The 70971-nt window shown below is 40.9% G+C and overlaps 5 protein-coding genes across 10 annotated transcripts in view; 1 reads left to right on the top strand and 4 right to left on the bottom strand.

Annotated features, from left to right (window-relative positions):
* Positions 1–3850, bottom strand: part of LOC110943701 (beta-glucuronosyltransferase GlcAT14A-like) — a 4153-nt gene extending 303 nt beyond the window's left edge. Inside the window, exons 1-2 of the mRNA XM_022185436.1 lie at positions 3780–3850; positions 1269–1642 (exon numbers count right to left, since the gene is read on the bottom strand). Of these exons, the coding sequence (XP_022041128.1) occupies positions 1269–1642; positions 3780–3850 (445 nt within the window). The remainder of the gene's footprint in view (positions 1–1268; positions 1643–3779) is intronic.
* A 19625-nt stretch (positions 3851–23475) lies between these two features.
* Positions 23476–26141, bottom strand: LOC110943702 (probable aldo-keto reductase 5). Its single transcript, XM_022185437.1, has 4 exons — positions 25635–26141; positions 24508–24680; positions 24327–24429; positions 23476–24226 (listed from the first exon to the last, which is right to left on the bottom strand). The coding sequence occupies exons 1-4, from the start codon at positions 26139–26141 to the stop codon at positions 23894–23896; spliced, it is 1116 nt and encodes a 371-aa protein (XP_022041129.1). The 3' UTR covers positions 23476–23893.
* Positions 26142–26896: 755 nt separating this feature from the next.
* Positions 26897–34837, bottom strand: LOC110941451. 3 transcript variants are annotated; one of them, XR_002594093.2, is made up of 4 exons: positions 34800–34837; positions 34216–34283; positions 27602–27669; positions 26897–26998 (listed from the first exon to the last, which is right to left on the bottom strand). XR_002594093.2 is itself a non-coding variant. In XM_035990759.1 (3 exons), exons 1-2 carry the CDS (start codon positions 32499–32501, stop codon positions 27605–27607), a joined length of 672 nt encoding a protein of 223 aa, XP_035846652.1. In that variant the 5' UTR covers positions 32502–32513; the 3' UTR covers positions 26897–26998; positions 27602–27604. The 3 variants fall into 3 exon arrangements, 1 of the variants encoding a protein (XP_035846652.1); XR_004894535.1 differs by lacking the exons at positions 34216–34283; positions 34800–34837 and adding an exon at positions 28186–28223; XM_035990759.1 differs by lacking the exons at positions 34216–34283; positions 34800–34837 and adding an exon at positions 31895–32513.
* Positions 34838–37362: 2525 nt separating this feature from the next.
* On the top strand, positions 37363–39846 carry LOC110939232 (B3 domain-containing protein REM9). Of its 2 annotated transcripts, none has more exons than XM_022180983.2 (4): positions 37363–37524; positions 38113–38195; positions 38791–39195; positions 39327–39846. In XM_022180983.2, the coding sequence occupies exons 2-4, from the start codon at positions 38145–38147 to the stop codon at positions 39723–39725; spliced, it is 855 nt and encodes a 284-aa protein (XP_022036675.1). In that variant the 5' UTR covers positions 37363–37524; positions 38113–38144; the 3' UTR covers positions 39726–39846. The 2 variants fall into 2 exon arrangements, with proteins under 2 accessions (XP_022036675.1, XP_035846651.1); XM_035990758.1 differs by having other exon boundaries at positions 38103–38195.
* A 590-nt stretch (positions 39847–40436) lies between these two features.
* LOC110941452 (inositol-pentakisphosphate 2-kinase) lies at positions 40437–47094 on the bottom strand. Of its 3 annotated transcripts, none has more exons than XM_022183089.2 (11): positions 46800–47094; positions 44753–44956; positions 44447–44594; positions 44308–44348; positions 43182–43292; positions 42510–43109; positions 41812–41986; positions 41563–41664; positions 41358–41485; positions 40860–41224; positions 40437–40664 (listed from the first exon to the last, which is right to left on the bottom strand). In XM_022183089.2, the coding sequence occupies exons 1-8, from the start codon at positions 46902–46904 to the stop codon at positions 41651–41653; spliced, it is 1398 nt and encodes a 465-aa protein (XP_022038781.1). In that variant the 5' UTR covers positions 46905–47094; the 3' UTR covers positions 40437–40664; positions 40860–41224; positions 41358–41485; positions 41563–41650. The 3 variants fall into 3 exon arrangements, with proteins under 3 accessions (XP_022038781.1, XP_022038780.1, XP_022038779.1); XM_022183088.2 differs by having other exon boundaries at positions 40437–41224; positions 46800–46908; positions 46979–47075; XM_022183087.2 differs by having other exon boundaries at positions 40437–41224.
* Positions 47095–70971: the final 23877 nt, after the last annotated feature.

Genomic DNA, 70971 nt, shown 5'->3' with positions numbered 1-70971 from the left:
CGACATGGGATGCTATTGTTTTAACAGCGGCTAGCCCTGAACAAGCAGCGCTTTATCACTGGCAATTCAAACGAGCTGTACTGATGGGTCGGATCTCTGATTCTACTGTTACGCTTGTTGTACCCGACCCGGATGGCCCCCAGATCGGTTCTGGTGCAGCCATTCTCAATGCCATTCTCGCTCTAGCCAATTATTATAACAAGTCTCGGGTAGTTTAGGTTTTATTTTAGCTTGTTTAAGGTAATTTTAGTTACAGAATGTAGTAGATCTGTTGTGGTTAATGTGTGGATTATGAATTATGATGATTGATGATCATATGTTGTATGTAATTTGCAGTTTTATTGATTCATGTTTAAGTGATGAATTATTAAGTGTTACATAGTTTTGGTTACTGTTAGTTTTGTGTATGTTGTGAACATTATAGTTTTGTTACGTATCGTGTTTGAAACGGTTAGTTTCGTTAGATCTTACCGCTGATGAGATGTGTTTTGATTTCATATACGCATTTGTAACTCTGTGTTCATGCTGCGTGCACGAAATGATACAGATGTAGTTGAAGTTGTTTGCTCAGTAACCGTTTTGTTCATGGTGGTGGTGGTTGAAGGTGGAGATGGTGGTTGTGGTGGTGGTGGTGGTGGAGGAGTGGGGAAGATGAAGTGGGTAGGGTGGGTGGTGGGTCCCACATAAGTTGTAAAATACTAATTATATTTCTTTTAATTTTTTAGTTATTAATTTGACAGTAAGGGTATTTTTGTCATTTCACACGCATCTAACACCAAAAACTAACCCCCATCCACGCCAGGGACTATCCGAGAACAAAATTCAAAAACTTGGGGACTATAGGTGTAATTTTAGAAAGTTAGGGACTAAAGGTGAAAAATGGGTAAACCCACAGGGACTATTCGAGCATTTTTCTCTTTTTTTAAAGAAAAAATCCATATTATTAAATTGAGTAAAGCACAGTTTCAGTACCTAGGGTTTACACTTAATCGCAGGTTCAACCCTCATTTAAAAAAATCAACAGTCTAGCCCCTGTGGTTGTCAATTTGATGCAATCAAGCCCCTGGTGCAAGTTGACGTTACTTGGAAGTTTGCATTTATGTTAAATGACATTTATGCCCCATAGGGACTGAAAGTGCAACTCGAAAAACGGGGGTCTTCTTTTATAAACCTTGTAAGCAACTGAGAAGATCCGCAATCAAGTTCAAGAAATCGATTAAAATCAACACAAAATCACCAAACCAATGAACCAAGATTGAAGAACTAACCATCCTGAGTCACGAGAAGGTAATCCGAGGCACTGAGGTTTATAAACCAATCCCAATCCTTAAACTTTCTAATAAGAATGGCACAAGCATGAAGAGTGTTAGACACCATCGTTGGTCCTCTATATGTAACCATGTTAGCTTTTGTGATCACATAAACATTCCCAACTGTAGAAAAAACCAGATCATTTTCAACCCGTGAAGCAAGCTCCGTTCTCTCCTCGAGTGGCGATTCAAGATCAAGATGAAGAACATAGTAGTTCCATGGATGATATAATGCTCTCACTGTGCTCCATAACTTGTTTAAATCCCCTTTCGACCCAGAAACCAGATAAGCGAAACGAGAAACAGTAGTAGAAGATCCGGTTTTATTCGTTCTAATTCGAAATGAATTGAGATCAAATTGACAACCACAGGAACTGGACTGTTAAAATTTTCAAATGAGGGTTGAACCTGCGATTGGGTGTAAACCACAGGGACTTTACTATATTAAATTATTATGAATTCAAATTGTTATTTTTAATTATTATAAATTTCAAGTCCTTATTATTATTTTTTTAACGGCAAATTTCTTTTAATTCCTATTGTCAGTGGACCTGAACCCAAGATCTTCCTCTCACAAACCTAAGTGTCTAAAGGTTTTGTCTTTGTTAATGGACCACCACCGCACTTGTTCAAATTCTTACTTTTACTGATTAACAAAAGATCCAAGTCTATTCTAGATATCAGGGCCGTCTCCGAAAATCCCAAAGAATTTTAAGGCTTGGGATGAGTAAAAAAGTAAGCCTCAAATATATGAACTCGGTAAGTCATGTATGTCCTCTGCTTGAGACTTTTTTTTAACTCTTCTATTGTTTTCCTATTTTTACGTTTTCGACTACCGAATACGTATTTGGTAGGCATAATATGTAAGGGTGAGCAAGTTTAGGTCTGGACCGAAAATAACCGAGAACCGAACAGAAAATATACCCAAACCGACCCGAACCCAAGTACCTAGGTATTTAGATCGGTTCCAATTTTTCATATAAAATAAGGTCGGGTCGGGTCGGTTCTCAGTTCTTTTCATGGTGAAACCCGACTTGGACCTATAAACCGGAACCGGCCCTATATTTAGGGTAGTGAATCGGTTCTGTATTTTATGTTTGATCGGTTCTCGGTTCGGGTCAGGTAATAGTCGGGTCAGGTAATAATCATTTAACAAAATGCCAAATACTTTTTTTTAATGTTAGATTGATTCAAAATTTATTACAGATACCTAAAAGTCGAGTGTCACCTTGACTACTTTGAAGTTTGACCTTCAAGTTCAAAAATCAGTATAACAAAATTCATCATTAAAACTAAAACATTTTGTTTTTAAAATTGGTTGTTCTAGGCTTTATCTAAAAAAACTTATAAATGTAAAATATAAAAAAAAAAATTAATGGCCATATAACAATTTTAACGTCTTTTATGACCCCACCCAAAACGGCCCGTTGCGATAGATGCGCCCTTTGCAAGCTTCTTCGCGGCTTAAGATTTCTTCCCCACCGCCAGTTTCTTCTCCTCTGGATTTTGGGCAGTCTCTCACCTAGCCCATGCCTAGGGCGAGCTCTTATTGATATAACCTTTTAAATTATAATTTAAATCTACTTATTTGATTTAATAGAACACATTTAACGAGATCTGTTTTTATCAATATCAATGTATAACAACCAACAATTTTAACGTCTTTTACGACCACCAATTCAGCCTTAACCACCTTCCACACCTTAGCCGCCGCAACCACCTCCTTCCATCTCTGTGATCAACACGCTACATATTTGAAAACAACAACAAACTGTTACGAACCTAATCGTTAACCAATTGATGCAAGAAAAAAAGGTAGAAGCTTGAGAGAATTGATAGACTTTTGGAAGAGATTCAATTTATCATTTTTCATTCATAATAAGAAATAGACATACATAGACTATTTAAATAGAAATCACAATGTGAAGAGGTATGGTCCCAATTCCCTGCCTACATGGCAGGGACCACACCACTTTTATGCACACAAGGCATCCACGTCAACGAAACACTCCAGAAGCTTCTAGAAACTTCTGGATGATTCACAGTTGGCACCAAAGATGCTCTATCCGACATAAAGGACAACACGTGTCACCACTAGCAGAATGCCACATAGGCATGCGACAATTCAGGGAGCAGCACTGACAGTACCGGTACGAGGTATCCAGCGCAGGCGAATGCAAGAACGCCACGTGTACCACTACACCTGCCATGACAGAGCAGACCAAGAGGATATTCCCCTTGGTCGGACAGCTGGCACACGCTCACAGCTGGCACAGCTGCTCCTTCCTTCTTCACCCTCCGGCTATAAATAGGACCCTTCATCATTCAGGTTCAGGATCTTTACTCTCCTTACTCACTCTATACACACACTGTTTATTTCCTCTCAGAACAGTACTTATTCTCACGCCGGAGCCTGGTTAAAAGGGAAAATCCCCTTTCCCCTCTCTTAACGAGACTAACGGTGTTTACTGTTTTGCAGATTTCAAGCCATCAATATGAGTAGAAGAAGAGGTTGAACCCACTGGACGAAACAACCCCATTGATTATCCTTGTGATAATCACTGTTTCAACATTGGCGCCATCCGCTTTTTTGCAAAACCACTCTCACCTCTTTTCTTTCCTAAAAAACACTCGTAAAAATGGCAGACCAAAATCACTCACACCCAGTCGACGGAGAAGTTTCTTCCTTTGAACTCGTTTCGGACACGGCACACGTCCAAAGGGGTCAAAGGAACGAGACCATCCAAGAGGGTCAGCTGAACAACGAGTTTCCATCCATCTTTGGAAGTGCATCCAGGGCTGTTAGCCAAACCACAACTGGACCCACTTTCCAAACACCAGCAAGAATCATCACTCAAACCACAAACGGAGCTGCTCTCCAATCTCCAACGGGGATATTACACCAAACACCTCCGCCGATGCAGACTCTAAGCCATGGAGCAGGCCCTTCTGCTCCATCGGAACAAGCACAACTCAACTACTCTGCACTTTTAGGGCTACCCGAGGGAAAAACTCTGGCTTCCTGGTATGCCGAACAAATGGCGTCCATAAACCTCGTTTATACGCAGCTCAGCGTACAACAAGCCTTGCTCCAAGCACAGGCTAACCAATCAGCATTCGTAACTCCAGAACCAAGGTCTCTGAGTACACACACGGCTCAGCAGACAAACGCGTGGAACTTACGTCCAGAAAGAGGACCAGTGCAAAATGTAAGAAGACCTAGCATACACGACACGCGCGATACTTATGCTGAGACAGAGAGCAACTTCGTTCAAAACTCCAATCTACAACGAAGGCCGATCCAAACCCGTTTGGGCGCGCGCAACATGAATACAGAATGGGAAGAGGAGGAAGACGACCCAACTTACAAGGAGGAATGCACAGTGTTTAGCAGACTTCCTCCGGAGCACGAAGCATACAAACCAACCAAGCGCGCAGGGTATAACCCCAAAGCAGAGCATGATTACACCTTGAGCTATCGTCCTGAGGACATGGCTGAAAATTCAAAATTAATTCGAGAAATCGCGTGCGCGGCCATTGACAAAACGAAATTACCACACAACGTGGGTAAATACAACGGGTTGACGGACCCAGACGATCACCTCCAGGTGTTTAAAGGTGCAGGAGCAACAGGCGGATGGAACTTACCAACATGGTGCCACCTGTTTGCTCAGACATTCGTCGGCGCGGCGCGCATTTGGTTTGACAACTTACCGGCTGGCAAAATCAAATCATGGGTCGATTTCCGAGAGAAGTTCCTAGCACACTTCTCTCAGCAGCGAAGACAAGCCAGAGATCCGGGTGATTGTTTGAACATATGGAGAAAAGACTATGAAAGCGTAGAAGATTTCATTACAAGGTACAACAAAGAATGTTTAGAGATCGGAGACATACCAGAAAAGATGTTGCGCGCGCACCTCATGCGAGCGGTCAAGTGCGACGATCTGGTTAAAAGAATCAAAGGGCGAGATGGAGGACCCAAAGACTGGGAAACCTTCATCGAAGCAGCCAAGACTATCGCGCAGACAGACAGGCAACTGACCGGTGACGATCACCGTCAGCGCGCGCACAACCATAACGATCGAAACAACAGAAGGGGCAGAAATCAACCCTGGAAGGCTTCTGGGCACAGAGAAAGAAGCCCCCCACGGGACGATGCACGCCACACGATCAACCAGATAGCCCATCGAAAGGAAGTGAAGCGCGAAAATAGAGAAAAGCAGTGGACTCCACTGACCAAAACACCTTCTGAAGTCTTGGCCACAGAGAACCATCAGTTCAAACCACCCTTGCAAATGCGCAACAAGAGAGGCCAAGACCCAAATCTCTTCTGTGAATTCCACAAAGATACGGGCCACTTAACCGACGACTGTTTCAGTCTAAAGCAAGAAATCGAGAGAGCCCTGCGAGATGGGAAGCTCACTCATCTGGTCAAAGGCGGAAAGCGCGACTACCGCCAAATACAAAGAAGAGACGAGGGACCAGATAACAAAAAGCTCAGAAAGCTAGAAACCCACATGGTACAAGGAGGTCCACGAAGACCAAGGAAAAACTACAACAAGCGCACGCAAGACGATTCATGGCGCGAAAGGCAAGTTATTTTTCCAGTTGTTAGAGGGGGTCCAAGAGAAAAGCGACCAATAATCATTCCGGGTGTGGTTGGCCACTACCAGACAGATTACATCTTCATTGATCCCGGGAGCACCGCGGATATTATATATAAACAGTGCTTCAGTCAATTTGATCAAGAGGACAAGGCGCGCCTAGAGCCAGTCGACTATCCACTAACTGGTTTCTGCAACGAGGCCGTCTTTCCCCTGGGACAAATATCATTTCCGGTGTTGCTTTCAGACGGGATAAATTCAAGAACTGAAGAAGTCACATTCATGGTATTGCCGGCACACTCCAGACATGACATCCTCCTGGGAAGAGAATCCCAAGGAGATTTCAGTATGATCTGCTCTGCACCACATTCCGCTGTCGGATTCCCCACCGAAACAGGCATTGCGCTGATATATGCCAGTAAGGAAGTTTTAGCAACAGACGAAATCAGACCAGCCAAAGCAAGTAAGCCAGCACCGCGCATAGAGGCAGAAAAATGGGTATTAAACAGCGCATACCTAGAACAAACGGTCACTCTGGGGCCCGCCATGTCCGACCTGACGCGCGCGGCGCTCAAGAAATTACTGCATGAAAACATGGACGTGTTCGCCTGGACACCGGCTGATATGGTGGGTGTTCCACGGCATATAGCAGAACACCGTCTAAACGTCTCCGAAGATGCAAAACCAGTGGTACATGCCAAACGACACCTTGGCGACATCAAACACGATGCCATGAAAGAACAAGTGTTGGAATTGCTAAACGCAGGGATCATCAGGGAAGTCCGATACTAAACATGGGTAGCAAGCCCAGTAATGGTAAAGAAACCGAATGGTAGTTGGAGAATGTGTGTTGACTACAAGGATCTGAACAAAGCATGTCCCCGTGACTGCTACGCTTTACCAGACATAGACGAGAAAATAGATTCTTTGGCAACATTTCGGTGGAAATGTTTTCTGGATTGCTACAAAGGGTACCACCAGGTCCAGATGGCTGTTCAAGACGAAGATAAAACCGCATTCCGCACACCAACGGGGCTGTATTGTTACACCAAGATGCCGTTCGGCTTAAAGAATGCGGGTGCAACATACCAAAGGTTGATGAACGAAACATTTAGTGACGCCATTGGTAAGTACATAGAAGTGTACATGGATGATCTGGTAATCATGAGCAAGGAAGAGAGCGCGATGCTGGCAAATATCCAAAAGACCTTCAACACGCTGCGCAGCGTAAGTATCAAACTAAACCCAGCAAAGTGCTCATTCGGAATGGAAGAAGGGAAGTTCTTGGGCTTTATAGTCACAAAAGACGGCTTCAAGGTAAATCCAGAGAAGGTCCAAGCCATAGAAAGAATGCCTTCACCGTCAAACATCAAAGACATGCAGAAGCTAGCAGGACGATTAGCAGCACTCAATCGTTTTCTAGCTAACCATGCTGCAAAATCCTTCCCATTCATCAAGACCTTGCGCAACTGCATGAAGAAAAGCCAGTTCCAATGGACTCCGGAAGCAGAAAGCGCATTCCGCGAGATGAAAGACTGTCTCATCAAGCTACCAACTTTAACCGCACCAAACAAAGGAGAGCCTTTGGTACTTTACCTCTCAGCTTCCGGTAGGGCAGTCGGGGCCGTACTGCTCGTTGATCGTCAAGGTGTCCAAACGCCTGTATATTACGTGTCTCGAACCTTGACCGACCCTGAAACCAGATACGCAATCATGGAGAAGCTTGTCCTTGCACTGATCCACGCGTCAAGAAGGCTGCGCAGATATTTCGCTAATCACGTCATCCACGTGCTAACAAACTACAATATCGGAAATATCCTAGCAAGGCCAGAAATATCGGGAAGGTTGGCCAAATGGGCAATAGAGCTAGGGGGACACAATGTGGATTTCAGACCACGTCCATCGATCAAGGGCCAAGTCTTGGCAGATTTTATGACAGAAGTCCCAGACGACAAAGACAGAGAATGTAAGGCGATGGAGAAAGCTGAGAAAAAACAAACAGAAGAGCCATGGCTACTGTACACAGATGGTGCATCTAACGAAGATGGGGCAGGCGCAGGGCTAAGGCTAGTAAGCCCTGACAAACACGAGTTCACATACGCCATACGCCTAAACTTCAAGAGCACAAACAATGAAGCGGAGTACGAAGCCTTTCTGGCCGGCTTGCGTTTGGCAATCAAAATGGGGGTCCGACACATCGAAGCACATGTGGACTCCATGTTAGTAGCAGGCCAAATCAACGGCCAGTATGAAGCCAAGGGCGATATAATGGCACTCTATCTCAACCAAGCGAAGACGTTGCTATAAACTTTCTATTCCTACAAGGTGCATCACATAAACCGCAGCGAAAACAAGCCGGCAGATGCTTTAAGCAAGCTTGCGTCGACAAGTTTCCAGCACCTAGCAAAGGATGTGCGCATAGAAGTTTTGAGCAACCCATCTGTTCCACTCAGAGAAGTCAGCGTCATCCAAACAGGAACCACGTCCTGGATGACACCCATAATCATGTACTTACAGTCCGGGATAATTCCAGAGAACAAAGCTGAGGCGCGAAAGATCCAATACAAATCAGAACATTATCAGATGGTAGACGGGATACTGTATCGGAAGTCATATCTCGGCCCGCTGCTAAGATGTGTTGACGCCGACGACGCGAATTATCTGATCCGAGAAGTACATCAAGGAATTTGTGGTATCCATGCCGGGCCGCGAATGGTAGTGGCAAAAGTAATGAATGCCGGATACTACTGGCCCGGGATGCATCTTGATGCCGTGAAAGAATTGAGAAAATGCAGTGGCTGCCAGAGGCACGCGCCAAAGACCATGCGCCCCAAGAACGAACTGGTGCCAGTAACGACCGCATGGCCTTTTCAACAATGGGGCATAGACATGGTAGGCCCTTTCCCAGAGGCTCCAGGAGCAGTCAAGTTTATAATAGTCGCGGTTGATTACTTCACCAAGTGGGTAGAAGCAAAGGCCCTCGCATCAACCACATCGGCAGTCGTTAAACGATTCATATGGGAGCAAATCATATGCCGGTTCGGCTTACCCCTCAGAATCATCACCGACAACGGAACAAACTTTGCAGCAGATGATCTCGAACGATGGTTCAAAGAACTGAACATCGAACATACCTTCTCTTCGGTTGCCCACCCGCAAGGGAACGGTTAAGTCGAAGCAGTCAACAAGAGCATCGTCGATGGCATAAAGGCAAGGCTCGGTGAAAAACGACGAGGTTGGGTCGATGAACTACCCAGCATACTATGGGCCCACAGAACAATGCCAAAAACAAGCAACGGTGAAACACCCTTCAGCTTGGTCTATGGGTCCGAAGCTGTGATCCCAGCAGAAATCGGGCTACCCTCTCCGAGAATGCTCTCCATGAACCTAATCAACAACGAAGAAGAAAGGAGAATCGACCTGGATCTCCTAGAAGAACGGAGGGAGATGGCAGCAATCAACGAAGCCAAGTACAAGTCAAAGCTGGAAAAATATTACAACTCCAGAGTCCGAATCTGCACCTTCAATCCGGGAGATTATGTCCTAAGAGACAACGAAGCGTCCAACGCAGAAAAACCCGGAAAACTGGCTCCCAAATGGGAAGGCCCATACATAGTCGATGCAGTACTCGGCAAAGGAGCCTACAAACTACGCACCATCAACGACAAAGAGGTTCCACGAACCTGGAATGCCCAACAACTCCGAAAGTGCTACATGTAACACAACCATGTAATCGTAAAGGGCGTACAGCCAACACATTTACTCTAATACAAGAAGTGTTTGGCTACTTTTATTTCATGCAAATTTCTTGTCACAACTGCATTTATTACTTTGGGCGTACACGAAAACATCAATGGCTCGACCATAGGAAACGTTGTAGACCTCCAAGGCTCGTCACAACCAAGTGAACAGCCGGGTCAGAAACACAACCAAAGCCTACAAAATGCCAAAACATAACTTCGTGCCCACATAAACACGAAAATATCGATAGCAAGGTAACTAAACATTGTAATGCTCCCAAGGCTGATTACAGCTGAGCTCACACAATAACCTGCAACTCGAACACTTCGTATGTCACATACAAGCGCGCATACTTAAACGACAGAATAAAAACGTTGTAGTAACACAACATCACCTGTCAGCGCCATCATTCATTCGTGACACCTGATCAAAGTAATTAAACATGCACATATTATGACGATAACAAAATTCGCATAACCATAGAAAAAAGCGACAAAATATTCACACGAATCCCAGGCACATACGCCCACAGGTAAACAAAATTTAAATTGTTTTAAACAACCGACATTACAGGCCCATTCGCGGCCATACACGGCGCACAGGCCGGAGTCCACCTTTCAAGTCTGGCTGGGGCCAGCACCCCCGGCCGCGTCACTATCCTCTCCTAACGCTTTCTTCAACAACGCTACCCCATCCACTTTACGAGCCAACTTCTCAGCAGCCCGAATAACAGCAAACTCAAGCGTGGCAAATTCTCCCCGTTTGGCAGTAAAAGCACCTTCACAATCTTCTTTGTACAGCTCAAAATGATAATCCTTCTCTTTGTTTATGACCGCTGCTTTACCTTCAGCATAACCAAACTTTCGGCCACTATTGTAAGCTGCTGATGTGCGTGAAGTGTGTTATATTTTTAGATATATATTTAAGCCCTTTTTACACTTTTAGCCAAGTTTTAAATTTATAAAACACGATATTTACTAACACTAAACACACATATGGGCAAGTGCACCCATCGTGGACGTAGTATAGTGTTGGTAAGATACCGAGGTCGTCCAAGGACACAAGAGCTTTTAATACCGGTTTATCCTCAACGTCTAATCAAATCAAAAAGTTAGAAAAATGTTTTAAACTAAGAAAAATAAAAACTAACTAAATGCTGAAAAAGAAAATAAAATAAAAACAGATAGACAAGATGAATCACTTGGATCCGACACGTGTATTAGTATAACCTTTGATTATTTTCGCACTTTTGCACTTATTTAAGAGATTATCTTAGTTATTGTAGTAGGCCCCTTTTTCGAAGGTGACGTTACCCTCAACCCAGTAGTTTGAGTCAGCAAGGATACAATCCTAAAGGGTCGGATTATTGAAAGATCATGAATTAAGTTATTAATGCAAATTATGGTAGGCCCCGTTTTCGGCGGTGACGTTACCCTCGGCTAAGTAGTCTGAGTCAGCAGGGATACAGTCCTAAATAGCCGGGTTATAGTATTAATAGTAGTTAGCTTATGAGGGGGTCAAAGAGTTTGGATCCCCGCCATCCAATACCTATGGGCATTGAAGGAGATCCTACTAAATTTGACCCAGGTCCCAAGCAGGACCTCTAAACGCTGAACAAGGGCAAGACCTTTACCAAACCGTTCCCTTAACCCCCGACCAGGTAGCCAACATACCTCCATATAGACCGTGGAGATATGAATGGTGAAAATCTTTTATTTTATATAGACAGTAAAATAATGCCAAGACACCACGGACAAACGATAAGGAAAGATCACCTTCAACATAAGTAACTAGTTATTAAAGTCATTAATACAAAACCAAATAAAAAGTGCAAAAGATTAAAAATAAAAAGTATTATACTAAACACTTGTCTTCACCAAGTGATGTAAGAGACTTAGGCAAACATGGCCTTGATTGTCAAGAACTCTTACGATCAATCTTGGATCCCGAGACGACTCACACACTCTATGATGGACAATGGATGATGGTGGTGGATGATGGTGTTATGGTGGTGGTGGGTGGTGGATGAAGTGTGAGAGAGGTGGTGTGCCAAGGGATGAGAGAGAATGAAGCCAAGCTCCTCTATTTATAGGCTGAACAGAACGCTGGACACGGCCCCGTGTTCGCTGAACACGGCCCCGTGCCCGTCTGACATTCTCTCTCTTCATTAATTGTAATTGCGAATTACAATTAATGCGCCTGCTGTACTTTCAACACGCCCCCGTGTCCGCTGGGCACGGCCCCGTGGTGAGCAATGGAAGCTTCTACTGGTTTGTCTTTTCTGCTGCTTCCTGGGCACGCCCCCGTGTTCACTGGACACGGGGCGTGTTCAGACTTCTGTTCTCTTCTCTTTGTCTTGGGAGGTGCCGTTGAGGGTCCGGGCAGTTTACTTTTGTTCCTTTTCTTGTATTTATGGTAGAATTAGTGGTCTTTTTGCTTCTTTTGTGATTTTGAGCTCATTTCATCCTGAAAATACAAAAGGAAGACAAAAACACTCTTTTTCCAACATTAGTACTTAAAAAGGGTTAGTTTTATGCCTTAAATGATGTGTTTTATATGTTGCATTTTACACACATCAAATACCCCCACACTTGAACTTTTGCTTGTCCTCAAGCAAAACTCTTTTAATGTGGCTTACACTCCCAAATGGAATAGGTAGAAGAGAGGTTTTTTTTTAACTTGTCCTAGAGTGTCGGGAATCCAAGGTTTGTATAGGTTCTATTTTTACCTTATTTACAATCTTATTCGTCATGGTTTATTTTGAACTTTTCATAAGATAAACTACTTATTTGGGCATAGCATGCCTTATTAAAATCCCATTTATATACAAGTTCACATACCTCACGGGAGATCACTCAATCACTCGGCCGAGGGTGTATATTTAAGTGAATCGCTCGAGAGCGGCACGGATTTACATTTTCTATATGCTTGCCAAGCGATCAATCCTCCTCCTTTTTAACTTTTTACCTTTGTAAATATCAAGAGGTCTTTTGGGGTGAAGGCTTGGGTTTAAAGGTGGGTGGTTGGTTAGTGGTTAGTAAAAGGGCGAAAATCGTAACAAATGTCGGTTTTCGTGAAATACCTTTTTTTTTTTTTTTTTTTTATTGGTGACATTTATTTTTGAAGTATTTCTCCAAACAAGCTTTTTGTAGCTTATGTTTGTTTTTGACTTCATATATATATATATATATATATATTTTTTTTTTGTCACGTAAAGGTATGTTTATGAAAAACCGAGTTTGTTACTAAAATAAAGGTGAAAAAATGAAAAAGGTTTTTGGTGGGTAGAAAATTGTTTTGGGGGTAATGAAATGAAAGGTTTAGGCTCAAAGGGGTTTTCTAGGGGGGTTTTGGGTAGGTAAAAAAAATTAAAAATAATGGTTTTGAAAGAAAAATAGTTAGTCCTAATGCCTCCATCATTTACTTACTTGGGTTTAAGTTGGTAAGGACCGGGAATGTATCGTCGTGGCAAGTTCTAGATTTGTAAAGACCGAGCGGCTATTCACACAAGAAACGAAAAATGAGCATTTAATCTAAATATGTGTATTTTTATGCTCAATAAAGGCTCAAAACTCACTTTTTGTGGGAATGGGTTTTTAATGTGACCAAGCATATATAATCGAATTTTAGCTAGACTTGTTATACCGTTTCATAATTTTCTTATGTTAGTTCTTTTTATCACGACGCTATCGGTTGTAAGTTTGTAAAAATATAACCTTTTTATAACTTGTTATTCCCAACTTAAACTAAGACAAGTAAATAAAATAAAAAATTGAAAAAGTTTTTGAAAAAAATTTGGGGTGTTTAGCGGTTCCAATAGAGTTTTGTGTAAGGCTTGTTTTAGGATTTTGCAAAATTCCAAGGTTTTAGCATCCCCCCCACACTTAAATTACACATTGTCCTCAATGTGTCCAAAAATAGAGTTTTTGGTTGATTAGAATATGTAAAAGTGTGTTTAAAAAACAAAGATTTGTGTTACTGGCGCTCTGGACACGGCCCCGTGTTGACCGGGCACGGCCCCGTGGTCAAGTGCCAGTAACAAAAATTATAGAAATGAAACAGAAGCCTGGACACGGGGGCGTGTTCGCTGAACACGGCCCGTGTCCAGTTACCTGAACTGGGTGATTTCCTGCAGGGGGCTCAGCACGGGGCCGTGTTGGTTGGGCACGGCCCGTGTGGAGCCTTCTGTTTTGGAGATTTTTGTCGGTTTGTTCTGTTCTTCTGCATGGTTCCATTTTTTTCTCGTTCCCTTTTTCATCCATTACCACCATGAGTCCATAAATCATAAAAACCATCATAACATTGCTAATAGAGAGATAATACATAAAGATAAAAGTTACATAGATAGTAAGCTTATGGAGTTCTAGCCCTATGTTTTATTTTAATTTTAGCAAAATTTCCAAGAATCTACTGATCCTGGTTAGACAAGGCTTTGTAGAGCTCCATCTTTCGGATGCGTTTCTCCTCATATGTCGGCAAGCCACTCCTCTACCTCCCTTGGAAGGAGGAAGGAAGGCTCGTTCGCATTTGTTTGAGGAGTTTCAACTTCCGCCGGGACCTCTTGTGGGATTTCCATAGGAGGTTCCGCGGGGATGTCTCCCCACCCGGTAGGGTTGTTAATACCGAGTGCTAAGTTCCAGTCTTGTTGTGGAAGGACTGGTTCCATAGGAGGTGCCACCAAAATGTTTAACCTTTGGTGCAAAAGGTTAATCTCTTGGAAGCTGCTTTCCAATCCCATTGTAAGATCGTTGATACGGTCAATGAGGACCTCCTCTACGGACGTCATTTCGTCGAGAGCCTCTCTTAGTGCTATCACGTAGTGCACAAGTGTGGCTTCAACGGAGGGTCTCCTTCCCCTTCGGCTGTTTGAGGAATGCACGGATGATGTTTCGCTGTTTTCACTCGCCATTCTACGAAAAATAAACCAAAAATAGTTTATAAGACGAAACAGTTTCTGGACACGGCCCCGTGCTCACTGAGCACGGCCCCGTGTTCATCTTTCTGCAGAATTTTGGAGCAAGGAACCTTGGGTTTTCGAGTTATTTTCTGAGTTTGTGCAAGCTTTTTGACAGTAAATAACTCTAAACAATGTTACATAACATGTTTTCACCAAGATTCCATGATCAAAACTCCTTGTTTCCTACCATAAAGATTGAAAATTCAAACTTTTCATGGTGGCTTTTGAAGAAAGATGAAGAAGAAGGAAATGTCTAGAAGAGGAAAGGACAAGATGAGTTGTTGGAAACTTCTTTTAGACTTACCTAGGATTGTTTGAGAGAAGATTCCTTCAAATCTCTGTCCCCAAGTTGGTCCAAATGTGCAGGATTTTTGGCTGCATTTATAGAAAATGACAGCCTGCTGGACACGGCCCCGTGTCCGCTGGACACGGCCCCGTGTGCAGAGAAAATTCTGACACAGTTTGTCCGTATTCTGACGTCATGATCAGAAGGGAGTCTTTTGATGGACACGGGGGCGTGTTGGCCGAGCACGGCCCCGTGTCGGAAAGCTGATTTATGAAGTTTTGTCTTTATTAAGGAGCTAATTCTTATCGGGTGGCTCCTGACTTGTTGGAACAACCCCATAGTGCCTAAGATACCTTAATTGTCCTATACTAAGGCGAGAACGCAAGAGGTTGTCGGTGAGGGTAATTCCTATTTTCATTCTAGGTGGACAAGTCCAACCCTTTCCCGGGCTCTCGTTAAAGAAGGTGTATGCCGAATCGCTCAGGTCTATGTATGCACCGAACGAGGTCGATGGGGAGTCCTTCACGGCACAATCGGCACAGGGACGACTATCGTCCACGTCTTGTCTAGGAAGAAAGGTATTTTCGGGAGCAACGAGGTTGTCAGAATGCGGTTCCAACATTTCCTCATGGTCATCGTCTTGGGATGGATCTAAGAAATCCTTCCTAAGTTCTTTTGACCAATTTAGAAGTAGTTCTTCTAGTTGAAATAACTCGTCAAGGAGCATATCTCCTAGAATATCCGGTTGGGCGCATTCGAGGGAGAAATAGTGTTTATTTTTACTTTCGCCCCTCTTAAGGCTACAAGGAATTGGTGGGTCTATATAGTGTGGCCTATAAGTGAGGAAGAAACATTTTAATTCCTCGTGTTCGCCTCCACATATTTGACACCACAAACCATAAGAGTGCCGAAAGTAAAAAGAATCACTATTACTCATGTTTGTATCAGAAGTTACCAACCGCCGGGATCAAACGGTTCTGTTTTCAGCAACTGAATCTTGGGCACGGGGGCGTGTTGAGTGGACACGGCCCCGTGTTCAGCCTACTGTCTGATATAAAACAGGATTGCCAGTTCCAATGATTGGGCACGGGGGCGTGTTCAGCGGGCACGGCCCCGTGCTGAGCTCTGCAGAAGCTGAAAAATCTAAAAAAAATCCTAAAAAATTAAAGAAAAATAAAAAGATGATTAGGCCGTTGATTCCTAACTTTCTTAAAATCCTTGTGTCCCCGGCAGCGGCGCCAAAAACTTGATGTGCGTGAAGTGTGTTATATTTTTAGATATATATTTAAGCCCTTTTTACACTTTTAGCCAAGTTTTAAATTTATAAAACACGATATTTACTAACACTAAACACACATATGGGCAAGTGCACCCATCGTGGACGTAGTATAGTGTTGGTAAGATACCGAGGTCGTCCAAGGACACAAGAGCTTTTAATACCGGTTTATCCTCAACGTCTAATCAAATCAAAAAGTTAGAAAAATGTTTTAAACTAAGAAAAATAAAAACTAACTAAATGCTGAAAAAGAAAATAAAATAAAAACAGATAGACAAGATGAATCACTTGGATCCGACACGTGTATTAGTATAACCTTTGATTATTTTCGCACTTTTGCACTTCTTTAAGAGATTATCTTAGTTATTGTAGTAGGCCCCTTTTTCGAAGGTGACGTTACCCTCAACCCAGTAGTTTGAGTCAGCAAGGATACAATCCTAAAGGGTCGGATTATTGAAAGATAATGAATTAAGTTATTAATGCAAATTATGGTAGGCCCCGTTTTCGGCGGTGACGTTACCCTCGGCTAAGTAGTCTGAGTCAGCAGGGATACAGTCCTAAATAGCCGGGTTATAGTATTAATAGTAGTTAGCTTATGAGGGGGTCAAAGAGTTTGGATCCCCGCCATCCAATACCTATGGGCATTGAAGGAGATCCTACTAAATTTGACCCAGGTCCCAAGCAGGACCTCTAAACGCTGAACAAGGGCAAGACCTTTACCAAACCGTTCCCTTAACCCCCGACCAGGTAGCCAACATACCTCCATATAGACCGTGGAGATATGAATGGTGAAAATCTTTTATTTTATATAGACAGTAAAATAATGCCAAGACACCACGGACAAACGATAAGGAAAGATCACCTTCAACATAAGTAACTAGTTATTAAAGTCATTAATACAAAACCAAATAAAAAGTGCAAAAGATTAAAAATAAAAAGTATTATACTAAACACTTGTCTTCACCAAGTGATGTAAGAGACTTAGGCAAACATGGCCTTGATTGTCAAGAACTCTTACGATCAATCTTGGATCCCGAGACGACTCACACACTCTATGATGGACAATGGATGATGGTGGTGGATGATGGTGTTATGGTGGTGGTGGGTGGTGGATGAAGTGTGAGAGAGGTGGTGTGCCAAGGGATGAGAGAGAATGAAGCCAAGCTCCTCTATTTATAGGCTGAACAGAACGCTGGACACGGCCCCGTGTTCGCTGAACACGGCCCCGTGCCCGTCTGACATTCTCTCTCTTCATTAATTGTAATTGCGAATTACAATTAATGCGCCTGCTGTACTTTCAACACGCCCCCGTGTCCGCTGGGCACGGCCCCGTGGTGAGCAATGGAAGCTTCTACTGGTTTGTCTTTTCTGCTGCTTCCTGGGCACGCCCCCGTGTTCACTGGACACGGGGCGTGTTCAGACTTCTGTTCTCTTCTCTTTGTCTTGGGAGGTGCCGTTGAGGGTCCGGGCAGTTTACTTTTGTTCCTTTTCTTGTATTTATGGTAGAATTAGTGGTCTTTTTGCTTCTTTTGTGATTTTGAGCTCATTTCATCCTGAAAATACAAAAGGAAGACAAAAACACTCTTTTTCCAACATTAGTACTTAAAAAGGGTTAGTTTTATGCCTTAAATGATGTGTTTTATATGTTGCATTTTACACACATCAGCTGCCCTACCCAACTCAAACATATAAGTGGCAAGCTCAGGAGAATGCAGGATGCGATCAGCCAGCTGCACAAAAAGGAAGCTCGAATATGATGAGTAGAGGAAATAAAAATAAAAAGGCAAAAGCAAAAAGAAAAGAGAAAATAAGGCAGACAAAGAACATTACCAAAGGCACACCACGTGAAAGCAACCACCTGCTGTCAGCTGAGGCCTCCTCAGCAAGAAGCTCGGAAACTTGGCATTCAGCCGTCTTCTCAACAAGCAAGCCCTGAGCAGTCTCACACTCAGTAGCTTTCTCCTGAGCAAGAAGCTCCAGCTTGTCAATCCGAGCAACATACTCCTTCTCCTTTTTCTCAGCAGCAACACGCGCCTACTGCGCCTCTTCAGCAAGGGCCGTCTTCTCACCAGATAACCGCACGATGGCATCACGCTGCGATTGCATCTCCAAATTCGTACGCGCACACGCAGACTCCCAATCTTTCTGTTTTTGCTCATTTAACTGTTTCTGCTCTTCAAGCTTCCGCTCGGCTTCAGCAACCCTCCACTGCAAACCCTTCTTCTCAGCATTAAACTTTTCCCTCTCTTCAGCAAACGACTTCTTCGCCTCCTCAAACGCAAGAGTCTCCTCTCCCATCGACCGCCACTCGCGAAGAATTTCTTGCGAGGTGGCAAAGAAATGAACCCCAGCACTAACATGATCGTCCATAAGGGCAAAGCGGTTACGATTCTTCTGAAACATCCTCTCAGCAGGCGGAAGAGACAATGAGAAAAACTCATGACAATTCTTAACATCATCCATCCGGGAGCCCTGAGTAAGGCTCCAACGGGGGGCGTGGGGCAAATCGTTGCAGGCTGGGTTACCCCAGGAATCATCAGGATTACGCTCAAAGTGCGGACTCCGGACAACGCCGGAAGTAGCTCCACCCCCACCAGGAGGACGTTTAGTGTAGATGGTTTGTTGTGGGGTGGTCTCACTAGACTCCATCTGCACTTCAACACCCTTTCCCCTGTCACCTCCACCATCACCTCCGCCATCACCTCCAGCAGCATCACCTGCTTCAAACATACCTTCGGCAAAACCTTCACCACCTTCCACGTTCACCTCAACACCACCACGAGGAGGAGTCAAACCAACTGTCCTCGACGGAGGAGAAGTAGGTGGAGTAATCTGAGAAATATCTACCGCCCGACGTTTCTTACCAATCTTGACTGCTATCATAAAACATGAATCAAGAACAACTCCGAGAAAACAACAAAAAAAAAAAAACCCCAAGAAGGAAAAACACTACAATGCACAACTAGAAGCTACTTACCAGTTGGAGGAGCAGAGGCAGCAAATATCTCCTCCAAAAGGTTCCCATGACCCCCACTAAACACGCCCAAATCAATCTCAGACTCCGAGGGCGCTGGGGGGGCCTCCTTTTGAGCTTCGCCTTCTTGGCAGCAAAAACAGCAGCAGCCTGCTCATCAAGTCGACGTTTGTGATCATCGAGAGCTTTTTTCTTCATGTGCTCAGATAAGGTAGCACTGTCATCAGGATCCGACTGTTGACTCTTTTCACCAACCCCTAAGCCAGATAACGTATCAGAAACTACCACATAACCTAGACAAGGATGAGTAGAGGGTCGCTTACGAGAAGAACCAGCACCTTTACCCTCAGGCTTCTTCTCTCTCCTCCCAGACCTATCAGTTCTCGCCTTTTTCCTCGACTCCAACTGAGCAGAAGGATCAACCGGCACCTCTACATCATCGTCGTCACCAACAACCTCGTGCACAGGTTCAACAACATCACCCTGCGCGGTACCTGCACGCGCGCAACGAGAGGTTAGACCTTCAAAGTTTTGACCAGAACTTTCACTTGAAAGAACAATGACTTCTTCGCGACCCGCAACGAGAGGGTCATTCAAAACATCTTCACCTAGAACTTCGGCGACATATCTATTCAAGCTCTCATCTGACGGATGCAAAAAACGACCCCGGATCTGGTCTAACCACGTCGGGTTCCCATCCGCTTGGATAGCCTCAACCATGGTACCAGCTGTCTTCGGATCCAAGACGTTCAGCAAGCTGTAACCAACTGCAACGGAGCAACAAGATGAGGGAACACATCAAAATATACTAAACCTAAAGGAAAATAAATCAAAAATAAACTCAAGGAAGAAACATACATTTACCCTGATGGCTGTACACAGGTTGACCCAGTGGATGTTTGGGCACCCACAACAAACTCATCCCGGCCCCAACTAAAGCCATCTCATCCAGCTGAGAAATGGCAGTCGCCTTAGAAGTTATCCTTTTATACCAGTCCTGAGCAGCATAGTCTTGCATATAATCCACCTTCGGAATCCCTTGACTCACATGTCTGTACGGCATCTCTAGGGGAATCACACCACGGCGGATGTAAAAGAACTTCTGTTTCCAGTCATGAAGGCTCTTTAACGGCACAGAGCACACCGGAGCAACACCCGTTCTCGCTTGAAAAGAATAAAAACCACTGGTGTATGTAACGCTGTAAAAAACGTTGAACATTTCGAAAGTAGGCTCAAGACGATAAGCCCTACAAACATACTCAAAATGGGTAATGCGTGGAAGCCCAATCGCATTCATCTGGGAAATATGAAGCCCATAACCCCTTAACACAGCAGCAGTAAACTTCGTTATCGGTAACCGGAAACTACCCTCCCGGAAAAACGCTGCATATAAGGTGATATAGCCTGGAGGAGCATCCAAAGCAGTAGATCCGGGAGGAGGGTACTGAGCCCCCCACTCAGGACGGAAGTTCATCCCCCTCACCAGGTTCTGAAACTCATCCTCTTTCCAGTTAATAACAGCCTGATCCGGACCAGGAGGGGCTTTACCTCTGTGTTTTCTCTTCTTCTGGGAAGGATTCCTCTCAGACATAGTGAGTACAAAGAAGTAAGAAAACCTAAACTCAAGAAAATATAGAGAAACGGCGAACAAGGGGAGAAGATAGAAAGAAAATCACACTTGAGATTTGAAAATGTAAAGGAGAAAGGGTAACCGCCTCTTATTTATACCCATCGCATTTAATGCGATGGGTAGTGGAACGACAGGGCACAGAAAAAGCACCCAATAGATGACTGCCACGTCCGAAGAGAGAGAAGACGTCGTCTCTTTTTTCGGGAAGCATGGGCGACAAGATCGGCTGACGTGACAGAAAGTCACTGCAAAAGCAACTGTTCACCTCCGATAAGACAGGGATGTCAGATGGTCACACCAAACACTTCCCCATAACCACCAAACTTCCACCAGAAGGAAACTTCAAAGGCCAAAACCCATGCGCCATGCGTCCATTTGGCTCACTTTTTTCAAAGGGCCAAAACCCATGCGCCATGCGTCCATTTGGCTCACTTTTTTCCAAGGGCCAAAACCCATGCGCCATGCGTCCATTTGGCTCATTTTTTTCAAAGGGCCAAAACCCATGCGCCATGCGTCCATTTGGCTCACTTTTTTCAAAGGGCCAAAACCCATGCGTCATGCATCCATTTCGCTCATTTTTTTCAAAGGGCCAAAACCCATGCGCGATGCGTCCATTTGGCTCACTTCTTTCAAAAAAGACAACATCTACACGCAACGCGCCCATTTTGGTTCATTTTACATGTACCAAACTCTACGCGATGCACAGAACCCACAACTCTCATAAGTCCAGAATCCCTCCTAGACGATCAACTCAACTAGAAGGCACACTGGACTGGGGGGACTTGAAGAGGTATGGTCCCAATTCCCTGCCTACATGGCAGGGACCACACCACTTTTATGCACACAAGGCATCCACGTCAACGAAACACTCCAGAAGCTTCTAGAAACTTCTGGATGATTCACAGTTGGCACCAAAGATGCTCTATCCGACATAAAGGACAACACGTGTCACCACTAGCAGAATGCCACATTGGCCTGCGACAATTCAGGGAGCAGCACTGACAGTACCGGTACGAGGTATCCAGCGCAGGCGAATGCAAGAACGCCACGTGTACCACTACACCTGCCATGACAGAGCAGACCAAGAGGATATTCCCCTTGGTCGGACAGCTGGCACACGCTCACAGCTGGCACAGCTGCTCCTTCCTTCTTCACCCTCCGGCTATAAATAGGACCCTTCATCATTCAGGTTCAGGATCTTTACTCTCCTTACTCACTCTATACACACACTGTTTATTTCCTCTCAGAACAGTACTTATTCTCACGCCGGAGCCTGGTTAAGAGGGAAAATCCCCTTTCCCCCCTCTTAACGAGACTAACGGTGTTTACTGTTTTGCAGATTTCGAGCCATCAATACGAGTAGAAGAAGAGGTTGAACCCACTGGACGAAACAACCCCATTGATTATCCTTGTGATAATCACTGTTTCAACACAATGTTAATCATCTAACCCACTACTCAAACTGATAACCTACTACTCAACTAATAACTAAATATGGAGATAAAAAAGGAATCATGCAAATTTGTGGAAAAAAGAAAGTGGCACGTAACATTCCCTCCTACTCAAAATAATCCTTGTCCACAAGGATGAAGTCGGATCATTAGCGATGCACCACAGTGGCCACCATTCGGTTCTCCCTGCGGCATTCAGAGCATTTTTATTGAAAGGCCACGGTGGACGCTACTCACGTTGTTTAGTTAATCCCGCTCTAGTGGCAATTGGTTCCAACTCTAAAGTGAAGTATCCCAAATTTACAAAACAGAATTTGACCTTGTCAATGCAAGCAAAAGTGGGGAATCTGTTGTGCATGTAATTGACTTGAGAAACAGTGAAAGGAGGGGATTTTTTGAAGGAAGCCAAACATGAAGTTTTTTCCAAATTGGAAGCAATATATTTTGACCCAAGATACTTGATACATTCTGTCGATTTGACCAAAGAAGCAAGCAATTGTGGTGTGGAAATTGTTTGATTTTTTTGAACCTCTGTGTTGCCGGAGTCGGCGGAGACAACAACAGAGTACGAATGTGAAACATTGGATGATAGCCGACAAAGCATGGGGTTTGTTTTCGGAACCGAAGGAGGCGGAGATAGTTTTGGTGTCGGTGTCGATGGGGCGGGTTTTGGTGGTGTGGCGGTAGAAGTGGGTGGTACGGGTGGTGCGGTGGCGGAAACAGGTGGTGGAAGTGTAGGAGATTGAGCTTCCCACGTGGTACGGAACGATCGGAACTCGTTGAAGACGGTTTTCAATTGAGACTCGAGCTTCGTAAGGGATTCATTCATCCATTGATAGAACTCGGCTTCGGATAAAGTGTGAGCAACCATGGTCCGGGGGGATCACGACAGCTCTGATACCAATTGGTACGAACCTAATCGTTAACCAATTGATCCAAGAAAAAAGGTAGAAGCTTGAGAGAATTGATAGACTTTTGGAAGAGATTCAATTTATCATTTTTCATTCATAATAAGAAATAGACATACATAGACTATTTAAATAGAAATCACAATGTTAATCATCTAACCCACTACTCAAACTGATAACCCACTACTCAACTAATAACTAAATATGGAGATAAAAAAGGAATCATGCAAATTTGTGGAAAAAAGAAAGTGGCACGTAACACAAACATGCCGATTTGTCTAGAAACAGGCATTTAAATCATTTTTAGTAAACAAATACATACACTAGCCGTTGAACTATTTATCGTTTATAAAGTTTAATCATGAAAATATTGTGCACCATATTAAATGACTTGCATGATTTTTGTCGGTCGTCACATTAAACATTTCTTTGTCAGTCAAACACATCATAGGAACGTTTGAGTATGGTCCCCTATGACCCATGTGACCATTCTCACTCTATCATATGGCTCCATTACCAACATGGTCTGCTGATAACTAATAAAAAGATAACTAGCCTACTGAAATTATAACCAAGAACACCAGGAATTCAACAATCTTTAAGAACACCTCCAAACCAAGGGTACAGTTATTAAAGCATCATTTAGCTGACATGGCAAATATCTGACAACTTGACAGCTTCCTAGTTAGCAACGTTAACTCCGGTACTGTTACTTGTGGGGTGGGCACGAAGAACAGTATACGGTGCTACAACACGTTAATCACGTTTCCAAGATGACAACGGAGGAGTCTCCGAATTTATCCATGTCATTTGCATGTATGCATGCCTTTCCCCCTTCACTACATCACTTGAAGCAAAAGATTCAAGTTCCACAATTTCCTCTCGGGTTAGCTTAATAGACAAAGCTCCAACGTTTTGGTTAAAGTTTTCTAGTTTTGTGGTCCCTGGTATTGGAACCACATCGGTTCCTTGATGGTGCACCCATGCTAGGGCTAGTTGAGCCGCACTGCACCCTTTCCTTGTAGCCATCTCACTCACTCGCTCGAACACAATCTTATTGTGGTCCACATTCTGAAACCTTGGCATGAGCTGCAATAAGTTTCGGTTAAACTTAAGTTCCATTAAGCATGATCCAAGATTAAATAACAAATTTTTCTTCTTTTAAATAAGATCATAGAAACAATCATACCTTCCTCATGTCGCCCTCTATTAAGCTTTCCACCAAATTAGGACCCGAGGCCAAGAACCCTCTGCCAATCGGACTGTAAGGAACAATCCTGATGCCAAGTTCTCTGCAAAACAGACGACAACAAACACAAAAGTAAACGAGTCTGGTTGATGTTAACATCAAGAATTGAAGACCTACCTACCTGCAAGTAGGAACAATTTCATCCTCCAAATCTCTTGACCATAAAGACCACTCATTCTGTACTGCTGTTACTGGATGAACAGCATGAGCCCTTCTGATCGTAGAGGCAGATGCTTCTGATAATCCTACATACTTCACTTTCCCTTCTTCAACCAGTTTCTTCAGTTCTCCCATCTTTTGATTACAGATGATCACATATACAAGATTTAAATTGCAAAAAGAACAACAAAACTAACAAACTAAAATAAATGGTTTTGATGTTTCTGCAGTAGGCCGTCGATTTTACCTGTACCCGATTAACCCGATCCAAACAGACTCATTAAACCAATTGTTCTGGGGTCGGGTCTTGGTTAGACCTTTAAACATTAGAAAGACCCAAACTACCCTAAATGTTTAACCCGAGACCCAAACAATCTTTTTCGGGCCACAAGTATAACATGTAGGGCTGTAATCGAACTGAACGAATACGAACAAGGCTATGTTCGTGTTCGTTCGTTAAGGGAAACTAACATGTTCGCGAACTGTTCACGAGCGCATAGCGAACATAAGATTATGTTCGTGTAAGTTCGTTAAGGAATTTCAGTTGTTTAAGGAAATTCAGTTGTTTGTGAACAGTTTGTGAACACTAGTCTTGAACACAAACGAACGCAGAACGCAGATGAATAAAAACAAACGTAAATGAACATTTAACTTGAAAATAAAAAATAAAAACATTGTTAACCTTAAATATTGGACATAAGTAGATAAATACAACCATGAACTCCAAAAAATGTTTTGAATGTCCAAATTTTAGCTAACTTAGAAAAAAATAGGGTTTCAAGTTTTTCATTATGTTTAGATAAAAAAATTATTATTTATTAGTTTTTAGTATAATCAAACCAACATAAACGAACGAATATGAGCGAATGTAACCGAACACGAATGCAGTCGAACGAACGAGACCTTTGTTCGTGTTCGTTTGCTAAGCTAATTGAACGAACATAAACGAACTTCCCACCGGTTTACAACCGTAACACCGTTCGCTGAACGTTCGGTTCGTTGAATAACCCGACCCCACAGACCCAATAAACCGCAGAACCCGAACTCGATTGTAATACTGACCAGTCATCGGATATAATAGAGACTGACCGTGACTTCAATCGGGACTCGAATATCAATCCGATGAGCATAGTAAAGATCGATACAATCAATGTCAAGTCTCTTCAAGCTAGCTTCACAACATGACCGGACATACGCCGGATCACCACAAACATCCGGCTTACCATCGATCCATCGTACTCCAAATTTGGTAGCAATTTGGACTTTCTCTCTCAATCCATTTTCTTTCAACGCCTTGCCGACGAGAATTTCGTTGGTGTGAGGGCCGTAGATGTCGGAGGTGTCAAGGAACGTGACACCGGAGTCAACGGCGTGGTGAATGAGTTTGATCATATCGGGTTCGGGTTTGGGGAGTCCGTAGCTTCCGGACATACCAAAACAACCGAGTCCCTGTGCTGAAACAAGTAAGCCTTGTGAACCTAATTTCACCTTTGGCACCATTGTTGATGTTACTATCTGAATTTTGGGGTTCGATTGTTGATCCGACTGTATGCGAGAGAAAATGGACCTTGGCTGTCCGGCAAATGCACTCAACATAAACTACAAATCCGAATCACGATATTACTAATTATTCTTTTAACCCCACCATAACTCCATTAGACCGTGGGGCTTGAAACTAATGCCCCCTTTAGGCATGAATGAATTGATATGTGATATATGAGACATTTGCTTGAAGTTAAAAAGGGGTGTAATGGTATAATGTCTCATAATGCCTAATAATAATTACTCAAATATTATCATAAAAAAAATAAAACAAATAATATTAGTTGGAAGGTTCTTATTGGTCAAACACAAATAGAGGAGGTGTGTTAAAAAACGCCAAATGGAAAAAAATGCCCCATGCTGGCCGTTTTATGGCATTATTGGGCAAAAACACGCCTAAAACTCTTACCACTACGGTTGGTCTTATTAAAAATTTTTAGCCAGAGGCTACACCAAATGTACATCAAAATCACGCTAAACCTATTCGGTGTGATGATGCATGGAAAAGGGCATGAAGGCATGTGACTACTACGTCAACAGTGGACCGTTTTAAAAAAAATTGGGGAGTGACTTGAAAGCACGCATTTAAAAAAACTAACCAATAAAAAATTAAACCAAACTCTATAACCAACCACCAATATCCACGTCACCAACCATCACTGTTACACCCTTATATTTATTCTAGAATTTAATAACTATTTTATATCAAAAGCCGATAGAAGTTACATAAGTTTCAAAACTTTTACTAGTTAGCCTACTAAAAGCAAAAGTAGAACGTAATATTGTTGTTTAAGACTTTGATTACAACAAAAGAAACACTGTTTAACAAGTTCAACATAGCGGAAGCTTCGAAGTGGAGTGTTCGGTTCATTCATCTTGTCGCTTGATCGCCATCCTTGACTTCTAATTACCTAAGAAGCGACAATTAGATCGTTAGCTCTTGATGTTTAAGAATGATAAGGTTTAAAGACTTAACTCCCCATTAAAAAAAAAATAAGAATATAAAAGTGTTCCAGGCTCCACCGTAATTTACGGTACCACCGTAAATTACGGTGAGTGCTGAAAATTCCTGGTTGCACCGTAACACAGGAGAAAACCACCGTAAATCAAAACCCTCTACCGTAAATTACGGTGACACCGTAATTTACGGTAGCACCTGGGAATTCATGCTTTTGTTTGGTTTGAGCATTTCAACCAAATTCCAACTTCCGGGTTTCAACATCCTGCGTTATCAAAGTAGTAAAAGTCTAATATTTCTAGTACATCATACTATAGCCACTACATACATCAATTTATCATATTCGGAATATGGATCATGTTTGCTTGATTGTTTGACCCGTTTGGCTTGCCTACGGAATTTCCTTCCTTCATGGCAACTACCAACGAGCTAAATTCGTCATTCATACTAGTATTCAAATACGACAACGCCTTCGCTCCAATCCAATTTAACTAGAAACTTGATAAACAACTACAACGATCTAAATTTACATAATGTAACGAGACATGTTACATACCTTTCAAAGCGAGCCCTTCAAACGAGCGTCCACACCGGTTTGTCCACTAGATGCCCCGGCTTCTTTTCCTAAAGAGTTCAAGCACTTTATGTTTAGAACTCCATGTTTTACTCACATAACGCACGTTCGTGATACTTCGTATTTATGCGTTTAACTTTACAATTCAGTTTTCTTTTAAAACCTTCTTTGAGGCATTTCAACGAACATTATGGAGGCAGAATTTCTATTTCATTTGTTTTCATGTTTATAAGTTGCTAACTAGCCAACTTAACTTCAATTAAGCTATCACATGTCATGTAAACATCACCTCTTTCCTGGAACTATCTTCTAAGGTCAATTTTACTAGATTAACCTCTAAGAACCCTAGAATTCATCATCACCTTGTAAAACCCACAACCCACCTTCAAGGTGTTCATGGAGTTTTCTGAATTTAGTCATGATTTCACATGTAATTGGTTGAATTTAACTTCTAAACACCAAATTGATTCTAAATTAACCAAATAACACTCATGCAACAACAATTTTCCAGATTTCATAACATCATGAGAAATTCAAGCAAGAAATTAACACAAGTTTTTACATACCTTAGAATCCTTTCGTGATGAGGATCACTAATCTATGTTTAGATTTCGTTTTAGAACAGATTTGGGCTTTCAATTTGAGGTTTTTGAGAGTTTAGGGTTTTGGAATGGGGTGTCGCCCCCTTCTTCTGTTCTGATCGACCAACACTCCAAAATTTGGAGTGTTTGGTTACTAATGGTGATTTAATTTTTGTTTTGACAATTCCAGCCCCTCAACTTTGTTCCACACTTTATTTAATAGGTTTTAACCTTTATGAGTTATTTCTAGTCTATCAACTAACTAGGTTAAAGGTTCCTAGTTAGTAAATTCCCGTTTATTAATAATTTATAACTTTAACATAAAGTTTTATATTTTCGGGGTGTTACAAGTCCACCCCCCTTAAAAAGGGTTTCGTCCCCGAAACCGAATTACATACCAAATAATGTAGGGTGGAGTCGCCGCATTTCTTCCTCGGACTCCCATGTAGTGTCTGACCCTTTTCTGTGCTCCCATTTGACTTTGACTTGACTTAATATCTTGTTCCTCAAACTTTTCTCCTTACGATCTAAAATCGCAATTGGTTTTACTGCATAGTTGAGGCTGTTATCCACCTCGATGTCATCGTAGTGGACATGAGCAGTTTCGTCGGCCAAACATTTTCGAAGATGTGATACGTGGAATGTGCTATGAATTCCACTCAACTCTTCAGGTAATTCAAGTCGATAAGCCACTTTACCGACCCGTTCAGTGATTCTAAATGGCCCAATAAATCTCGGGCTTAACTTCCCCCTTTTCTGAATCTAATGATACCCTTCCATGGGGAAACCTTTAACATGACCATATCACCAACCTGAAACTCAATTGGCCTTTTTCTTTTATCTGCGTATGTCTTTTGCCGGTCTTGAGCCGCTTTCAAGTGTGCCCGAACTATATCAATTTTCGCGTTTGTAGCTCGGATTATATCGGTTGGCGCTAGCCCCCGCGGACCCACTTCTCCCCAACATACCGGAGTCCGACACTTTCTGCCATATAATAGCTCATACGGGGCCATTTTAATGCTCGCGTGATAGCTATTGTTATATGCGAATTCGACCAAGGGTAAATGGACATCCCAACTACCCCCAAAGTCAATAATGCAAGCCCGCAGCATATCACCCAATGTTTGTATTGTCCTTTCGCTCTGCCCATCCGTTTGTGGATGGTAAGCAGTGCTAAGAAACAATTTAGTCCCCATCTGTTCTTGGAATTCACGCCAGAATTTCGAAGTAAATCGAGTATCTCTGTCTGACACAATGGATATCGGTACCCCATGCCTTGCTATGATTTCATTGGTGTAAACCTCGGACATTTTCTCAGACGTATAAGTCTCGCGAATCGGAATAAAGTGAGCACTCTTAGTTAACCTATCCACGACTACCCAAATAGCATCAAAGCCACGACTTGTTTTGGGTAGTTTGGTCAATAGGTCCATCGTAATTTGCTCCAATTTCCAAACCGGGATTTCTAACGGTTGAAGTTTACCATATGGTTTTTGGTGTTCAGCCTTGACTTGTAGGCACGTCAAACATTTCTCCACGTACTTCACCGTGTCCCGCTTCATTCCGGGCCACCAATAGTTTTGCTTCAAGTCATGATACATCTTGGTCGCTCCCGGGTGAATGGAATAACGGGATTTATGAGCTTCATCGAGTAGAAGCTTTTTAACCCCACATGTGTTAGGGACCCAGATTCTATTAAAGCGAGTCTTCAGGCCGTGACTGCCCACCTCTAGGTCCTTAACTTGGCCGATAATTCTTTCCTTTTTCCAGTTTTCTGCCTTTACAGCTTCATCTTGTGCTTCTCGAATTTGTTCAAGCAAGCTTGAAGTCACAACCAGTTGCATTGATCGTACCCGTATTGGGGTATAATCCGATTTGCGGCTCAGCGCATCGGCCACTACATTAGCCTTTCCCGGGTGATAACGTATTTCACAATCATAATCCTTCACCGTTTCTAGCCACCGCCTTTGTCGCATATTTAACTCCTTCTGATCGAAGAAGTATTTCAAACTCTTGTGGTCGGTGAATATGGTGCACTTTACTTCGTACAAATAGTGCCTCCATATTTTTAATGCGAATACTACCGTCGCCAACTCGAGATCGTGCGTAGGATATTTCTGTTCGTGTATCTTTAATTGCCTCGAGGCATAGGCTATGACCTTGCCTCGTTGCATCAATACACATCCGAGTCCCGATAGTGAAGCATCCGAATAAACCTCCATGTCATCAACTCCGTCCGGTAGTGTTAGTACCGGAGCTTGAGTTAATTTTTCTTTTAGCGTTTGAAACGCTTTCTCTTGTTCAACACCCCAGATGAATCTTTCTGTCTTTCGGGTCAGCTTGGTTAGTGGCGACGCGATCTTGGAGAAATCCTGAATAAATCTCCTATAGTATCCCGCAAGTCCCAAAAAGCTTCTAATTTCTGAAGGGTTCTTTGGGGAATTCCATTTTGACACCGCCTCAACCTTTGACGGATCCACCAGTACTCCGTCAGCACTTATAATGTGGCCAAGAAATTGTACCTCTCGTAACCAAAAGGCACATTTAGAGAATTTTGCGTATAGCTTCTCTCGTCTAAGGGCTTCTAACACTTCTTGTAGGTGATGTGCGTGTTCAGCTTCACTTTTCGAATATACCAATATGTCATCGATAAACACGATGACCGACTTATCCAGCATTGGTTTGCAAACCCGGTTCATGAGGTCCATGAAAGCCGCGGGTGCGTTTGTTAGCCCGAATGACATCACAAGGAACTCGTAATGTCCGTATCTCGTGCGGAAAGCCGTCTTCGGCACATCTTCTTCTTTGACCCTTAATTGGTGATACCCCGATCTAAGGTCAATTTTGGAAAACCAGTTCGCGCCTTGTAACTGGTCGAATAAGTCGTCTATCCTCGGGAGCGGGTATCGATTCTTTACCGTGAGTTTGTTTAACTCCCGGTAATCGATACACATGCGCATACTCCCGTCTTTCTTCCTCACGAACAATACCGGTGCGCCCCAAGGAGACACACTCGGCCTTATGAATCCTTTGTCAAGCAGGTCTTGGATTTGGGACATCAATTCTTGCAATTCTGACGGCGCAAGTCGATACGGGGCCTTTGCTACGGGTTTCGCGCCCGGAATCAATTCGATCCCGAACTCTACTTCCCGTTCTGGCGGTATCCCCGGCAAATCTTCCGGAAAAACATCTTCATAATTTCGTACTACCGGTACATCTCCAATCTTTCGTAATTCTTTTTCGGGTTCATTTGCGTATATCATAAATGCTTTGCATCCTTGCTTCATTAGCTTGTGAGCTTTCAACATTGAGCATACAATGGGATTGCCTCCTTTTTCGCCATAGATGGTGACGTGTTTCCCGCTCGGAGATGTCAGTTTTATCTCTTTACGGAAACACACGACTTTTGCGTGGTGTCGAGATAGCCAATCCATCCCAACGACGACTTGAAATTCTCCCATTGACATCGGGATTAGATTTATCAGATATTCTTCCTCGTCAATGCTCAGTTTGCAATTTTCACATACATTGCAAACAATAAAACTTTTATTATTACCTATCTCTACTTCTAAGGGCACAGGTAATTTAGTTAGAACAAATGAAGGATGTCGAATAAATCCATATGAAACAAAGGATTTATTCGCACCCGTATCAAATAACACACGTGCAGGAATCGAGTTTACAGTAAATATACCTGAGACCACGTCAGGTTCAATCTTTGCTTCTGCGGCGGTTAGTTGAAAAGATCTTGCCTTTGCTTTATGGGCTTCACCCTTCTGTTCCTGCCCACCCTTCTTTTCAACCAACTCCGGGCACTCTGCTTTCTTATGACCCGTTCGATAACAATTGTAACAAACCGTTACCTTCTCCGGGCATGATAAGGCTATATGTCCCGTTTTCTTGCATATAGGACAAGGCTTATCCTTGTAATGACATTCGCCTTTATGGCCCTTCCCGCAAATTTTGCAACTCGGTGACCCGCCTTTCGTATCAGACTTCTTTGAGCTCTCACTTGTTCGTGCCTTTTTAGTAGGGCTGGGATTTACATCAGGTGCCCTCCGTTCACCCCTTTCGATACTCTTTTTCAGCTCTATTTCCCTTTCCCGAGCAGCATTTATAATCTCGGTAAGGGTCTCGTATTTGGAAGGGGTGATAAACTCCCTATACTCGGCACTCAACATGTTATGATAATAATATATCCTTTGTTCTTCGTTTGTTACAAGATCATCACAAAACTTCATTTTATCCATAAACGTTGCCGTGATCTTGTCTATGGTCTCGTTTTTGTGCCTGAGCTGCATGAATTCTTGCTTGATTTTATTCATAATCGCTTTGGGGCTATGATGCTTCAGAAATGGCGTCTTGAATTCATCCCAAGTCATGATCTTAACAGCTTCAGCACCGATCTCTCTCTTCTTGTTATCCCACCAATCTTTTGCTTGATTTCTTAGTTGACCCGTACCATAGGCCACATAGTCATTTACATCACAATGGGTTCTCTCGAATACCCCTTCGATATCACTTAGCCATCTTTGGCACACTATTGGGTCAACCTCCCCATTGTATACCGGTGGTTTACAAGCCATGAATTCCTTGTATGAACAAGGTTTTCTTCCTCCATGTTTTTCCTTTTCAAGTTTTGAGTCGTCTTCTAATTTCTTGATTCTATCTTCTACCATTGATAGAACTGTGTTTTGAATTCTATCAATGAAGCCTGCCAGACTGTTTTCGATTGCCTTTCCAACCTCTTCAGCAATCGCCTCCCTGACTTGTTCGGTGACTCTTGGCACCGCATCATCGTTACCTTTATCAGCCATCTTCGTTTCTGAAATGTTTACACAAGTTGTTAAAACATTCCATTTATAACACATGTTGTTCTTGTTTGATTCTATCAAGTTCATAACTTGATTTAGTCATTCTTGCTGTTGATTCAATCAAGTTCACAACTTGACTTGATTGTTCTTGCTGTTGATTCAATCAAGTTCACAACTTGATTTGATTGTTCTTGCTGTTGATTGAGCTTACTTGCTCATTTCATGCATGTGAGTTCATTTCTCATCTTTACATAATATAAGGTTTATTAACTGAAATTAGTTCTTACCGGATGGTCGATCAAGCTTGAACCGAACACTTATTGACAACCGAGGCTCTGATTACCAACTTGTTACACCCTTATATTTATTCTAGAATTTAATAACTATTTTATATCAAAAGCCGATAGAAGTTACATAAGTTTCAAAACTTTTACTAGTTAGCCTACTAAAAGCAAAAGTAGAACGTAATATTGTTGTTTAAGACTTTGATTACAACAAAAGAAACACTGTTTAACAAGTTCAACATAGCGGAAGCTTCGAAGTGGAGTGTTCGGTTCATTCATCTTGTCGCTTGATCGCCATCCTTGACTTCTAATTACCTAAGAATCAACAATTAGATCGTTAGCTCTTGATGTTTAAGAATGATAAGGTTTAAAGACTTAACTCCCCATTAAAAAAAAATAAGAATATAAAAGTGTTCCAGGCTCCACCGTAATTTACGGTACCACCGTAAATTACGGTGAGTGCTGAAAATTCCTGGTTGCACCGTAACACAGGAGAAAACCACCGTAAATCAAAACCCTCTACCGTAAATTACGGTGACACCGTAATTTACGGTAGCACCTGGGAATTCATGCTTTTCTTTGGTTTGAGCATTTCAACCAAATTCCAACTTCCGGGTTTCAACATCCTGCGTTATCAAAGTAGTAAAAGTCTAATATTTCTAGTACATCATACTATAGCCACTACATACATCAATTTATCATATTCGGAATATGGATCATGTTTGCTTGATTGTTTGACCCGTTTGGCTTGCCTACGGAATTTCCTTCCTTCATGGCAACTACCAATGAGCTAAATTCGTCATTCATACTAGTATTCAAATACGACAACGCCTTCGCTCCAATCCAATTTAACTAGAAACTTGATAAACAACTACAACGATCTAAATTTACATAATGTAACGAGACATGTTACATACCTTTCAAAGCGAGCCCTTCAAACGAGCGTCCACACCGGTTTGTCCACTAGATGCCCCGGCTTCTTTTCCTAAAGAGTTCAAGCACTTTATGTTTAGAACTCCATGTTTTACTCACATAACGCACGTTCGTGATACTTCGTATTTATGCGTTTAACTTTACAATTCAGTTTTCTTTTAAAACCTTCTTTGAGGCATTTCAACGAACATTATGGAGGCAGAATTTCTATTTCATTTGTTTTCATGTTTATAAGTTGCTAACTAGCCAACTTAACTTCAATTAAGCTATCACATGTCATGTAAACATCACCTCTTTCCTGGAACTATCTTCTAAGGTCAATTTTACTAGATTAACCTCTAAGAACCCTAGAATTCATCATCACCTTGTAAAACCCACAACCCACCTTCAAGGTGTTCATGGAGTTTTCTGAATTTAGTCATGATTTCACATGTAATTGGTTGAATTTAACTTCTAAACACCAAATTGATTCTAAATTAACCAAATAACACTCATGCAACAACAATTTTCCAGATTTCATAACATCATGAGAAATTCAAGCAAGAAATTAACACAAGTTTTTACATACCTTAGAATCCTTTCGTGATGAGGATCACTAATCTATGTTTAGATTTCGTTTTAGAACAGATTTGGGCTTTCAATTTGAGGTTTTTGAGAGTTTAGGGTTTTGGAATGGGGTGTCGCCCCCTTCTTCTGTTCTGATCGACCAACACTCCAAAATTTGGAGTGTTTGGTTACTAATGGTGATTTAATTTTTGTTTTGACAATTCCAGCCCCTCAACTTTGTTCCACACTTTATTTAATAGGTTTTAACCTTTATGAGTTATTTCTAGTCTATCAACTAACTAGGTTAAAGGTTCCTAGTTAGTAAATTCTCGTTTATTAATAATTTATAACTTTAACATAAAGTTTTATATTTTCGGGGTGTTACAATCACCCCACAACATGGAGAATCTGCATGTCGTTGCCTCCATGCCACACCACGCCATGGAGAATCTACATGGGTATACGTATACGTATATATATAAATATAATAAGTACGTAAGTTGATAAGTATACAAGCAAATGAACATCATACATGTATACATATACCAACACGATGTTAAAAATATCAATTTTAACAATATAACTATTATATATATATATATATATATACACGGAACAAGAATTCATTCAATGCACGAAAGTATATTGGGATAAATATATATGGATCGTGACAATAACACTATTGTGTGAGACACAAACACATACTAGGGGCTAGGCCCCGGACATTACATGAACAATGTACAAAACAATCATGCGAGACACGAAGACATACAAGGGCAAGGCCCATTCATAAATGACACTAGTACACAAATATTATATGAAATATATATATTAACAACTTAACGGATAATCAAACTACCAACGTGTTTAAATAAACAAGGGTTTCAAACAAACAAAACAAAGACAAGTCCTAACAAAGATTCAAGATGAAAGACTTGTACATGTTCAAACTATGGACCTAAGTGCCTTAACGAATTAGGACACTTGTAGGACGGAACACAAACGAGGAACCACCTGAGATTGCTAGCATCTTAGCATGGAACGCAAGTTGTGAGTTCATGTCTCCTCTTTCAAATACGTTTTTATGTTTTCAAAACTAGGGGGAGATACATGTTACAAATGGTATGATAAGTTAGGGAATGAAATAACCATAGATCATGTCGCAAAGGTAGAATACACAAGTAGCCATTAATCACACATGTAGGCCGAGGAACGAAAGTCGTAGATCTATTGAGTTTTGGCGAGCTCCACTCCAGGTCCGTGAGCCCCGTTGGAGTGCTTTTGTGTCCCAAGTCGAGGAGAATCGACATACATCGTCTAGGTTTGGTTACTTCCTATGTGGGCACACATATTATTGTCCTTGCAAAACATTAATGGTCAACAAATTTCATAGACGCTTTACATACCGGGTTTTCAATACAAGTATTTTTAAATGTTTTAAAGATTCATTTAATACTAAACAAAAACACATGAATTCATCAATTTTTGTTGGCTTTTTAACTTGCATGTATCTCAGGAAAGGAAAGTAAGTACAAGCGTGGACACAAGGATCGGGAAACCAAGAAGGATGCCACCTTTTGGAGGATTTTCCCTCTGTATGTCGCCTCTTTGCAGAGATATAGTGACCAAAACCATGTTTTATGAAAACTACATTTTGATGAAATACATTTTGTGAAACTTATACATTTGGGAAATTGTAAACAATACACTTAACTTTGTGTCGTGATTTGATTCCATTTATGGCAATGACATCGTTGTTTGTTTTTATCATATAGTATGTTTACTTTATCAAATGCAATGAGACCCGATCACACCTCGCGCTTCCACTACGAGCGCGTGTGACACTAAACACTCCCAATCAAAGTTTTTTCTTGAACGACGAATTACTTGCTCCTTGTAAAACTTGAACCCAAGACTTCACATGTAGAAGTGTTTCAAAAGGCTTAGCCTTGTGGTCCCCCAATCAAAGTTATGCTCGTGAATAATCAAATTTATTATATAAAATTGGACTTCTGTTGTTTATAATTGGTTCTTGTCATTCTTGGCACACCCGTGACCTTGGCATCCACATGCCGGTCCAAGATTAGGGTAATGCTTATTGCTTAGCCGAACACTAGGTTCTGCCCGCGTGTTTGGATACAAGAATAAAACCTTTTAAGAGAGTTTGCAAAAAGGGTGCGAATTAAGGTTAAACATTTGAAACGTTTGGACATACTATAATGTTAAGATTTTAGACTTTAAACTCAACTACTCAAGTCATTAATACAAGCAAACCTCATACAAAAAAAACCAAAATTAACTCATCAATTAATATGATCAGTAGGTACATTTTGCTAAAAATAGAAAGTGCATCAGTTTTTGTATCTACCAGTACGTACAAACAACATGCATCCAATATCTAAAACTGTTTTGTACAACCCCTAATGCAAAAAAAAAGAGTGTAGGTTTGCAAGTAAATAGAGAAAAAAGAAGAGGGTATAACAGTAAATTTAAAGAAGTAGCAGTTTTGGGTTTCTGCACAACCAAATGTTGTGCATGTCAAATATAGGAAATTCCAGCTGCATGCTTCCTATGGTTTTGTTCATCAATGGTTCATACCTCTCCTTCTTCCCAGATGCAACAAACACTGCCCTAGTTCCTTCTCCCCTCCTCCTCCTATGTCGCCAACCACCCCTCCCACCGGCCACCCCTCCTCCTCCTCCCGCTGTCGTCTCGTCAGTCATCCTCCTCGTTCCTGCTGCTAACAGGTATATTAGAGATTTGTTTTTTTTGTTTAATGTTAGGAACACACTCGTGAATATTGGTTGATGATTGAATTGTATGATCTGGGGATTTTTTTTTTTTTTTTGAGGGTTTTGCAAAATAAACTTAAAAATGAATTCTTGTCATGTATATTCTGGTGGGTGTCTCACATAACATGTTTATAATTATACTTCTTGCTGCAAGCAGGGGCGGATCTAGGCCACTTTTGTGTGTTCGGTTTGAAAAAAATAGAAAAAATTAGTAAGAACCTTGTATGATTTGGAGAAAAATAGTGAGAATTAGTGAGAATCTACCAAAAGGAACCCAGTGAAAAAAGTTCTTTGATCCGCCACTGGCTGCAGGATTTTGTCTTTTGAAATTGGGGCTTTCAGATGTTTGAAGGATACCTCTTACACACATAAACCTTATTCTTTCTCTCTCTCACATATAGAGACAGAGTGTAAGCTGTGTATGAACTTACTTAAAAGAGTATATGTTGATGAAATTGAGTTATATGAATTTTGATTATGTGAATAAGTTGATTATTGGTGTTTAAATTCTGAATTTTGATCATGTTAATAAGTTGATTATAGGTGTGTAAATTCTAAAGTATCCATCCCTTCAAATGGCTGCTTCATTCTTCGTGATCTTGCTTGACCCGTCCGCCAGTCACCTGGTAAGTACTCATCTTCTTCACATGATACTTCTAGTTAGCCTGTAATTTCTATTAAACACTAGTAACTTAATATGTAATATTAAGTTAGTATGTGCATTGTATTTAGAGGGTGTTTGGGATTACGTTTTTGAAGTGATTATTTGATTATTGCGTTTGTAAAACATAAATAATCTAAAAAAGTGTTTGGATGAAACAGTGATTATCTGCCTCCAAAACGCAGTTTTGGAGAAGCATGTACCTACATGCTTTTTCAAAACGCAGTTTTGAAAACGCATAATCTATTTTGAAAACGCAACACCAAACATCCCCTTAATAGGTAGTAATTATGTGTCAAACGGTAGTTATAGATGACGGCTGCGGTTATGGAAGTTGGTAGTTATATTTACAGTTAGTTAGCGTGTGTGTATACAGGTCTGTAAAGTGTGTAAAACAATGTGTATCCCATATCACAAACTCCTGTATTTGGTTTTATATAATCGTTTTCTCTTGACACGTTACTATTCGATCATTCAAACATAAAAAACCTATGAATTGATTCGATAATCTCTCATCACAACATATTCATTCACAAGAATACTGTTACATAATTTTGCAGCGATTACCATCTGCTTATGTCAGCAAGCATTTGGAGAACAAAATCCCAAAAGGCCCGGTAATCCTTTTTGTAAACGGAGGGTATTCATGGAGATTGAAGATCAAGAAAATCGGTGATGATTATTGTTTCACCGATGGATGGAACAATGTGGTTCAAGATATCCAGTTGGGTTTTGGGGATTTTCTTTGCTTTCGGCCCCTTGATCAATCCACATTTGAAATGACAATCTATAGGCCAAGTGGAAGTGAAAAAATTCTGCCACCAAAAGGGGATCATGATGGTACTGGTGGAGTTGAATATGTTGTTACTGAAGATGACGAAAACGATCAAGTGAATGGTGAGAAGGAAGACGATGATGATCCTTACTTTACGCCGATTATCACTAAAACCCACACAAAAGTTTTGGTACATAAGATTTATGAAGATTATATATATTTGCAACTTTCAACAAAGTTAAATTTTTATTACATGTTAAAAAATAAAAAAACTTGGTTACAGTTAACTGATTTTATGAATTTAACATGGGTGTATGTTAGCGGTTTCCGGTGAAGTTTGCTGAGTTGGCGGGGATAGATGGTGAAGGAACCATGGTAATGAAGAATCTTGCTGGAAAAGAATGGCATTTGGGTTTGAAGATGGAAAAAACACTTGGCAAGAATAGGTACTATTTGACGACCGGATGGAGTGGTTTCCGGCTGGAAAATGATTTATCTGAAGGCGACGAATGCGTGATCAAGTTTATCAGAAGTGAAGGGAAGTTATTACTAGTAAAAATTCCCAAGCAAGAATGGGCAGCAAGGCAGCCACAGCCTTCAGGCAAAAATCAGGTGATTGATGTTGAGAAAAGGAAGAGGGGGCGGCCGCCAAAGCAACCACATATATCCGGTGAGCGAGTGAGGGAGGTTATGAAAATAAAGAGGGGTGAGATCATGTGAAATGCCACCTAAGCGACTATGTGGAACGCCACCTCAGCAAAATGAAATTTGTTGTTAAGTATTATGAAACTTATTTGGTGTTATCTTTGTTTGTTTCATACTTTCACTATTGGTATTTGTTGCATGCAAAGTTTAATTTTTAAGTTATTGTTATATATATGTCTTTGTTCTGATTTATAGCACATTTGAGTTCAAAAAGTGATGGTTTATAGCTATGGTGTTTTAGTCGACTGCATTGAATGGGCGCGACTGCATTTAGGAGAACGGATATGGTTTTATTGGTTTCTAAGCAAAGTTTAGATATGGAAAAAAAAAGAAGCAAAAAGTAGGGCTGGCATTAAAATAAACAAGTTTTTAAGTTGCTATTTCTGATCTGTTTAGTTCTCTATAAACCCGTTCAATCAAACATGTCTACCTAAGTTGCTATTTCTAATCTGTTTAATTATGTTCAAGTTCATAACTTGTTTAATCAAGCATGTCTAGTTGGCTACCTAAGCTCTAATACCATTGCCAATCGTTTAACACATTTGTAACTTGATTACAAGTTACAACCCTTTTACAAAATGCTAAACTGATTGAATCATGATTTAGATAACATGGATCATGTTCGGGTTACACACTTTTAAGTGTATCCGATTAGGGTTAATGTATCTGATACAAATAAATATACGTGTTGTGCTTAGGATCACCAATTCATCCCAACACAAATTATTCAAAAAAAAGTACATACATTAAGTAGGTTTAAAAAAACATATACGTACTAGGTTTTAGTGTACAGGACAACCACCTAAACTTTTCCTCTCAAAAGAATTGGTAACTCAGAATATGCATTGAGAAATTTGAGTACACATCATCACTTTTAAACTTGGTGAAATGTCAAACATGTCAAAATAGACTCAGGACAACTTGCTAGAATCTTCAGTTGGAAGAGTCAATTTCCTGTGCAAAATGCAAGCACAGTTCAAAATATATCCTCTTTGGCCATTCCAGGTTCACAGGTGGCAAAATGGTTGGGCGGCCGGTTGGGATTGACCAAATCAGTTTTGGTGATTTTAGACCCGTTTCCCTTTTAGCCAAGGGTTTTTTTAAACAGTCAAACGAAACAAACTTTATTACCAATACAAAAAAACTGACCACTCTAGCAAGGAACTAAGGAGGACCAGCATCCAGCAGTGACAATCAACACATCCAGCAAAACAATAGGATTACAACAGAAAATTGAACTTTGTTCTGTGCTGCAGCCAATCGTATGAAGCCTCCTTTATTTCTTCCACCATTTTGAGGGATGAGCTAGTGACGACGCCTTTGAAAACTTTGTCGTTCCAGCACTGCCACAGTCTCCAACATGTCATACACAAAATAGCACTAACGATTTGCTTTCTTTGCGTTGAAAATCTGGCCCCGTTAATACTTAGTAGCAACTCCTTTAGCAAATCAAAATTCGAGGAAATAGGTACCTTTGCTTACTCTGCTCATAGTTTTTTTTTTTTTCATTTGACCTGTTAAGAGATAAAAATATAACATAAATCAACCCATCGATGAGTAAAGAGGTCGAAACTGCCATCTCTAGCCTGTTTCTACTTCCCCAATAAATTAACCCACACACACACAGAAAAATGGATAAAGAAATACCTTTTATAAGTGTTGCCGCTTTTTAAACCAGCCCAATATTTCTTTAAGCATAATCAGTCACTACGTGATGACGATGACAACGCATGTTATGCAGCAATTTCCACGTGTGTCTTGATCATGTCTCCTTCCTGATATAAACGATCTTGAAAAATACTACCATGGGCTACTTGAGTTAAATTCAACATCAAGAAGTACGAATAAAAACCTTGTGTTGGCACACCAAGTAGCCGATGCATCACACTCCCGTGTAGTGTTGAGAGCTTCCGTTCAGTCCCTTTGGTCCATGTCTCCTCTTATGCTCCATTAACTATAGCAAAAGATACCAAATGCATTTCAGAATATTAGCCTTTATGAATCCTTATGCAACTTTAATAACAAAGTTATGCTTAAAAAAATTACAGAAATGTGATGTATCTGACAAACGAACAATAGTATGAAAGATTTTGGAAGTTACCATCTTCAACAATGGACTTCTCTTGATATGAAGTTTTTTCTTCATGTTTTACAGAGTTTTCAGGCGGCTTTATCATTTCCATCATCTTTGTATAGCAACGGAGTATTTTTTGGTCTAGCTCGTAATAATATATCATCTTTTCCAAAGGTTTCATATCAAGGTCAATAAAAGATACCTGAAGAAAAGTGAACATAACTCAACATTAGGTACAATTTACTGAAGTCTTTTTTAAATAAAAGAGTAAAATGCCAATTTCGTCCGTGAGGTTTGGCCAGTTTTGCGACTTTCGTCCGAAGGTTTGTTTTTCCGCATCTGGATCCAAAAGGTTTGAAATCTTACCATTTTCATCCGGCTCGTTAACTCCATCCATTTTTCTCTATTAAGGCAGGAGTACTTTTGTCTTTTTTGTTAACTTAGGGGTATTTTGTCTTTTTTGAATACTTGTACATTATGCTAAATGCTTGTACATAAAGTGAAAAAGACCGAATTGCCTTTTAAGTTAACAAAAAAGACGAAAATACTCCAGCCTTAACGGAGAAAAATGGATGGAGTTAATGTGCCGGATAAAAATGGCAAGATTTCAAACCTTTTGGATCCAGATGCGGAGAAACAAACCTTTGGACGAAAGTCGCAAAACTGACCAAACCAAAGGGACGAAAAATGGCATTTTACTCTAAATAAAATATAACACTGCTTACCTTATAATCAAACCTTTGGCCAGTAGATTCATGATAAATAACGTTATACGGAGATTTCGGATCCCCCTTTTCCCTTGTTCGAAAACTAATCATGAGACTCAAATCTTTCGCAGTCGCAGAAATCAAATACTCTCTCACAATCTTCAAACTTCCATCCAACGGTAACGAGTGCACAGAACTGTATCTACCTGATAACTTATCTTCACCTAACTTTTTACAAATCACACACGGCTGAGAAACGACATCATAATACGCATGTATCGCCCCTTCTATGTCGAAAACATCAAGTTTTTGAACTTCAAGAAGCCGATTTAACAATCCTGATCTAGAAACGGCCTCGGAAACAAGTTCCAAAAAGCAAGTTGTACGTGTGCCATCGTCAGCTTCGATAACGGACTTCAGTTCGTCTTCAAAAGCTTTATCATGGTGAACGTTAGTTATGTATTTCCCACCACCTAAGCTCCCAAACACAAGCGAACCGTTCAAAAACACGCGGAAATTGTTTTGGGGGGTAGAGAAGAGGTCTTTAATTGATTTTAATATTCTTTCCTTGGATCCGGAGAACATGTCTAACGGGTCGTATTGACTTAACTGTGGTATCTGAGGTAAAAGCCACAAATAAGGGAAGAAGCCTTATTTAAAGATAAAATAATACAGGATATTAAAGAAAACCTTCTTTCGTTGCAATTTGAGGCTCTGGTGTAGCTTGAAACGGGTCATACTCCTTTTGATTGCATGTTCTTCTGGAATATATCGTGAACATGGAAGAAATCCACACTTAGGCTGCTTTCAAGAAAAAACAACAAAGTAAGATAATATACCAAAAGTCCAAAAGAAACATTATAATTCTTTTTTGAGTAAAATGCCACTTTTGTCCCTGAGGTTTGGCCACTTTTGCGACTTTTGTCCAAAGGTTGGTTTTTCTGCATCTGGATCCAAATGGTTTGAAATCTTGCCATTTTCATCCAACTCGTTAACTCCATCCATTTTTTAATGTTAATCAGGGATATTTTCGTCTTTTTAGACATTTTTTTGTGATGATTAAAGGGTTTGGGTGGGGAAAGTCAACAGAGGTGGATCGTTATTTCTTATAGTGTTTTTATTTTAGTAAAAATGTCTAAAAAGACAGAAATGCCCCTCATTTAATGGAAAAAAATGGATGGAGTTAACAAGTTGGATGAAAATGGCAAGATTTCAAACCTTTTGGATCCAGATGTGGAAAACTAACCTTTGTACGAAAGTCGCAAAAGTGGCCAAACCTCAGGGACGAAAATGGCATTGCCAAGTTCCCTTTAGGGTCAACAAGATGTTGACCAAATATACCCTTAGTACCTTTTTTTATAAAGTACGTCAAACCCACAAAGTAAAGCAAAAGCAACATTGCTCATCATCTCATGTGCCAGATTTTGGTATATGCACTTCCGTTTTCTTTGACACTCGTTCATAAAAAAAACTTTTAAGATACATTACATATGCTTGAAAATGATCATGGCTTGATCTTTTCCAGCCTTTAATTTACACGAAAAGAAAATCCATGCAATACAAAATTATAACTTTGAATCGTTCAAAGCTGTAGCCTTTTTGTACCCTGATTATGTTAAAGATATAAGATTTTTAACATGTGGCCGCAATGGAAACATGCTCTAGAAATTTTGGTCCATTAATTCTGTGTATGTTGAATGGTATCATTTCCTATACGTATGTATGTAACAATATTCTCAAGAATGACATATTTGAAGGTGCACCAATGAACACAAAACGGAATGAAAAAGAATAACATAGGGAATAAAGCACATACCTTTATCTCTACAGATATAGAAAGCTCCCCATCATGAAGAGCTGCCATGCAAAGGGAAAATAGTAGTTATTATATAAATCTTTAAATTTTCCGTGCACGTAGACAAAATAAAACAAAGAAACAGTGTTCTAGTAATTACCCTGAGGAAAAACTGAATGATCAGATATAAGTAGCGCGTAATCACACTGCGTATTGACATCTGCGTCATTAACTCTCCATGAAGGACGCTGAGAAAGAATATTCTTCCCCAAGGCTTCAAGGAAGTCCCTTGATACAAGAACACGAACCTGCCAAATTCGTTAAACTTAATGTCAAGAATCTTGACCTAAAATTCATGTTGCGGTAGCAACAAAACAAACTTGCACAACAAACATTAAAGTCAACAATAGCAACAGTAACAGATTTAACTGCAATTGTTCGATTTAGTGATAATGTAGAAACATACCCCAGCATCAACATGATCGGAACCTAACAATGGACGCATTACATGCTGCACGTAAACATGTTCTGCAATTTCCCTTGTTGGAGCCGATAAGAGGTCACAATCTTCTTTCCATAGGAGGCACTCATGTACAGATAAAACTGAAGAAAGTTCCTCACAGCTGATACCATTTTTCTTAACTTTTTGTACCCTTAACACTTTTCCAACCTGCATGGATTAATTAGATTTAATTGCAATTGTTCAGTTTACAAGATAAGAACCATACATAGTTGAATGTATCTTCCTAAACTGTTATTAAAAAAACAAAAACCATGCCCAGTACAATCCCACCCATAGCCAGGCTATTGGTGAGCAAGCTTTATTACTGTCCCAGGGAATAAAGCTAAGCTCGTACATAGAAAACATATTCAGACATAAAAGTCAAATAAAAACATATATAGCTACTCAAAAGATCTACACAATAGACGTAACAAGATATTAGCGAAAACGTATAATAAGGCTAGATAACACATCGTATAGAGTATAGACACACAGTTAAGCAAACAATAACCGTACCCAGTAAATCCCACCAATAGCGATGCTATTGGTAGGGTCTAGGGAGGGTGAGATGTAGGCAAACCTTACCCCTATGGATAGAGAGGCTGCTTCCAAAGAGACCCCCGACTCCACAACAAATACACTATAAATATAAAAATAAACAGGTACCAAATAAGGCATGAAGTAATGAAAGAGCAACATAGAAGAATAGAGACCTATATGACCTCATGGAACAACATATAGACATAAAATCAGGAAGACAGTCACAAGCAATGACCCAAGTGTAGAAAAAAATAAAAAATAAAAAAAAATCTGCACCCTAATAACAAGACTCAAAAGTACCCTAACCTAGACATCATTAACCTAAACCCTACGCCTCCACGAACTCCTATCATGTACAATGTCCTTAGAGAGGTGCAACTCTAGCATATCTTGCCAAACTCACTCATTCCAAGTCAATTTGGGTCTGCCTCTACTCCTCCTTCCCTCCACAGTGAAGGTTTCCACTATTCTACACACATTCAAGCAATAACATGCAAAGACCAGCAAAATAAACTGAAAAGCTAAGCTCGTAACACTAATACATATTCGTACCATCCTCCTAAAAGTCCTTAACCTTAATCCTACGTCTCCACCATGGTTGTTAATTGCGAATAGCGACAAATAGCGATAAGGTACCTATATGCTACAGAGCGAATAGCGATGAATAGCGGGCGGCTATTTTATAAATAGTGATACACTAGAAAAAAATTTATATGTATATTATATCAAAATACCCTGGTATATATTCTATTATACATGTATATTTAACAAAAACCTAAAATTCAGCTATTTCATAGCTATATTTAATTGCTATTTATATTTAAAAAACAAAAATATAATAAAACTACAACCCTAATAGCGAGCCTAGACCTATACGCTACGTAGCGCCCTATAGCAATCGCTACACTTGCTATTGACAACTACGGTGTCCACGAATTCCTATCACCAACCATGTCCTCAGAGAAGTGCAAGTCTATCAAACCCCGCCTAATCTGCTCCTCCCAGTTTCGTTTCAGTAACCTCTATTTCTCCCCTCCACACTGAGTTATAACTATGGCCATCACAAGTCACCCTCCTAACATGCCCAAACCATCTCAGTTTCCCCTCCCTTATCCTAGACTCCTATCAACAATAACAACCATACCCAGTATATCCCACAAATAGCAAAACAATTGTTTGTCGGCGGGATGTAGGCAAACCTTACAGGCAAAGTCCACCTAAAGTATTGGAGATCTAAACCCCTAAGATAAACCTCTATCCTACCCTAAAAGTCTTTGACCTTACTATCGACCATCCTTCGGGAGGTGCAACTCTAGCAAACAAAAAACGTGTCCACAAACTTCTATCCATGGTAATAATCTCCTCCTCCTCCACCAGAGTCATACAATACAACTTTATAACAATATGAAGATTGAAATAAGTAATTAAAGGAACTTGATGAATAAGATAGTAGAAGATATTTAGAGCGTACAAAAGAAGAAGATGATCCAGTATAGGAGAGAATGAGATTTGCAGCTCCTTCTCCTCTGTAAATCCAGTCACCTGCATCTTTTGCCTCTAGAATCAGTTCCGCCATTCGACTGCACAAATGTATAATCACTGTTACACGTGCATGAAGGTTCCGATTACGAAAGAGATACGATGACGTACAGGAGTCGTTGTTTATATTTGAGGAATTTGAATGTAGCGCAATGGGGGAAAAGGTCGAGTGTACAGAGCTTAAAACCCTAGCTCCCACTCGACTGCTATACTATACACGAATCCCCGAGATTTTGAGTAATCCTTTTAAATTTGATTTTAGAGAGCAAACTTACGTTTTGGTCCCTGAGGTTTGATCACTTTTACCATTTTAGTCTAAATTTGAAACATTTTGTATTTGGCTCTCTGTGGTTTCACTTTTATTGTCATTTTGGTCCAAAAATAAAATCAGCTCATATTTCTCAAATTAATTCCTGCTATTTTGTCCTTTTTCTCATGGGCAAAATGGTCATTATATAGAAAATTTATATAATATATAAACTCTACACTATCTCCCTCTAAACACCCTTCTCTCTCTCTCTCTCTCTCTCTCTCTCTCTCTCTCACAGGAACACCCCTATGTCTCTCTCTATCAACTTCGAATAGGTATGTTAATCGGTTGTTTGTGATGGTGGTGGTGGTTGAATAGATAGGAAAGATTTAAAAAATTTGACCGGAGATTGGAGGTGGTGGTGGCGGTGGTTGAACTATCTCTAAAAAATTGACCGGAGATTGGCGGTGGTGGTGGCTTCATCTTTTGGTTTTCATTCAGTCAGACAAACAGATATAGGGTTACACAGAGAAACAGGATGACGATGTACATGGTCAAGGTCGTCCAACCATTCTGCTCCAGCGAAAAAGGCAAAGGAGGATGGTAGGCGTCTCTCCTCTACGTCCGCCTCCAACACCACCATATTTATCTTCGTTGAACAACGCAATGGCCAATTTCACAAGGCTATGGTTTTGTTTTGTTTTGTTGATTGAACTAGTTTTTTTCTCAAATGGTTTGTAATTTATTATTGAATTGATTTGAAATTGAACTGAGTTTTTCATTTGTTTGATCTGAAGATATTTTGTTATGCATTTTGTTATTGGACTGGAAACTGTTTGGTTTCGGAATTCAGGATTCTGAGGCTCTATGGTTGCTCAACTGTACTTTTAGGTTATTGATAGTGGCCATGGATGTTGCTATGCAGCAAGTGGATCATGTTTTGGAGAAGATGAGAGATTAGGGTTTGAGGTTTTCGGGAAGACGGAGATATTTCTGTGCTTTTATAATGTCAAAGGGTCTTTTTTAATTTTATATTTTGATAAATATTGTGTTTTAATATAATTATAATGACTATTTTGCCCCTGAGGAAAAGGACAAAATAGCAGGAATTAATTTGAGAAATATGAGCTGATTTCATTTTTTGACCAAAATGGCATTAAAAGTGAAACCATCGGGACCCAGATGCAAAAGGTTTCAAATTTGGACTAAAGTGGGAAAAGTGACCAAACCTCAGGGACCAAAATGACAACTACTCTTTGATTTTAGAGGAAACTTCCGTTTTGTTCCCGTTGGTTTGGTCGTTTTAATGGTTTTGTATCAATTTTTTTAAAAGTATCAGTTTCCTCCCTAATCTATATAACTCTCTATTAAACTCCCCGCCCCAAACAACATCCATTTTTAACATTAAAACATAGTCACGTGCCCCTCGGGTAATTTCGTCCTATCTTGACCCTTTACAACTACTCCCTTTTTAAATACATATACATACACTCTTTCCTATCTTTTTTCTCTCTCTACATGTGCTCTCTCTCCTCCATAACCAGACATCACCACCATCAGTCTCACCATCAACAACCTTACCACCATCGCGGCCATTACCACCCACACACACAATCTACTCTCTCTCGATCTCTCTCACACACACAATACATCTATCTCCAAACATTAAGTTTTTAGGCATTTAACTGGGAGATTTGGGATTTGTGATTCCTAAATCACGATTATGGTTGTTAGGGCTTCAGTTAAGGGTGTGATTATGATTGTGGGGGACAAAAAGTCATAGAGATAATAGCGGAGTGTTCAGATATGCTGGTGCTCAGATTGATCGGTGGTGCAGAATAGGTGGGTGGTGGTTGATGGTGGTGATGGCTTGTAGGCGGTGTGGAGTGAGTGGGTGTGTTCAGATCTGCTGGTGTGTTCAGATCTGTCGGCGATGTTGAATATGTGGGGGTGGGGGTTGATGGTGGTAATGGTTTGGAGTGAGCGGGTGTTTATATCTGTCGGCGATGTGGTGGGTGGGGTGGTGGTTGACGGTGGTGATAGGTGGTGGTGGGTGATAGAGAAGAAAGAGAGCAGCTAGGGAAGAGAAAGAAGATAGTGTTTGGCGGTGATCTGGCAGCGATGGTGCTCGTTTGGCAGTAGTTCCGGTAACCTCGAAGGGAAAGGGTAGTGGTGGTGGTAGCTGGTGGTCGGCAGGTTAATGGTGGTGGCTGGTGTCACACCCCAACCGATGGCGGAATCATCGGGGCATGGCACTGAGCGAAACAGATTGTCCAGAAGTTTCCATAACAACTATCTATACAATCCAGTTAAAGATACGTCCCATACCGTATCCCGAATAAACAAATACATTAATACAGATAACATCCAAACAAGTAATCTTGTTCCGACAACTCAGATTTAATTTAATACAAAACATAAATATTGTTCAAATGCTCCTAAAGACCCAGCCTGACAAGATCTACAGACAACTATGCTCTAGTTACTCTTTCCTGACAGACAACAATTTGTTGGGGGCCTCTAGAGCTTTATTCTAGCCTCGCTTTCCTAGCAAGCAAACATCTTAAACACCTGTCACATACGTTAAAATACAGTCAATACATAAATGTAAAGGTGAGCATACAAGTTTGATATAACATATAGAGTTCGAATAGTTTACGCATAACCAGCACGTACACAGAGGAAAACGAAGCATGTTAATTATCGACATGGACCTATCGATACCAATGACTGCGGGTTGACCGTCCGAGACGGTTCGCAATACATGATTACCACCGTAATCCATGCAAGTAATTGTCCTTAACAACCCCCGTGTGAACGGGTGCTGAGTCCAAACTATAGTACTACGTCGTTAAGGCAGGCAGACAACATTCCACGTGTAAACACAATCAACAAGCATTCATTTAGTCAAGTAATACATGCGAATCGGTTAGCGTTCCAATAATTGAGTAGTGTGTTCGATAGTGATTTTGATAAGTAACGTATGTAACACCCAAAAGTGCTAAAAGCAAAAAGGGATCGAGTATACTCACAGCGATTAGTTGATGGATTGAAGGGAGCGCTTGAGAGTAGGGTTAGCCTGAACAGTTCGATAGCATAATGATGAATACACATAGAATGGAAACAAGTGTAAACTGGTCGAACAGCCTAGTCGATCGAACGGCAGGTTCGATCGGGTGGGTTGTTCGTTCGGCTGGACAATCCGTTCGGATAGCCCGCCCGATCGGTCGGTAGGCTCGATCGGTTGGACTGTTCGAGTGGATTGTTTCTTCCTTTGATGTGTTTGTGTATGATGGTTTGAACTTTTGAAGTTTTCGTTGTAGCATTTGAGAACACTGAAGTGTTCTTACCTTTCAGGTCGATCGATCGAACGGTCTGTTCGATCGGTCGGCTTATCCGATCGGTCAGGAACTTCGGTAGTAGTCCTCATCAGGTTGTCACTCGATCGAGCAGCATATCCGATCGAACAGCCTGTTCGTTCTGATAGCATGTTCGATCGGTTGGCACCCCAATGCGTAGAACGAGTTGAAAATCTATTAAGTGTTGAAGCATAGTATCTCATGATCCGAAGAGTAATGTTTACCCATCGATTAAGTTGTTCATCGGTCATTACTTCGTTCAATACCATACCTCATGAATTTGTCAAGGTGTGGGGCCACGTGCTAGCCGATCGGCTGGCCTGGTCGATCGGCTGGCATGTCCGATCGGTTGGGTTGTTCTTTCGAACAGCCTAACCGTTCGGTCAGCATCCTGACCTGATTGGCCTTTTCGTCTAACACTTGGCTGTTCCGCTTAATAGGCGTTATGTTGAGTTAGTTTGACAACGAGTTGAACTATGACACTTTCGTTCTTACTTGTTTCTCCTGCTCGGACAGGAATCACCCAAGTCCGGCTGGTGAACGGTTCGGATCGTCAGTTTAACGTTTAACCCGTAGTCGATGAACCTCGTAGATAGAACCCGACTCTTGAACCACTCAACCATTGGAATGATCGGTGAGTTGGCTCAAGCTCCGTTTCTACCGGTTTGAAGGCATTGAGTGTAAAAGAGTTGAAAGAAAGTTGGAAATCCTCCTTTCAATCCTTTACATCATGTAAATGTTCAGATCTCTGATAGTTCTTGACTTGTTCATTTGGAAATCGGTTAGATCCGAGCTATTCAGGGTGGACTGAGGCCAAAACATGGTGTTCTTGAAGAACACCATGATGACATCATCCTTGAATGCTCAGATCCTGATGATTTCATGGTTAGAAATCAAGATTTGAAAGATAGAAAGGTGTAGGAGCATGTTTTGATTAAGAAAGTACAAGATTTAGGTTGGAAACTTACCGAAATCGGAAGAAATCAGAGGAAAAAGGAGGAGTACGAGCTGGTCGGTCAGAACTTTCCAAAAGTGGTAAAGAGTGACAATGACAGCCCTATTTATAGGCTCCAAAAGAGGAAAGGGCTGGCCGATCGGCCGGGCTTCTCGATCGGACAGCCTGCTCGATCGGACAGTCCGTCCGATCGGCTGGGCTGTTCGATCGGCTGACAACCTGATCGATCCACAGCCTGTTTCGAGTGTTCGTTGCGACGGTTACTGATACTTCGATTTTGATTGAAGACAATACGAGTACGATAGAGTTCCTATTCAAATTACTTTCAGTCCCAACTACTATATCTAACATACAATCTCCTATGATTCACCCTATCCTTACGTTACCATTCGTCGTAGTTCGATTTCGATTGTATTCGATTTGAGTTTCGAGTTTCGATTCGAGTTTCGATTGATTCGATTGAGTAACACACCAAACATGAATTAAACACGCACATGTAACACATAAGGCACACACACACGTATACAACAACCAAGGTTCACATAATTCGAGATTCGAGTTCGATGATAGTTAGATCGGTTTGATTATAGATTAGTTAACTTTATCGCATTGTTACTTCCTACTAATCACAGTCGTAAATCGGTTTGCGTTAATAAAACATTCGATTACTTCGATTCTTCCTGATTACAACACTTACTCCACATAATACAAATAAAACTGAAAATAGACTATCTACAGTCAAAGAAAGTCAAAGTTGACTTGGACTTTGACTTTGAATTTGACATTCGAAAACACGGGGTGTTACAACCTCCCCTTGTTTAGGGAATTTCGTCCCGAAATTAGGCTCGAAGCTGAACAGCACCGTGAATTACCAATTTGACGCTTCAGATCTTTATTTGAACAACTGCGGGTACTTGGCCTTCATGTCGCTTTCGAGTTCCCAAGTGAACTCCGCGCCTCGTTTGCCTTCCCATCGGACTTTCACGATAGGGATGCGAGAGCGCCTAAGTTGCTTGGTTTGGTGATCCATGATTTCGACAGGCTTTTCCACGAAGTGTAGCGTTTCGTTGACCTGAAGATCGTCGAGAGGTACAATCAAGTCATGATCAGCTAGGCATTTTCGGAGGTTTGACACATGGAAAGTCGGGTGGACGTTAGTGAGTTCCTCCGGTAGTTCGAGTTTGTAGGCGACTTTTCCGATCCTTTCCAGAATCTGAAAAGGTCCAACATATTGAGGCGCCAGTTTCCCTTTCTTGCCGAATCTGACTACACCCTTCCAAGGGGATACCTTTAGGAGTACGTAGTCGCCAACGTCAAATTCAAGGGGCTTGCGTCTTCTATCGGCGTAACTTTTCTGTCTATCCCTGGCCTTTGCCAAGTTGTCGCGGATCTGGAGGATTTTGTCAGTCGTTTCTTATAGTATCTCGGGACCGGTTAATTGTGAATGACCGATCTCGTGCCACACAATAGGCGAGCGACATCTTTTTCCATACAGGGCCTCCAATGGTGCCATTTGTATGCTGGCATGATAGCTGTTGTTGTACGAGAATTCGACTAGCGGCAGGTGTTTGTTCCAACTACCACCGAAATCTATAACACACGCGCGAAGCATGTCTTCAAGAGTACGGATTGTTCTTTCAGTCTGTCCGTCAGTTTGAGGATGGAACGCAGTACTCAGATTAAGCGACGTACCAAGGGCCGCTTGAAACGTTTCCCACAGTCGCGAAGTAAACCGAGCGTCACGGTCTGAAATGATATCCCGAGGCGTACCATGATTACAAATGATCTCGTCGGTGTAGATTTGGGCTAGCCGTTCTACCTTGTAGTCTTCCCGTATCGGCAGAAAATGGGCTGATTTGGTTAGACGATCTACTATAACCCAAATGCTGTCGTGACCTGATGGTGTGGGCAGAAGTTTGGTTATGAAATCCATAGCTATACTCTCCCACTTCCATATAGGAATTGGAGGTTGTTCGAGTAAGCCGGAAGGTCGTTGATGTTCAGCCTTGACTCTTGCACAAGTCAGGCAACCTCCTACATTGAGAGCGATATCCCGTTTCATACTCGGCCACCAGTACTTGTAACGAAGGTCCTGGTACATTTTATCGGCACCGGGATGAATAGAATATCGGGACTTGCGGGCTTCATTCATTATAATCTTTCGCAATTCAGTCCGCTTAGGGATCCAGATTCGGTCCAGATAATAGAAAATCCCATCTGCTTTGCTTACAAGCTGAGCTCCATCGTGATAGATTCTTTCCTTCTTCAAAGTGCGTTCGTTAAAACAAGCATGCTGAGCTTCGCGGATAAGAGCTTCGAGGTTGTGCTGGGCTTGGGTATTGCGAATACTAAGCAAATAACTCCGTCTGCTGAGTGCGTCGGCAACAACATTTGCCTTGCCTGGGTGATAACGAATCTCACAGTCGTAATCGTTAAGAAGTTCTACCCATCGGCGTTGACGCATGTTGAGTTCTTTCTGATTAAAGATGTGTTGTAAACTCCTGTGATCGGTGAAGATCGTACACTTGGTACCATACAGGAAGTGTCGCCAAATCTTCAATGCAAAAACAACTGCGCCTAGCTCGAGATCGTGGGTTGTGTAGTTCTTCTCGTGGATTTTGAGTTGACGAGATGCGTAAGCTATAACCTTGTCTCGTTGCATGAGGACACAACCGAGACCAAGGTTAGAAGCATCACAGTGGACAATGAAATCGTCATTTCCGTCCGGCAACGTGAGAACGGGAGCATTGCAGAGCTTGCGCTTAAGGGTTTGAAAAGCAGACTCTTGTTCAGTTCCCCAAACAAAAGACCTGTCTTTACGGGTAAGAGCGGTAAGCAGCACATCGATCTTAGAGAATCCTTCGATAAACCGTCGGTAGTAACCCGCTAATCCGAGAAATGATCGGACTTCAGACGAGTTCTTTGGTGTTATCCAGCTTTTAACTGCTTCAATCTTCGCGGGATCGACATGGATACCCTGACTATTCACGATGTGACCCAGAAACTGAACCTCCTCCAACTAGAATTCGCACTTGGAGAATTTGGCATAGAGTTGGTTCCCCTGGAGTAACTCGAGGACCAAACGTGGATGTTGCGCGTGTTCGGCTTTCGATCTGGAATAAATCAGGACATCGTTGATGAACACAATGACGAAACGGTCAAGATAAGGCTTACACACGCGATTCATCAGATCCATAAAAACCGCGGGTGCGTTGGTTAGACCAAACGGCATAACAACGAACTCATACTGGCCGTAACGTGTGCGAAAGGCTGTTTTAGGTACATCTTCTTCTTGTATGCGCAACTGATGATAGCCTGAACGTAAATCGATCTTCGAGAAACACTTGGCACCTTGCAGCTGATCAAATAAGTCATCGATTCGAGGCAGAGGGTAACGGTTCTTGATGGTCAGCTTATTCAATTCCCGATAGTCGATGCACATCCTGAACGACCCGTCCTTCTTTTTGACGAAAAGGACTGGCGCGCCTCAAGGAGAGGTGCTCGGGCGAATAAAGCCTTTTTCAAGTAACTCCTGGAGTTGGTTCGAGAGTTCCCTCATTTCGGATGGCGCGAGTCGGTAATGGGCTTTGGCAACAGGGTTAGCTCCAGGAATGAGGTCGATACGGAAGTCGATATTACGACTTGGCGGTAGTCCAGGAAGATCATCAGGGAACACCTGAGGAAATTCACGAACCACTGGAACGTCGTTGACTTCAACCTTCTTTTTCTTTTCCTTCTCCGCTACTACAATGTTGGCCAAGAAGGCGTTGTATTCCTTGCGGAGATACTTGCCAGCTTGGACACATGACATAAGTTTAAGACCTTTCGAAGCTGTCTCACCATACACACACAATAAATCTCCATTCGCGAGCGAGAATCGAATCATCTTTTCGAAGCATACAACTTCAGCATGGTTTTCGCGAAGAAAGTCCATGCCTATTATGACGTCAAAACTTCCGAGTTGCATCGGAATAAGGTCGATTGGAATGAGGTGATTGTTGAGCTCGAGAGTTCAATCACGAAGAACAGAGTTAACGGCGACAGTTCTTCCAGTAGCGACTTCGACTTTGAAAGACGAGGGGAGATAAGAACGCTTACGACTAAGGAGCTTCTCGAATTCAAACGACACAAAGCAGTTATCGGCTCCAGTATCAAACAAACATGATGCATAAATACCATTCACAAGGAACGTACCATTAACCACGTTGTTGTCAACCTGGGCTTGACGGGCATTGATGTTAAAGGTTCTGGCACGGGCTGCTTGCTGTTGCTGTTGAGGCTGCTGCTGCTGGGGTTCTTGCTTCACAACTCGGTTCGGGCACATGTTTGCAAAGTGGTTAGGGTCACCACATGCAAAGCAGACTCGAGCATTGACCGCGGGTGCTTGAGCTGCAGGTTGGCCTTGAGGGGCTGGAAGTAGAGCTTGATGAGCGGCGGCTTGAACTGGGGCTTGACGGGGACCATAGCGACAGTTCGCAGTGAGATGGCCGTAGAGGTTGCAGTGGGCGCAGAAACGACAGGTGACTCCCACCGGATGATGGTATGAGCATGTCGGGCAGAGCGGGTGGGGGCCTGTGTAAGCGCGCTTAGCTGGCGACGCATTGATCACTGGAGCTTGTTGGTGGTGAGACTACTGCTGAGCCGGTACGGCTTGCAGAGGGGCAACAGTTGTTGTCACATCACAGTTCTTGTTGCTGGAGCTGTTGTTGTTGTTGTTGTTGTTGTGCTTCTTCCTTCTTCTTGACGACTTGGAGGGTTGAGCAGTGGTGGTGTCGACGGTTGACGTGGCGGTGGCTTGGTGCAGAGACTTGGATGGCTTATCCCAGAAACCAGATTTTACTCGCTTGTCATTGATCTCGGCGGCAAGCAAGTAGGTCTCCTCAATTGATGATGTCTTGGCGGCGTGAACAAAGTCGGCTACACAATCGGGTAGAGCTCGAATATACTTCTTGATGGCCATGTCTGGAGTCTTGACCTGATCGGGATAGATGATGCTGAGCTGCTTAAAGCGTGCAGTTAAGGCAACATTGTCTCCATCCTCCTGCTTGATGTTCCAAAACTCGTCCTCCAGCTTTTGGCGTTCATGGGGAGGGCAAAATTCGTCCATCATAATTGCCTTTAACTCCTCCCAAGTCAGCTCATAAGCTGCATCATTTCCGCGCTTGTTTCGTTCGGCCGTCCACCAGTCTAGAGCTCGGGACTGGAAGACGCCTGTGGCATTGAGGGTGCGGAGATTCTCAGGACAACCGCTTTGGCGCAGAGTGACTTCAACTGAATCGAACCTTTGAAACATGGCGGTAGGGCCATCTTCTCCGGTGAATTCCTTGGGCCCGCATGCTTTAAACTGTTTGAAGCTGAAACCAGTCTTGCTAGCATCTTTGGGAGCGTTGGTTCGCGACTCTTCAGACGACTTGCTAGCGTTTTCATATGCGTCGCTTACAGCTTTTGCCACACTCTTGGCGATGAGAGTAGCGAGACGCTTGTCTCTCTTCTCTTGGCGGGTCAGATGGTGTCGGGATCCAGACGACGACATGGTCTGCAACAGGCATCGTCACAGGACTCAACACAACGTAATTGAATCTCACCTCACACGTCTACTACTTACTTAAAGCTTAGAAACACGCCGAAACATGCATCACACAAACACGTAGGCACATAACCACAGATTCACGTAATCACAGAAACATATAGGCACGTAGAGCACAGAGACACATAAACACAGAAGCACACATACATTTAAGCACAGAAGTAGTCAGAATACAGAAACCTATCATTCAAAGCTCGCGTGTCGTTCGTATAGCATATCGAGTAGTTTCGTATAATCGTATAGCATGTCGAGTATAGTATAGCGTATATCGTATTATAGTATCGTCTAGAATTGCAACGACTTGTTAGCGTTTTGAGGTAGGATAGCAATACGAGTCGTGTGTGTTGATCGAAGTGATAGCAAAAATCGAGCGAACATCAAAATTAAACACATAAACAGGCAAATACACATAAAACACATAAAAATCGACAAAGCATCAGAGTAGGCAGTTGCGGGCTCAGAATCGGAACACATAAAATTGAGGTAATGGATTGTCTGTGGCTACTAGACATTGACTACCCAAAGCGATTCGACTATTCACAATAGACTTGTCGTCACTCTTCGACTTTCGGGATCGCGTTTCTGCCTCGATTCTTGGGCATTCAGCACGTTTTCCTTAAGTCATACTGGTGAGTTCAGGTCATTGGAGTCCGTCGAGGCTTTGGTGAGATGAGTAAAAGTTGGAATAAGTTGCCAAGGTTCGGGTTTCACCCCTGGCTTAGCAATTTCTTCCTTGTTTTAGTAAAATTTGAGGAGATTATTCATCAAAATATGGATTTCACTCCTGATTTGGTATAATTCTCCTCGTTTGTTGTTCGAAAATTGTGAGAAAATCATAGGTAAATTGATGAAATCGACATTAGTCCAGTAATCTAGCCGGGAGTTTGCGGCTTTCACACCTATTCCTGACTAAACCGCTTGACCCTAGTCATAAATTCGAGTGCAGTGCTAGCGAGGGTATCTGGTTATAACACCTAACTGAGTCTTGCTGGTTCCTAACTATAGTCTAGGTCTCTAAGACAGCGACCCGGACTAGGTCGTATCTTGCCTAATTCCCTATAGTTATGGCTCTGATACCAATCTGTCACACCCCAACCGATGGCGGAATCATCGGGGCATGGCACTGAGCGAAACAGATTGTCCAAAAGTTTCCATAACAACTATCTATACAATCCAGTTAAAGATACGTCCCATACCGTATCCCGAATAAACAAATACATTATTACAGATAACATCCAAACAAGTAATCCTGTTCTGACAACTCAGATTTAATTTAATACAAAACATAAATATTGTTCAAATGCTCCTAAAGACCCAGCCTGACAAGATCTACAGACAACTATGCTCTAGTTGCTCTTTCCTAACAGACAACTATTTGTTGGGGGCCTCTACAGCTTTATTCTAGCCTTGCTTTCCTAGCAAGAAAACATCTTAAACACCTGTCACATACGTTAAAATACAGTCAATACATAAATGTAAAGGTGAGCATACAAGTTTGATATAGCATATAGAGTTCGAATAGTTTACGCATAACCAGCACGTACACAGAGGGAAACGAAGCATGTTAATTATCGACATGGACCTATCGATACCAATGACTGCGGGTTGACCGTCCGAGACGGTTCGCAATACATGATTGCCACCGTAATCCATGCAAGTAATTGTCCTTAACAACCCCCGTGTGAACGGGTGCTAAGTCCAAACTATAGTACTACGTCGTTAAGGCAGGTAGACAACATTCCACGTGTAAACACAATCAACAAGCATTCATTTAGTCACGTAATACATGCGAATCGGTTAGCGTTCAAATAATTGAGTAGTGTGTTCGATAGTGATTTTGATAAGTAACGTATGTAACACCCAAAAGTGCTAAAACCAAAAAGGGATCGAGTATACTCACAGTGATTGGTTGATGGATTGAAGGGAGCGCTTGAGAGTAGGGTTAGCCTGAACAGTTCGATAGCATAACGATGAATACACATAGAATGGAAACAAGTGTAAACTGGTCGAACAGCCTAGTCGATCGAACGGCAGGTTCGATCGGGTGGGTTGTTCGTTCGGCTGGACAATCCGTTCGGACAGCCCGCCCGATCGGCCGGTAGGCTCGATCGGTTGGACTGTTCGAGTGGATTGTTTCTTCCTTTGATGTGTTTGTGTATGATGGTTTGAACTTTTGAAGTTTTCGTTGTAGCATTTGAGAACACTGAAGTGTTCTTACCTTTCAGGTCGATCGATCGAACGGTCTGTTCGATCAGTCGACTTATCCGATCGGTCAGGAACTTCAGTAGTAGTCCTCATCAGGTTGTCACTCATTCGAGCAGCATATCCGATCGAACAACCTGTTCGTTCTGATAGCATGTTCGATCGGTTGGCACCCCAATGCGTCGAACGAGTTGAAAATCTATTAAGTGTTGAAGCATAGTATCTCATGATCCGAAGAGTAATGTTTACACATTGATTAAGTTGTTCGATCGGTCATTACTTCGTTCAATACCATACCTCATGAATTTGTCAAGGTGTGGGGCCACGTGCTAGCCGATCGGCTGGCCTGGTCGATCGGCTGACATTTCCGATCGGTTGGGCTGTTCTTTCGAACAGCCTAACCGTTCGGTCTACATCCTGACCTGGTTGGCCTGTTCGTCTAACACTTGGCTGTTCCGCTTAATTGACGTTATGTTGAGGTAGTTTGACAACGAGTTGAACTATGACACTTTCGTTCTTACTTGTTTCTCCTGCTCGGACAGGAATCACCCAAGTCTGGCCGGTGAACGGTTCGGATCGTCAGTTTAACGTTTAACCCGTAGTCGGTGAACCTCGTAGATAGAACCCGAATCTTGAATCACTCAACCATTGGAATGATCGGTGAGTTGGCTCAAGCTCCGTTTCTACCGGTTTGAAGGCATTGAGTGTAAAATCTGACAACTCGTATTTCAGACCCCTCTTTGTGTGCTTCGGTGTAACTTGTTTGAACTATACGTGACTAGTGGACGTGTTTGATTGTAATGTAATATTATGTATTATGTGCTACGTGATGATATGTGAATGTTATAAGTTTGGTTGCATAACACTTGCCCGGTCGCACAAGCCATTGGGCCGCACTTTATTTCTTTTCTCACACACGCTTCTCGGCCCCCTATCACTATGCTTGGACTCGAGACCTAGAGGGCAGCCCAATGAAGGGTTCGGCCCACCCCCTTATGCGAATACACATATCTAACTTAGGGGTTGTTTCTCATAACTTGCAAAATACTGATCACACAAAACCCTAAAGCTCTCTCCTCCCCTCCACTCGACGGCAATAACCCTATTCCCTCGAAGCTTTCTTGGATCGCTACATCATCTCTCCCTCATTCTATCGCTTGTGTGCACTCGAACATCTCGGTTTGTGTTCTCTTGATTGTTGTTATGCTTTTGATGCTGTTAATTTGTTATTTGATCGATTAGGGTTTCATGCTAGTAAACATGATTGAATCTATACACTTACTTCCGGTGATATGTGTTTATATACTGAAATTATCATTCTCGATCATATGATGTGTTGTTATGATAGTTTGATATTGCACAAGAACTAGGGTTGCATGATAGTATTCAAAACTGTTAACCTAATGATCTTTGAATGCATAATGATTGTTCTTGATTTGGTGATGATTAAGGTAATATAAATGTACATGATTTCTAAAGTCAATGCTGTTTAATCTGATTTGAAACTGACAAACTTGTTAGCAAAGGTTACGGAATTAATGGACTGCAAATAAGGAAGTTTGTTACATTCTCCAGTCTCGACACGGGTTGCGAGTCGAGAACCTACAGTCTCGACTCGAGACCGCACCTCACTCACACAAAAACAGCATAACTCGAGACCATGGTTGCGGGTCTTGTTGCGACTCGAGACCATCTAGTCTCGACTAGTACATGCATGATCCGGGACCTCTAGTTACGACTCGAGAACACCTGGACGTCACATCGAGACCACACAGTCTCGACTCGAGATCCTTAGTCTCGACTCGAGACCACATGACTGTACATTCTGTTTGGGCTTGTATGATGTTACTGGACTATACATTTGGGCTTTGTTTGGCTACGTAACACTGTTAATCTCGTATACATGCACTGTTACTGTGAACTGCCATGATCACTACTTGTATGCAATACGTGTAGAACATAATCGTTCATACTTAAACATGAACCTGACTTGTATGGTACACCTATGTTAGGACGTGGTTGACCACAATATAGCTTGATTGACCTTTCTGTGTATCTGCCGAGCAAACCAAGGTGAGTTCACACTCTTACCAAGGCATGGGATTCCCGGTGGTTAGGGAATGGGATTGAACAATTACTTGTACTTACACTGTTACTAGACTATCTACCATCGTCCTCGGATGTAAAGGACCCATACGTAAAACCTACATATACATGTACTTACCCTTGTCCTCAGGTTGCGAGGGACACTTACGTAAAACCTACGTAAACTTATACTCACTACTGCCTCGGGTTGTGAAGGGCACTTACGTAAAACCTACGTAAACCCCCGCGTACCACTGTCCTCGGGTGAAGAAGGACACTTAAGTAAAACCTACGTAAATCTCGTACGTACTACTGTTCTCGGGATTAGTAGAACACTTATGGTTACATCCAGTCTAGTACATACACACATGGGAAGCCCCCACTAACTGAACATACAACATGGGAAGCCCCCACTAAATGAACATACAATTGACTTAGTTAATAATGCATGGTGATGCAACGAACTTACTATTACGGACTTACTTACTGTGAACTCGCTCAACTAGTTGTTGACTCTCTGTTACATGCCTTGCAGGACCATAGGTACTCATGGAGCTTGCACGGGAGGCGCGATCGTTGTGGGAACATGGACTGTTGAGTTCCATGTTAAACATTTACACTTTATGAACTTCTACTCATGTTTGGGTTTTCACAATTATGCTTCCGCTATACTTTAACTATGTTTGGTTTTGACCACCTTTTATATTGATGGGTTGAATTTTATTTAATACTTGCAATGTTCAATATGATTGGTGGCTTGATCCTGGTCATGTCACGCCTCCAAGCGGTGATACTCCACGGGTGGAATTTGGGGGTGTGACATAAAAGAGTTGAAAGAAAGTTGGAAATCCTCATTTCAATCCTTTACATCATGTAAATGTTCAGATCTCTGATAGTTCTTGACTTGTTCATGTGGAAATCGGTTAGATCCGAGCTATTCAGGGTGAATTGAGGCCAAAACATGGTGTTCTTGAAGAACACCATGATGACATCATCCTTGAATGCTCAGATCCTGATGATTTCACGGTTAGAAATTAAGATTTGAAAGATAGAAAGGTGTAGGAGAATGTTTTGATTAAGAAAGTACAAGATTTAGGTTGGAAACTTACCGAAATCGGAAGAAATCAGAGGAAAAAGGAGGAGTACGAGATGGTCGGTCAGAACTTTCCAAAAGTGGTAAAGAGTGACAATGACAGCCCTATTTATAGGCTCCAAAAGAGGAAAGGGCTGGCCGATCGGCCGGGCTTCTCGATCGGACAGCCTGCTCGATCGGACAGTCCATCCGATCGGCTGGGCTGTTCGATCGGCTGACAACCTGATCGATCCACAGCCTGTTTCGAGTGTTCGGTGCGACGGTTCCTGATACTTCGATTTTGATTGAAGACACTACGAGTACGATAGAGTTCCTATTCAAATTACTTTCAGTCCCAACTACTATATCTAACATACAATCTCCTATGATTCACCCTATCCTTACGTTACCATTCGTCGTAGTTCGATTTCGATTATATTTGATTTGAGTTTCGAGTTTCGATTCGAGTTTCGATTGATTCGATTGAGTAACACACCGAACATGAATTAAACACGCACAGGTAACACATAAGGCACACACACACGTATACAACAACCAACACTACTAGAAAATAGGCCTATTGTAACTTTTTAGAAGTAACCTTTTTCAAATGAGTTGCATTTGCCTCTAATGTAACTACGTTGAATATAAAGGTTGCATTAGAAGATCTAATGCAACCTTTATATTATAAAGTTACAATAGCATATTAAATTTGTAACTTTTATAATTAGAGCAAACGTAGTGGGGCGCTATGCCCCGCATAGCGCCGGAAAGCGCCCAAGAACACCGCCACGAAGGGCGGTATGGCCAAAAAATTTTGAGGAGCGCGATGTGGATAGCGGCGTTACTGGATTGAAGTTTGATTTTTTTTTTGTATTTTCTGGTTTTCCCCACTCAAACATATATATATATATATATATGTATATATATACACATATACATCTCTTGTGTTGCAGGTACACGAAGAAGGAGGAAGACAAGGAAGAAGGAAGATTTGTAGGGTTTTTTTATGGGCTTTGGGCTGGGCTGGGCTCAACTCAAAAGGTATTGTGGTTTTTTTTTATTTATTTATTTTCAGTTTTTTAATTTATTTTTCTGTTTTTATTTTTTTAAATTTTAGACGAACATTATATTTTTTTTAGCAAACAATCAGTTTTTTAATTTATTTTTCAGTTTTTTGTTACTGTAATGTTTTTTTAAGTGTATTGTTTTTTTTTAATTTTAGTGTAACGTTTTTTTTTTAATTTAATGAAATGAATTTTAATTTTATAAAGTTAGAAAATAATTGAGTAATGATTAGGCGGGGGCTTTATGACTACGAGCTTAAATGCATAACGCCCCATAACGCCCACCCGCACACGTGGCGCGCCACGTGTCGCATAACGCCCACAAAGGGGCGTTATGACTACGCATGGCCTTAAAAGTTACAAAGTTACTAAAAATTGCAACCTTTTTCTTAAAAGGTTACAAATTTTATGAAAAATTTGCAACTTTTTTTTATAAAGGTTGCATGCTTATAGTTAAATGTAACTCTTATTTTTAAAAGTTACACTTTTAAAAGTTAAAAACAACTATTATTTTAAAAAGATTGAATCCAAATATACATGATGCCATGTCATAACGTAATTATCTATTAAACCCAAAGTTTTATGAGAAAAACTTTAGGATTGAGAAATTCAATAAAAACCATAAAAAAGTATGGAAACTTTTGGTATGTTTAAGTAATATTCTATTTTTACTAAAACTATTTTCCTTAAAAAACAAGATCCTTGTAAATAATACATACCAAAATTTATGGTGATGGTGAAATTATAATTTTTGGTGGGAAGTGGGTGAAATTTGGGATAGGAGGGAAATCGTATTTTGGAGATACGAATTTTCAGAAAAAATGTTAACTTTTTATTATTAGTGTATTAATGATAATTAGCATAATACAAACTTGTGAAAAAAGCGCTTTTAACCATTGGAGCAACTAACCCTTTGAACGAGACCATGCTTGTGTGGTTAGAGCCTGTCGAGTTATGAAGAAACAGAAACCTGCATCATAAACACCGACTCGGAAGCTCATTTAATTGTAAATTCAAGTTTTAGAAGTATTGGCGTGATTGAGCCGAAATTTCAAAATTTTGGATCATTGTTAGCTCTTTAGTTGCGGTTCGGTTTAGTCATATTTTTGTTATTTATTATTATTTTAATTAACATATCATATCTCTTTCTATAATAGAATTATAGAAAAATATTTGGTAGGTAAAAATTAAAAAAGGGTGGCTGATGGGAGTCGAACTATAGACCTTTTACATAAAAGCTCGTGTGCTTACCAGCCGAGCTGAAATCCTAATACGAAAAGTTGTTGAAAGAAAATTACTTATCTTGGGTTAATGTTAATTAAAAAATAATTCCCGGTTTTTTATAGGTATTCTTAACCAGCAGCCATGACGTTCCCTGATTAACCAAACTTAGGTGTGGAGGTTTCAACTAAACAAAGCAAATTACATAAAGAATATTGTAGAATTTCATCTACTTTCTTCACAAATCAAGGTTCGTGATGCATAATTTTGTTGATTTGATTCGATGTGTTGTTTTACAGAAGAATCGTGTTCTTTTAAGCAATTATTTTAGGTTTTGTTAATTCTAGGGTTTTGCATTCGATTTGTTTAATTGTTCTTGTTGTTTTCCCTTCAATTGAATGTGTTGTTATCGGCGTTAGTGTTATGGTAAAACATTGTTGATTGATTAGATGCTCTGATGCTGGATTAACATAGTTCATATGTGCAGTGGTTATATAGTTGCAATGAATGAGTTGTTTTTTGAGCGGTGATTTTAGTCGGTTAACGTAGCCGAGATAGAGAAATGTAAGTGTAAGTTACCCTAGGATTCTAAGATCCAAAATATCTTTAACGTAGTCGACAACGACGGCTTCCGATGGTGAGTTCTTTGATGGTTGAGTTGAGTACTTGAGTTGGTGTTTGTTCGCTGGAGAAATGCATATTGTTCTTCAAACTACCAAAACTCCACTTCAGTTTCATCAGTTCATGATCTCAACACAACACCAGCAGCAATAACATATCAGTTTCAAATATACCGGATCCGCAATCAGTTCCGTTCTCCACCGGCCTCTATAGCCGGCGACAGAGTTCGAAAGAATTATGTTTCAAATACAGTTAAGATGTTTTAGCGGATACTCAGCTTCATGCTTCTCCAACGAAAGGTTACAAGTTTTTGTTGAATTTGAAGGATAAACGGTTAAAGAAAGAAACTGATATGCATTCGCTGTTAGTTAAAGAAACTGATATGTATTCGCTCTTAAAGAAATAAATTGATATGAATTCGCTGAATTCTTCTAGCGCGTTGACTGAAGGTGAAATTGCTAATGATGATCAGTCTGTTGCAGTTGATTCGGTTAATTCTAGTTTGAATTTAATTTTTAGTTTGATTTAGTTAATGATGAAAGTGATTTCTATGAAAGCAAGTTTGTTAGTTACGGTTGTTACGTTTCTCGTATGGTTAACGAATGCATCTGGTACCATCTACCAATCTGCATTTTTCCGGCCAACAAACACCAGCTCAACCATCAAAGAACTCACCATTAGGCTAGAGAGACTGTTTAACTTTAGAGAGAAGGTTTAAGGTGCGTGTGAGAGATCGAGTTTAGAGAGTGTGTGTGCAAGGTTTTGTTTTATTTTTTAAATAATATTAAATAAATGTGATAAAAGTGCAACGCAGATGACCTGAATTAATTAGAAAATCTAACTAGGTTTAGCCTAAAGGTTAAAACGTGCAAGATTTTGAAACATAAAACACAAAACTTGCAACGTTTTACGATAATGGACACCGTTTGCAAAATGATGTAAATATAAAGGACAAAACTTGAAATTTACTCTTGATTTTAAAATTTTAATCAGTAAAGTATTGTTTGGATTAACACTTCTAAATTCTAATAATCTTTTTTTATATAGCACGTGAATGATGGCCTCTTAATTATCTGCTTTAGTTATTTCAGCTTATCATGGATCAAATTGATCTAAGGTTCCATAAGTGGCCATTCTAATCTATTATTCGTATATATTATGATGTTTGATCTTTATAGTGAAGCATTTGATAGGTGTACCGATGTTTAAACCTCATTGTTTCTATTAACTTCAGGAGGATACGAGAGACATGGAAGCGTTAGAGATTGGATGTATTTACCAAGACGATTACCTGAATTTGAAGCCGGGGTTTGATTTACCAAGAAGAGGATGATGTACATCGCCTCGAAATTGAACAACAACAACACCCTGAGTTAGAAAAAGCAATAGGTTTGATTTAACTATATATGTATGTGTGTGTGTCTATATACATATATAGATATATATTTGTAATTACTACTTGTATACAGGAATTTCTAAAACCACTAAAAGAGGACCAACAATGTTGCATACTGTGCACATGCGAAAGTTTGACGAGCGCGAGGCCATTATATGTAATGATTTTGGGCAACCCATTGGTCCGATAAGAGAGGGGAAGGATGTGGCTGAAGAGTTCTCTCGATTTTTGGGTACAATAGCTCGTAATCATAGTTATGCACCATTGATCTATAGTTCATGGCAGAAGGTACCACATAAAGAAAAGATATGGGAGTATGTTTTGGTAAGGTTTTTTATTATCGATTCATTTATTTGTTTGATTTTCATTTTTAACTAATGATAGCCTTTTAAAAGGAAAAATACGATGTGCCTGATGCTGCTAAGAAGTGGGTTTTAAAGAGTATTGGAGAATTATATAAGGTACACAAATGTCGGTTTAAGAAAAAACACTTCTATCAATTTAAGGACAACAAAACAAGGTGGAAGAATCGACCTAAAGATATTCCAGAGGCTGATTTCTCACAATTGTTACGTTTATGGAGTAATGAAGATGTGGCGGTAATTTTTTTGATAATTTTTTCATTAATCGTATTTGCTATTTAGAGTTGTCTACTAGTTGATTTGTATATACTATGTGTGTACAGAAACGCTGTTTACGAGCCAAGGAATCCCGTATGTGTCAAAAAAATATGCATACAGCCGGTCCAAAAAGTTTTGCTAGGATTCGTGAGGAGATGGTAATATATTTTTATTTTGCTTGTGATTTAACTTTTTATGTTGTTTAACATATTTCTTTATTGATGTTTATGTTATTATGAATACAGAAAAATGATGACCCAAACCAAGAGTTACCAACCTTAACCCAATTGTTTGAACGAACGCGTAAGAGGACAGAAGGACGTGTATATGTTGATACATATGATGACACAGCAAGAAAAATTGTAAGTCCTTTCTACTTTTAATCTTATGTATATATCAACATTCCTTGTTAATTGTATGTAATCCTCAATGTTTCATGTGTGTTAGTATACATAAGATTAATATGATTCCCATGAAAACAACAATCCCTTAGTCTAGAATTCTAGAATTTTGTTTCTTTGGTTTAAGCTCTTGTATATATTACTTGTTTAATAATTTGTGTATCTGTGACATATTTGTTTAACATATTTTAGTCTTTAGTTTTATGTTTATATTCTAATATTAATTACTTGATTTAATGTTTATACGACTTTGTGAAAATACTGGATTGTTTGTATTTTGTATTATTTACATGCATATTATAAGATTCACCCATAACATGATTTCAAGTATAAAAAGTTATTTTGACAATATTTTTTTTTATAATATTGAAGGAACAAATGAAGAACTACAAGCCTACAGAGGACGATAATGCTACGGTAGATCCTTTTTTGGTTGTAATGAATAAAGAAAACTATGGATATCGCCGACTTTATGGTAGAGGCGTTACAAATACATTAGTGAAAAAGGTAGATGGTGCTTGCACATCATACATGATTCCGGAAGGGCTGATGGAATCATTTAAAGCAAACGTTGAAGTTGAGAAAAACCAGTTGTTGGAAATGCGTAAAGAGATTAAAGAAGATCATGAAAGAAAAAAGGCTGAGCTGGAAGCTATGCAAAAAGACATTGACAGCCAACGACAAAACTTGGAAGCTATGATGCAGAAAGTTATGAAACGACTGCCTGTTGGAGATCGAGATGAGTAGAATGTTTCAATTTCTTTTTATTATTGTATTGAAACTTTGTGTTGACCACTTTGTTATTTAAGTTTGAACAAGTACGTTAAAGTACACTATTTCTCTATCAATGATATTTATCATTAGTTGTTCTAGTGTAATTGCGATTCAATGTATATCGAATAATAGCAATAAAATCTATAGTACAAAGTTGCATTTGGGTATAAAAGGTTGCATTTGTTGTAACTAAAATTTGTAAAAAAAATGTTGCATTTAGTGTAAAAAAGGTTGCATTTTTCCTAATAAAAAGAAAATAATAGTTGCCTTAACTCTAAAAAAGGGTTACATTTTTGTAACTAAAACATATTGAAGGTTGCATTTACTTTATAAAAAGTTGCATTTGAGTGAAAAAAAAGTTACATTTTTGTAACTAAAATATAAAAAAAAGTTACATTTGAGTGTTGTAAAAGTTGCATAGAAAAAAAGTTGCATTTGTATACTAAAAGCAACACTTAAGAAAAAAGTTGCATTAGGCCCTAAAAAAGTTGCATTAGATCTAATGCAACTGCTTCTAATGTAGCCCCCGATAAAAAGTTGCATTAGGCCTAATGCAACTTTTTCAAGACTTAATGCAACATTTTTAGGGGTTACCCTAGCTTCATTTTCTTGTAGTGCAATGTTCGCATAATTCGAGATTCGAGTTCGATGATAGTTAGATCGGTTTGATTATAGATTAGTTAACTTTATCGCATTGTTACTTCCTACTAATCACAGTCGTAAATCGGTTTGCGTTGATAAAACATTCGATTACTTCGATTCTTCCTGATTACAACACTTACTCCACATAATACAAATAAAACTGAAAATAGACTATCTACAATCAAAGAAAGTCAATGTGACAACCCGAAATCTAGAACCTTCCTTGTGCCTTGATGTAACGTGCTTGAACGCTATGTGACTAGTTACCTTGTTAACTTAATAATAAATGTGAAGTTTTATGTGATTATGTGTTGTGTTTGTATGCATATATGTATGTGTATACGTGAGACGAGAACCCAACTCGAGACGACAAGGACCCGACTCGGGACCATGAGGTCTCGAGTGAATAGTGACCGATTTGGGCCTTTGGGCCGTGACCTCCTCTAACCGGTTTTGGTAAGCCCTTTAGGGTGGATCATGAAGAACTAGTATAAATACTACACTCATGACCACACTCACCATTTCCTTGGACTACACACACTCACACTCTCATACTTTCCCTCTCACTAAAACCCTAAGAACACAAACACACATCATTTTCGGATCCAATCGGTTAGCACTAGGATTTCGGGTCAAGCTTGGAAATCAACATTTGGAGTTCACCTTTCATACCTCTTAACCGGTTAGTAACTCACATTGTATTTCGGTTTGTTGTTGATGTGTAATGAGGTTGAATGATAATATGTGTTGGCTTGATGATTGTCTATCTATGATAAAGATGTTTGCTAGATAGAAAATAGTTGTTTGTTGTCAAAAGATGATATTACATGTATGATAATAATGAACCGGTTAACATGCTTGATTTCGGATGGTTGATGCTTTGTGTTTAAAGGAGGTTGAACCACTAGTTTTAAGGAGCATGAAATCGGTTTGTATTTGTCATGTAATCGGGTTAATAAAAGACCGAATTGTAGCCTTTGGTTCAAGTGTTTGATAGTTGTTCATGTTATAATTAGGATAAATGCATAGTGTGCTTGAACAAGGGTTAAATGTGTTATGAATATGTCTTTTGGATATATGATGAACATGAACATGACTTGAATATATGAAGAACTTGTTGAATATCATATGAATGTGTGTTGAATATTTGAATTCTGCCATGTTTGATCCATTTTAGCAAAGGTTTAGACAACAAAACATGTTTTAGTGGATAGTACAATATTTGTGTTGCATGACATTCAAATTCTATTGGATAGTACAACTGTGTAGAATCAGCAACTGTTGGGGAGTCGAGACCCCTGGTTGCGACTCGAAACCTCCACGTTGCGACACCAGTTGCGAGTCGAGAACACCTGGTTACGACTCGCAACCATAACATGACAAGCCGAGAACACAGGTTGCGACACAGGTTACGAGTCCCGTTGCGACTCGAGACCTTAGCATGATCAGCCGAGACCACGGTTGCGACTTAGGTTGCGACTCGCAACCACCTATGATCAACACAAACAGCATGACTCGAGACCCTGCTTGCGAGTCCGGTTGCGACTCGAGACTACGCTTAGTGGGCTTGCTTAGTTACGGGCCTTAATCAATGGGCCGGTCTTATGGGCTTCTGAGTTACCGTTGACACGTTGTTTTGGGCCTGTTACCACGAGCCCAACTGTTAGGGCCTCACACTTAGACTTTGAGTTGTGTTTGACTGTTAACTGTGAACTGTTAATGTTAAACGTGTTGCCATGATTATTACCTACGTGTTGAACATACGTGCACTGCTTGGCTTGAATCTGATACGAATAATATCTGTGATAGGACCTAATTGATTACCTGCAATTTGATTGACCTTTCTGTGATT

The sequence above is a fragment of the Helianthus annuus genome, chromosome 5 (genome assembly GCF_002127325.2).
Source record: "Helianthus annuus cultivar XRQ/B chromosome 5, HanXRQr2.0-SUNRISE, whole genome shotgun sequence".
In the NCBI taxonomy this organism is placed as follows: domain Eukaryota; kingdom Viridiplantae; phylum Streptophyta; class Magnoliopsida; order Asterales; family Asteraceae; genus Helianthus; species Helianthus annuus.
Note: the sequence above shows the minus strand (reverse complement) of the source record. Positions and strands in the feature narration are given on the sequence as shown.

Excerpts from the sequence above, each read along its gene's own strand:
- LOC110943702 (XM_022185437.1), bottom strand. The coding sequence starts at position 26,141 with ATGTTGAGTGCATTTGCCGGACAGCCAAGGTCCATTTTCTCTCGCATA. Across the intron at positions 24,430-24,507 it reads GAAATTGTTCCTACTTGCAG|AGAACTTGGCATCAGGATTG; the intron begins GTAGGTAGGTCT and ends TCTGTTTTGCAG. Across the intron at positions 24,227-24,326 it reads TAGAGGGCGACATGAGGAAG|CTCATGCCAAGGTTTCAGAA; the intron begins GTATGATTGTTT and ends AACTTATTGCAG.
- LOC110941451 (XM_035990759.1), bottom strand. The coding sequence starts at position 32,501 with ATGCAGCTCAGGCACAAAAACGAGACCATAGACAAGATCACGGCAACG. Across the intron at positions 27,670-31,894 it reads TGAACCTGACGTGGTCTCAG|GAAAAGAAGCCGGGGCATCT; the intron begins GTATATTTACTG and ends TGAACTCTTTAG.
- LOC110939232 (XM_022180983.2), top strand. The coding sequence starts at position 38,145 with ATGGCTGCTTCATTCTTCGTGATCTTGCTTGACCCGTCCGCCAGTCAC. Across the intron at positions 38,196-38,790 it reads ACCCGTCCGCCAGTCACCTG|CGATTACCATCTGCTTATGT; the intron begins GTAAGTACTCAT and ends ATAATTTTGCAG. Across the intron at positions 39,196-39,326 it reads AAACCCACACAAAAGTTTTG|CGGTTTCCGGTGAAGTTTGC; the intron begins GTACATAAGATT and ends GGTGTATGTTAG.
- LOC110941452 (XM_022183087.2), bottom strand. The coding sequence starts at position 46,904 with ATGGCGGAACTGATTCTAGAGGCAAAAGATGCAGGTGACTGGATTTAC. Across the intron at positions 44,349-44,446 it reads TCATTCAGTTTTTCCTCAGG|CTCTTCATGATGGGGAGCTT; the intron begins GTAATTACTAGA and ends TTTGCATGGCAG. Across the intron at positions 43,293-44,307 it reads CTATATCTGTAGAGATAAAG|CCTAAGTGTGGATTTCTTCC; the intron begins GTATGTGCTTTA and ends TCTTGAAAGCAG.